Source organism: Crocuta crocuta, unplaced genomic scaffold, assembly GCF_008692635.1.
Source record: "Crocuta crocuta isolate KB4526 unplaced genomic scaffold, BGI_CrCroc_1.0 scaffold129, whole genome shotgun sequence".
Taxonomy (NCBI): domain Eukaryota; kingdom Metazoa; phylum Chordata; class Mammalia; order Carnivora; family Hyaenidae; genus Crocuta; species Crocuta crocuta.
The window spans coordinates 10,401,008-10,462,437 of NW_027551571.1; the positions used below are offsets into that span (position 1 = coordinate 10,401,008).

Here is a 61,430-nt window from a genome sequence, read left to right on the forward strand (position 1 = left end):
TTGTGTTTATTTTAAAAAATGGATTTTTCCAAAAGGGGGGGGGGGGGTGGAGGGGGAGTGGGTGGAAATTAAACATTTATTTACTTTTCCCATCTCTCTGCAAAGAGAAAGGAGTCAAAACTGTATGTATGTCAAATCAACTGGAATTATCAGTACTACATCAAACACAGTGTAAGGGACATCGGGAGACCTAAATCAAAGGTGTTAAGTGAATGCCTACTGGGTGCAGGCCCTCACTAGCATAGGTTTCGTGGGCAATGAGCGCAGTACACCCTCTCCATCTTTCACACACCACAAAGCCCCGTTTGTGTGCTGCTTGTCTTCAGAAGTTGGGGGCGCTGAGTGAGGCAGCAGAGAGGGCAACGTTTTACCGTCTGACCATCCAGGGCCCTCGTGTGGCCCTCCTCACATAACGTCTGCTTCCTCACATGTGGAAAAGTGGTGCTGATGACACATGGCGTGTTCTACATAACCGATAACTCTCAGCGCGGCTAATGTTGACGGGTCCTGGCTACCTACGCAAGGCGAGGTTCCGCGGAACGTGGTCAGCGCGCTGCGGGGTCCGAGCCGGGCCTTTCTCTCGGCCGGAACCGTTCTCCCGGGCCTGAGGTCCTACCCGGACCGGGAAAGCCGCAGGCCGAGGGCCGGAAGCGCGCGCTGCCACGGCGAAGCGTGTCAGTGCTGGGGGGAGGGAGGACGAGCGAGCGGAGCCGCGCGGGACACGGCGAAGATGGCGGCCATGTCNGCGCAGCGGGGCGTGGGGAGGGCTCTGTCCAGGCTTTTCAGGCCTTCCTAAAACCAAAGGCCCCCAGCGCACCTCTGATGGTTACTGTGGTTAAGCGCTGCTATAGCAACATGAACGCTACATGTTGAAGCCTCTTCGTCCGCAGACACACTAGCCCAGCTCACATTTTGAAAACTCACTTGTTCTTAATTCGCGGTAGGATGCTCTAACCCCAAAGTGATCGTTTTCCCATCTTCTCTGTCTTCCTTTTTGCATCCAGTTTACAACGCCTTATAGATAACACGGAAGGTGGTGAATTTCTGGAGCAATATACGTATCCCGTGAGGCCTACTCTCTGTTAATGTGCTTAACCTACTACGATGACTTCAGATATAACGCACTTTGTTCAGTTTACACCTTAGAAGAACATTCGGAACTCCACACCTGTAGTCATGAGAGACGCTTTCCGATTTGTTTTAGTTGCATCTCATAATAGGAGGCAAGGGGAAATCTACTCAGAGTGGTAGCTGTTTCTCTTTGCCCAGCAACCCTAGAACCAGATGTTAGAGCCAAGGTGTGCAGAGCAGTTTCAGATTGTCATTTTATTAGGTCCACTTTTTGGGAGTCATGCACAGATTTCAAGAATGTTAGGGTGAAGGACTAGAAGAGTCTGTGATACGAAATAAAGGCAAGTAGAATTACAGAACACGAATATTCTAATTTTTGCCTTAAATATTCAAGTGTTACATTTAGAGAAAACATGCTTTCGAAGCACACATGCAGAGAACATGACCAGATGGAACGAGAAGTTGTCCAGGGGCACCTGGGTGACTCAGTCGGTTAAGGGTCAGACTCTTGATGTCGGCTCAGGTCATGATCTCAGGGTTGGTGAGTTTGAACCTCGTATCCTGCTCTGTGCCTACTCTGTGCTGACAGTGTGGAGCCGCTTGGGATTCTCCCTCCCTCTCTCTGCCCCTCTCCTGCTCACTCTAGCTCTCTGTTTCTCTCAAAAAATAAACTAGGGGCGCCTGGGTGGCTCAGTCGGTTAAGCATCCGACTTCGGCTCAGGTCATGATCTCTTGGTTCATGCGTTTGAGCCCCGCATCAGGCTCTGTGCTGACTGCCAGCTTAGAGCCTGGAGCCTGTTTCACATTCTGTGTCTCCCTCTCTCTCTGACCCTCCCTTGCTCACGCTGTCTCTCTCTCTTTCTCATAAATAAATAAAATATAAATTGTTTTTAATAAAATAATAAACTAAAAAAAAGTCTGGAGGGGTGCCTGGGTGGCTCAGTTGGTTGAGTGTCCGACTTTGGCTCGGGTCATGATCTCGCGGTTTGTGGGTTCAAGCCCCGTGTCAGGCTCTGTGCCGGCTGCCAGCTCAGAGCCTGGAGCCTGTTGCGGATTCTGTGTCTCCCTCTCTCTCTGACCCTCCCCTTCTCATGCTCTCTCTTTCAGAAATAAATAAAAAAACACTAAAAATTAAAAAAAAATTTAAAAAAAGTCTGGAATTTGCTGAAAGCAGTATCTGGTTACTACCTGGTGGTGTAACGATTTCATAGGCAGCTTCAGCTTGTATACTCAGTGCAGCATATTTAAGACTGTCTCCTTTTTTTAAGCAGTTTGCATTGTAGAGAGAATATAGCTAGACCCTAATGGGAACAATTCTTAGAAAGGTCTGCTTGGATATACACAGCTTTAGATCTTGATTAGTTTTTTCAATTTGTGGCTTTTCCTGGGGAGATTAGAGGTAGGAGAACCTTTTTTGAAAACGATTTTCATACTTTCCCATGTCATCAGTACTTATATTAACTAGTTTACTGTGTACTGAAGTTTTAGTGTTGCCTATTGTGTTAATTGCTAGTATGATTCTTCTCACCTGATGCAAAGAAAAAGCAGTTTTTGCAGTGGATATATTAAATTTACATATTCCTTTTCACAATGATAAGAAATAAACAATTTCCCTTAAAAATTTTGGGAAAAAAAATTCCAGATTGGTTATCCCTGGGATTTAGGAATGTTTGAGTATTGTTAAATTTTTAATAGAAATATATATTTTTGTAATAATAATAAAAGTTGCATTTTTGTAAATGCAGACTTAAAAATCACTTACTTGGAAAGGAGATTTACACAATCCAACTACTCCATGTGTGCCTCTACAGTTCATTTGAGAAATGACAAAAAAAAAAAAGACAAAATTCAATCAGATATAGCCCAATCTATTCATTTAGAACTGGCTTCAAAGTGAATTATTCAAATATGTGAACAATTAAGAACAGTAGTTATTCAGCAGTGATTTCTGATTACCCAAGTTTTCACCACTGGCCCTTCCCTTTCCAGTTAGCCGGAGTTTGATTCTGGCTGCCAGTAAGTGCGGGCCTCTCTCCCCACTTGTACATTTTTCTCAGGTCGCTGAGGCTAATCGCTTGGTCCTCGGATTGTCAAGGTGCATAACTTCCTCATTGTCTCTAGATCAAACAACCATCACGTTGGTCAAGAAAGAATCTTCTCTCCAAGTCTGGTCGATTTGTCTTCACTAGTGCTAGGAAGGAAGCACTGGCTGGTGGCTACTGTGTATCGCATGTTTTTATCTGTAATCTTCCTGTAGCTCTACAACGCAGATCCTCTCCCTCTGATTTTACGTGGAAGAAACAGGGTTATAGCTTTGCAAGCTGTAGAGCGTGCCAGGGTAACACTGCTCGTGAGTGAGAGTTTAGACATGAACTCAAGTCTTTCTCCAAAACTATGCTGTTTTAACAGGGCCATACGCAGCAGGTACTGAAGCATGGCTGTGCTTCAAAGCCTTTTCCCTGTTCTCAGAACAGTCATTTTAAGAGCAATTTAATTTAATTTAATTTAGTGTACTCCATTTCTTAAAATTAATTTTTGTTTTCAGAGATGGGGGTTATGCCTGAGATTGCTCAAGCTGTAGAAGAGATGGATTGGCTGTAAGTACATAAAACGTAAATGTGCCTGTGACAGAACATTCAGTAATTTAAATTGCAGTTGCTAGAGATTGTAGCAAGTATTTTTCAGTCTAGTGGGTAAGTAAAATTCAGTTTGTCTTCTGCTTCTCTAGAAAGCTTCCTTTTAAAACTTTGATATATTTTTAGTTGGAAAAGATTGCTGCTGTTTACCAAATAAAATTCTCTTTTAGATTTATAGTTTAACATGACTTATTTGGCTAAAGTGATTTTTTTTTTTAAACTAACTAAGATTCTTCAAAATATCATTCTTTTAGTCTCCCGACTGATATCCAGGCCGAATCTATCCCATTGATCCTAGGAGGCGGTGATGTACTTATGGTATGTTTGTACTTGGTGAGGCATTTCTGAGTCGAGGACACACGGTTCTAGGGCTGTTTGTGGCCACTTTAAGAGCTCCCTAAGCTTGAAAAGGATACTTTCACCAAATTATTTTCATTCATAAACGTTTGGGATACATATACAGCATTCGAAGTACAGAGGTGAAGTTGTGGGGAACCCAGAGGTGGATAAGATGCACTCTTTACTCTTGAGAAACTTAAAGCCTGTAGCCCAGTAAGACAGGTGCACAGAGAAGTGTCATACAAGAGGCTCTATTTGGGGAAAAGAGATTTTGGACATAGGAAAGATGAAAGAGAAAATCTTATAAGTAGAGAGTGTATCAACAAAAGCAGTGAGAAGGAGGTGCAGGAGGCGACCCTTGAGTAGTTCAGTTTGCTGGTAGCATAAGATGTGTGTGTTGGGGACGGGTGGGGGCGTAACTTGGGATAAGATGGGAAGTCCATAGTGGGTCAAATTATTTGGGCTCTTTCTCAAGTGTCATGTTAGAGAATTGGTGTTTGTTGGCAGTGGGGATCACTGGACATTTTTAAGTGGGGATGTGTCACATAGTTATGGCTGTTTATGAAGACTAGTTTGGTAGCAGCTTATAGTATAGCTCGGAGATGAGACACTGTTAGGTTACTTCTGTAATGATCTAGGTTAGAATGATGAGGGCTTGGATTTGAATGGTGGCAGTGTGCAGAGAGGAGAGAGCAGGTCCCTGGGATGGGAGGGAAGTGACAAGACAAAAGAGTTGGCTGCAGAAACCTGAGTCATCTAGAGGCGCGGTGACAATCGGGGTAGCAGGTCAAGTCGTAAGGATTTCTATATAGTGTCATGTCAATTTGACTTTTTTAATTGACAAGTTATAAAATCAACTTTTTTTTTCATTTAGGCTGCAGAAACAGGAAGTGGAAAAACTGGTGTAAGTAATAAACTTAAATTGATTACTTTGTAAGAGTTAGTTTTTTTTAAGTTTATTTATTTTGAGAGATAGTGCAAGTGCATGTATGCAAGAGCAGGGGAGAGGCAGAGAGAGAGGGAGAGAGAGTCTCCAGCAGGCTCCCTGCTCAGTGTGGCTCTCACGACTGTGAGATAATGACCTGAGCTGAAATCAAAAGATGCTCAACTGACTGAGCCCCCCAGGTGCCCTTGTAAGAGTTAATTTTTAAAGTAAGTTTGAACCATTTTTACTTTGAAATATTTAATAAAACAACCTTTCCCAAAACGTAAGGAATTGAGGGGCGTCTGGGTGGCCAAGCCCGACTTTGGCTCGGGTCCCGAGTTCCAGCTCTGTGTCGGGCTTGCTGCTGCCGGCACCTGGCCTGCTTGGGATGCTCTGTCTCCCTCTCTCTGTCCTGTCGCCGCACGCACAAGTGCACATACACATGCTCTCCCTCAAAAATGAACAAACACTTAAAAGAAATGTAAGGAATTGAGTGCTACCAAGAGTGATATTCTTGTTGCCAGATAATTGTGAAGTAAGATCTACAAGAGTATACCTTGAAAGAGTACAGTTTTAAACTGATGTTGTATAATGAGTTACAGTATCTTCTGTATTTACACTTACTCTGAATTTTAATGCAATGGCTCTATAATAAAGAGGCTGAAAATAGGGGTTGCTCTCCTGTTGGCCTGGACCAGAGAAGTCGTGTGTCAGCCTGGAAGGTATATTTCCGCTTGAGTTTAGGCTAGTTCTGCGTTGTTCATTGTTATGGGCTATCAGCTGCCTCCTATCTCCTAATTTAATCAACTCTTGTTACCTTGCTGGTATTTTGGGTTTGGGCAAATAAAATTAGAGTAGCAGTCTGGAATATGTAATTATTTAACGTGTATGCATAACATCTGTAACATTGGTAAACTCATTAATATTTGAATACTAATGTAGAGAACAATTGTTTCTTTGACAGGCCTTCAGTATTCCAGTTATCCAGATAGTTTATGAAACTCTGAAAGACCAACAGGAAGGCAAAAAAGGAAAAACAACAATTAAAACTGGTGCTTCAGGTAATTTTTGCATAGTAATATTTACCTTTCGCATAAAAATAGTGATTCTCATTCCTGGCATTGACAGATGGGAGGTCAGAGTGTGTGTGTATTTTTATTGTCAATATCTGGGGGGAGGGGTGTTGGCATTGCTGCCTTGGAAACCAGTAATACTAAATGTCATTTATAGCATGAACAGTGAAAGATTGTCCTTCTAGGGGCGCCTGGGTGGCTTAGTCGGTTAAGCGTCCGAATTCGGCTCAGGTCATGATCTCATCGTGCGTGGGTTCGAGCCCCGCGTCGGGCTCTGTGCTGACAGCTAGCTCAGAGCCTGGAGCCTGTTTCAGATTCTGTGTCTCCTCTCTCTCTGCTTTCCCCAGCTCACTCTCTGTCTCTGTCTCTCTTCCTCTCTCTGCTCTCCCCGGCTCACCCTCTGTCTCTGTCTCTCTTTCTCTCTCAAAAATAAACATTAAAAAAAATTATTGTCACTCCTTATAATAATAGTGCTCTCTTTAAGAGAACACTGGCATTTTCGAAATAATTTTAATGTTTTTCTTAATAGTCTTTATGTCTAATATTAAAGATACATTGTTATAGTATTTTACAAAAGTATTAAGGATTTTATTAAAAGATTGATGGAGTAAAAATCCACGATGGTGGGAAATACTGCCTTCCACAGGGAAAAGAGGCATGCATTTTCCCTTTAAGATAAGAAAGGGATCCAGGAAGTTAAAATGCAAAGTATAAATTTTAAAGTCAGTTTCTTCTGTTTGGTCTCATTTACCTGGAGAACAGTCTTTTACTAGGATTTCTGGTCGTATCTGTTCTGTGAACAGTCTTTCCTCATCTGTAAATTGTGTTGCTTTTGTTAAATGGTTCTGAATTCCATTCCACCTTGAGTAACCTTATGATTTTGTTAAAACTTTGACAAAAATTATTCCATTTTTTACATCACGTTTGTTTCATGGTATAAAACAGGATTGTGACATAATTGCAAGCTTCAGTGGAGTGAACTGGGTGTCTCAACGTTTTTTCTTCTCTGTAATTTGGAGGTAACAGTGTTGCGTAGCTCATAGAATGAACTCATCTGTAGAGGCGTTGTGAGGTGATGGATATGAATATGAAGTCTTTAGGCTATTGGCCTCCTCAAAAGTAGTTTCAAACGTGGGACGACTGTAAACCGTCTTTTATGAGAGATGGTGTTAAAGGAGAATGTTTCCAAAAGAGGATAGTCAGAATGATGGTAGTTTCTAATATCATGGCCTGTGAGGAATAAACTAACCAGATATTTATTTATTTGAAATGCTTATTTATTTATTTTGAGAGAGAGAAAGAGAGAGAAAGAGTGCATGAGCGGGGAGGGGCAGAGAGAGAGTGGGAGATTCCCAAGCAGGCCCTGCCCTATTAATATGGGAACCTGAATCGGGTCTCAATGCCTTGAACTGGGAGATCAAGAAACTAGATGTTTAAACATAGAGAAACAAGTAAAAAAGTGATGGGATAATTGTTAAATCATTGAAGGGATCTGTCTGGAGAGAAAATAATTGTTCTAGAAAGCAGCAGGACTAATTAGAAATAACCTAATGAAAGTTTCTGTTTAAATACTTACTAGTTACTTGATTGAGCCCACAATGAAAGAGAGAGCCTCAAGAGAAAGTTACTTTTTCGTCAGAGTGTTTAAGCAGACGATAGAGATCATTTGACCACAAATAATCTAGGAAAGACGTCTACACTGGGCAGGAAATTGGGCCTGAATATATGTAGAGTTCTCTAGCTATTACAGTTCTTTGATTATCCATAGACTATTAAGATGTTTTTGAAAAGAAAAATGCTGATCCCATGCAAGGGAGGAGGAAAAAAAAATGGTGACTTTTGAATGTGATATTAAAATAAAGGACTTTAAAAAAAAATGATAGTGATACTTAGCTAGACCCTGATATTTTGGTCAGTTATTTCCATTATGATTGTAATCAAGTTGTTTAGTTACAAAAACTTCACTGTATCAGTGCCTTCGTAGTTCTGAGAAGGATCAGTTTCCTTTACTGCAAAGTGCGGTGAGGGAAGTAGGAGAAAAGGTTTTAGCCCAGAAAGCCCATAATTATTGCCTTTGATCTGTTTCAATTTTCACTTACAATTTTTCCTTTAATAAAATCAGCAAAGCTTTTACTTGAACATTCTAAATAATGTGTAAAACAGTATTAAATCTAGAGGAATTAAGGTATATAAAATACTTGGCTTGTTTTTTAGAGAATTTTCAATTTCATATGTTTGTAACTTATTTTTAGTGCTCAACAAATGGCAAATGAACCCATACGACAGAGGCTCTGCTTTTGGTAAGTAGATAGATTTTTCCTAACCCAAATAGGAAACTTGGAAATTGTAAAAGATAGACGTGTGTTTGCTTCATGTTTAAGAACATATGTGGAAAAGATGCCACAGAAAAAAGTCAGTAGACCCCCCCCCCCAAAAAAAAAAGAACAGAAAGAACACTTGCAATGTTGATGAAAGATACAGAATACTTATACACTGGTGAGGGGGTCTTGTGTAGATAACGTATTAAGTCACCTGTTTTGGTAAGAAAGATAACCAGTAACAAAAGTGGGTAAAGGATGTGAATAGGCAGTGCACAGAAGAGCAAATCCAAATGATAATAAGCGTTCAAAGATAATGTTTATAGATAGTAGGTAAATGGAAATTAAAGTTACAGTGAGGTATTATTTTATATACATTTGATTGGCAGGAATCAAATACAGTGATAACCAACCTAACAAATTATTGCCTTTTTGGAAAGCAGTTCTGCATACCAATTAAAATTAAAAATATGTGTACACTTCTGGAAGGTCTAGCTCATTGGAATAAAAGTGCCACTATGTGAGGACGTACATGCAGAGCTGTTTGGTGCAGCATTATCTGTAATGGTACAAACTGACGAGAATGAATGTTGCTATTGCCCAGAGATTGGTTAGCCAGGATGAGGGTGTATCTGAGGACCATTGCGTGGCCACCATAGAGAATGAAGCAGAACTATCATGCTGACTTGAAGAAGTTTCACCAGTGAGCGTGTGGAATCCTGCCCCAAACAGACCAACAAAAACCCCTAAGTGTTGCTCTCCACCACGTGACTTATACTGTACATAAAGTTTGTGTCTGTCTAAGTGCATAAAGAATTTTAAATATAGAAAGTTTAAGGATTTGCTTAGATAACTTTTAAAAAGTTCAAAGTTTTATAGAATGTAGTGCCCACATGAGTAAGAATTTATACTTTGAATAATAATTTAATCTCTGATGAGCGAAGTAAAATATGTGTTGAGATGCTTCTCCTGAAGGTTTGTTCTGCGTTCAGGTAGGGAATGTGGGTCGTCAGCCTGAGCTGGGACAGAAGTTACAGTTTCTTTCCAGGACAGACAAAGGCCGTATGCTTAGAGCCAGTAAGCACTAAAACGCACTGTGACTGACTGTGAGGTATAGTCACTTTTTAGGGTCCTAATATTAGCAAAGGACAACCACAGGCTTATTTGGGCTTTTCCCTGCCTTCTCTGCGGTTTCTGGTTTCATGGTTTGGGGAACAAGCCAGAGATAATTCCTGTTTTTCTTTTAGTGTAGTTTTCACTCAAGCTCCAATTTAAGCCTAAAGTCAGAACAGTCAGTATGGATGAGTGAGTGCTGCATCACCTCTGAGTGTCCACTTCTTTAAAAGACTCTGGAGAATGTTGTGTTGGTGATGTGGCTACCTTCTCAGCATGAGTGAGATTAGGTGCCGTGTTGACTGCTTTCCAGACTTGATTCAGTAAAGTCTCATCCAAGTTAATAGATGGCAGTATAGAAGCTAGGCCGCCACATGGCTACCACCTTGCAGGGGATGAATAAGGGTGATATTTATGGGGAAGATCTTACTACTCAGGATCAGTAAGTCTCAGTGTCTGGAACATTGCAACAAGGGAAAGAATTATTGGTGCTATTGAATGCTTAATTTATATAATTGCACAGACGTGGTTTTTCATTTTTCTCAACTCCAGCAATTGGGTCAGACGGTCTTTGTTGTCAGAGCCGAGAAGTGAAGGAGTGGCACGGGTGCCGAGCGACTAAGGGATTGACGAAAGGTACTTCAGTAGAATTTGTCCTTGTTTCAACTTGTGACTTAATGTAATCATTTGTGGACTTTCCTGCTGTAGCTTTAAGTGGGGGTCTGAAAAGATTTCTACTGTTAAAAAAGATAGACAATTCTTCATTTGGAGCATACGGATAGTAATTCAACAACAGTGGGAAAGTGGCTGCATGGCAAAGGAATCGTAGGTGTGTATAAATCTCAAAGTATTTTGCCCTTACAGGGAAGCACTACTATGAAGTATCCTGTCATGACCAAGGATTGTGCAGAGTTGGGTGGTCTTCCATGCAGGCTTCCTTAGACCTAGGTAAGCGTTTCTAGAATAAACTGAATTTACAGATTTATGTGTGGATTGTTGACATTTTATTACAGTGGGGAGCAAAACAATGAGTGTAACCGTACAAAATTTATATTTTCAAGACTTGGAAATAATAAATTTATGTATACTCACTGTGTTCCAGAAAGATTTGAAGTATTAAAAAATACATACTGTAACAGTATAAAATGAGGAAGAATAAGGTAAAGGATAAGAGTGAAATCAGAGGAAAGTTAGCATGGACGGATGTGTCCCACACCGTGTTGCACAGATGCTTCAAGTTATGCTGGGCTTGTGAGCTGCTTTTATGGGTGGAAGGTTGACTTTTACATTTACTCGTAGCACATAAATAATGCACATTTTAAAATCTAGGTACTGACAAGTTTGGATTTGGCTTTGGTGGAACAGGAAAGAAATCCCATAATAAACAATTTGATAATTATGGAGAGGTGAGTTGCTGAGAATTCTCAACCTAATTGTAGCATCACTAAGTTCCCTCGCATGCTTACCTGATCACTGATGACATGACTGGGATATCAAAGTGACTCTCAAATTCAAGTGGATTTTCAGAATGTTTTCCACAGAAAGTTTGGATTTGGATTTCAGTGAAGAAATGTTATAAAATGAGATAAATATTTTCCCCTTAGGCCATTTATCAGCCTCTACAAAGTCTATTACTTTGTTTTCTGTTTTTATCCATTTTGATTTAGTCTTTGACTTGAATGCCTATGTTCTTCTCATTTCTTGATTTTGATCATGAAAATCTAATCGTGAATCTAGTTTTTAATATGGATGGGCCTGAAAATCCTGTTGATTCTAAAAAGCCTGTCATGATGCCTCTGCTGCCACATATGATGTGCTGTAATGGGCAATTTTGTTTGTTTTGTTTTCAAAGATTTTATCTTTAAGTAATCTCTGTACCCAGCATGGGACTTAAACTCATGACACCAAGATCAAGGCTCTCATGCTCCACTGACTGAGCCAGTCAGGCACCTCTCATAGCATTTTTAAGCACCTACATTAGTGCTTCAAGGAATTATTTTAAAGAACTGACATGTACTTTTGATGTAGCTGTATGTGAACTTTTAACTTTATGATTTTTGCATTATGATTTTACACTTTCTGCTTTTCTAGGAATTCACTATGCATGATACCATTGGATGTTACCTAGATATAGATAAAGGGCATGTCAAATTCTCCAAAAATGGTAAGCTTTCTATGGATTGTCTTATTAGAGAAGATACATGATAACAAATATTTATAATTTATAATTCCCTTACGCTCTTCTTCAGTTCTCCTTCCCTGTCTTTCCTTTGAATCAGTACTACTGAGCATTTCCTCTATGCCAGGCACACTGGTAGGTGGTAAAGATAGAGTAGAAGATGGAGTAGACCAACACATTTACTCTTGTGAGGCTTACCTACCAGTGGGGGGAGACAGATGCATAACATGGTAGGTGGGGACGTGTGCCCCGAAGGAGATTATAATCAGGGTAAGGCAATGGAGGGTGATAACAGTCTAGGGCTCTGCTACTTTATACAGGGTTGTCAGAAAAGCCACCTCTGATAAGGTGACATTTGAGTAGTGATCCAAATGAATTGGGTGGTGGGCCGTGCAAAAAATCTCCAAGTGTTTCGAGGAGAGTGAACAGTAAATGCAACGGCGCTGAGATGAAAGTGTGCTTGAGGTATTTGAGTAACAGTGAGGAGGCCAGTGGGGCTGGAGAACACTGGGCATGGAGAGGAATGGTGGAATGTTAGGTCAGTTGAGGTAGTGAGGCCCTTTAGGATAGGGCGTTATTGGCTGTGATACAAAGTTTTTGAGTGAGATTGGAAGCCATTAGGGTCTTGAGTAGAGAATTATTGGTATCTTAGAATATCATTATGGCTTCTGTGTTACAAACGAGTGGCGAGGGTGCTGGCAGTAGATAGGGAGCCATTTGGATGCTGGGGTTTCTATTTGGGGCATATTAAATTGGAGATACTTAGTATACACCTAAGTGGTAAAGTCAAGTAAGTGGTTAAATGTGTAAGCGTCCGGGTTGGAGATACACCTTTGAGAGACATTGTCTTAGCGATGATATTTAAAGCTGGAGGATGGGATGAGATCATCTAGAGAATGAGAGTAGATGAGGAATAGGAGAGATCTGGGGTCTGGGGTGTTTCTGCGGCTAGAGGTGGGCAGATTGAGGAGGATCCAGCAGAGGCGAAGGAGGAGGAAAGCCAGGAGGAGAAGCAAGAGGGATCGAGGTCCTGCAGTCCAGGTGAAGGAAGTATTTGAAGGAGGAGGGAATAGTCACACTGTGTCCAGAGCTGCTGATGGTGTAGCCTGGGAAGGTGACGGATGAGAATTAACCACCGGGTTTGGCAAGTGGATATCACTGATGAGCTGGAGAAGGACCTCTTTTAGTGAGCGTGATGGGTGAGTTGGGGGAGCCTGATGGGGACTCACTTTAATAGAGAATGGGGTGACATGAAGCGACACAGTGAAATCGGAGATCAGGGAGTTTTACTACAAAAGAAAAAAAAAATAGAAGGTAAATGGAGGAAGATGTGGATTCAAGGAGGTTGTCTGCGTCTTAATATGGGAGCTCTTACAGCGTGCTTGTATGCCATGGAAGGTCTAGTTGAAGTGTCTAATGGAAGTGATCCAGTAGGAAGGGAATGATTAGAAATATAGGGGGCACTTTTAGGAAAGTAAAAAAGTGAAGAGTTTGGCATTAGGCAGCACAATTTATCCATGGGAACAGGACACAAAAACATGAATGCAGTTAGGTTGATAGATGCGATGGTGCGAGTGTGTGGAAGTTCTTTTATGATAGTTTCGGTTTCTCTCTCTCTCTCTTTCTTATTTTAAGGAAAAGACCTTGGTTTGGCATTTGAAATCCCACCACATATGAAGAACCAAGCCCTCTTTCCTGCTTGTGTTTTGAAGGTAATTAGAACAATGTTGCTATGATTATAAGCTATTCTGATCTGCATTATTGTGTGCTGGTTAGTTTGCTAGTAGGTTAAGAATTTTCATTTTCTCCTTTATTCATTGCTAGAATGCTGAACTAAAATTTAACTTCGGTGAAGAAGAATTTAAGTTTCCACCGAAAGATGGTTTTGTTGCTCTTTCCAAGGCAGCGGAGGGTTATGTTGTCAAATCGCAGCACACAGGTACTGTGCCTGATGAGGCGGGGTTTCACGGCTGGGGTGCTGGGGAAAAGTCCCGTACGGAGGCATCTCATCGTGAGTGGGTTACATGTGCTCCCTTTGCTTGTCTAGTCACACATCTTTACTTAACATGTTGGTAAAATCCACTTTCAAACCCAATTCATAAACTCCTGAGTATTCGGTTTTACTGTAGGCATCCTGGGGAACCCGATCGCGATGATGTCTGGTCTTTCTAGACTTGTGCTTATTCTGTGCTGCGGCGCCGTGTCGGGTGCTTTACCTGGATTGGTGTTCACGGCCCCGTAAGGTAGCACTCTGCCCATTTTACAGACAAGACCTCGAGGAGTAGGGACTTGACATAACTTGCTCAAGGTCACACATAACAAGTAAGTGGAAGAGCTGAATTTAAACCCAAGCAGTTTGAGCCTGGAGCTCATGCTCTTAGCCACTGTGTTGCCTAATCTATTTCAGTTATTTAAAGTAAATACATTTCATACCTTGTTTACTTTATCACAAAACATATCAGTTGCATTTATTGCAAGTAAATTTAAAGAAGATTCTTTAAGGAATCTGAAGATTCCTTAAGATTCATTTTAGAAATTCTAGCTTTGTTTTGTGACCATCTCCTATACTTTTTGACAGTTGTTATTGAAAACTTTGAAATGGGATATTTGCACTCGTGCTTCACCAATAAAAGTATTGAGGTGTGATTTGAATGTGTTCCAATCATTTCTGTTTTCTTAAGGTAACGCGCAGGTGGCACAGACGAAGTTTCTCCCCAATGCTCCCAAAGCTCTCATTGTCGAGCCCTCCCGAGAGTTAGCGGAGCAAACTCTGAATAACGTCAAGCAGTTTAAGAAATACATTGATAACCCTAAATTAAGGTAAAGCTTCCTTTTGTGTTCAAATGCCTATTGTTTGTAGGTTTGTGATGTTTTGGAAAAAGAATGAAAGAAAAACAATGAGGTAGGAATTCAGTATGCCTACATATGCACAAGTGTGAGTGTTTGACGATTTAACTTTGATACATGGTAGCAATTAGTTGTTATATAAAACTCCTGTTTGGTCAGTTCAATAAAAAGTAAATGGAGATTTTACTCTTCCATGAAGTGTGGTGGTTTGCAAAACTATCAGAGTAAAAATTAAATTTTTAAAAAATGTTTATTTATTTTGAGAGAGAGAGAGAAAGAGAGTGTGGCAGAGGGGCAGAGAGAGAAAGGGAGAGAGAAAGTCCCAAGTAGGCCTCTCTCTCAGTGCAGAGCCTGATGCGGGGCTCAATCCCACAACCCTGGGATCGTGACCTGAGCTGAAATCAAGAGTTGGACGCTTAGCCGGCTGAGGCCCCCAGGCGCCCCTGCACACTGTCGTAAGGAAGCGGTTCGTTCAGTGTGAGACGTGTCACTGCATTCACACAGAGGGCCTGTCGCTGTTTCTGGCGTGCTGGCACCCAGCTTGGGGAGGACTGTGAGCTTTCTTACACATCTCCTCCATCATATGTGGAGTTAACATTGTTCTTCGGTGTTGGGAAAATTGTTTCTCGGAAGTGTCTTCGTCTTCTTCCACTGGGTAACTCATATTATCTGCAACGTTCCGACCCATGATGTGTTTCTGATGTCCTCCTGCATTGGATTCCTTGCTCTCTGGATCATAAGTAGGGAATCACTTGGTACTGTGAGGAATAGACAGGCCTCCATCTGCAGCTCCCTTGAGGGGCCCCTAAACTTATCTCCAATAGTAGCTCTGGCAGGCCCTGCATCCAGGTAGCAGGCGAAGGCGCCATGTGGACCATTGGTGCTTTCCACATTGTATTCGTCTCCAGTCACCTCCACTTGGCTTTCATAGGTCTTGTCCATATCAAACCTGTTGAGAAGGCTGCAGGCCAGCAGCGGGCTGGTACGGTATGCTTAATTTCTCAGGCCAACCTTCACACCATCTTTGGGAGTTCATGAGCATGAGCTGCACAGACTATCATGTCTCCTCCTGTTTGGGCACAAGCAGTCTGACCAATGATCTCCTTGATGGTTACATGAGCTATCATCCTGTATTTAGGTGTGTGGTATTTATTTTTATCCCAAGTTACCAAGTGTTTCCAAGCATATTAGTCAGTTTTACCCTCTTGTCATCTTCTAAATCTCACTTGGTATCTCTTGCGGTAAGCCTTATTCTTGACAACTTTAACAGATTCCATCCTGCAGAACAGAGACCCCGTCATCTACTTTCTTAGTGTTTTCTGGTATTTTTAAAAAATTGATCAAATAATAAAATAAGTAAAGGAAGATGTTTGACAGATGTGTCTGATTGAAAGCTATCTGGCTGCATTGAAAGTAGTTTTGTCTGCTTTATAAAAAGGAGACAGTCTTGGGGCACCTGAGTGGCTCAGTCAGTTGAGCATCCAACTCTTGATTTCAGCTCAGGTCATGATCTCATGGTTCATATGTTCTAGCCCCATTTTGGGCTCTGTGCTGAGGGTGTGGAGCATGCCTGGGATTCTCTCCCCACCCCCCCACTCCTGCTCTGCCCCTGCCCCACACTTGGGGGTGTGTGTGTGTGTGTGTGTGTGTGTGTGTGTGTGTATACTCTCTCTCTCTCAAAAATTAATAAATATTTAAAGAAAAAAAGACAATCTTTTTGTAAATAGCTTTAGTGAGATTTAATTTACATATCATACAATCTACTGCTTAAAGCGTACAGATTGCTTTTAGTTTTTATTATATTCACAGAGATGTGCCACTGTCACCAAAACCAATTTTTAAACCTTTTCATCACACCCAAAAGAAGCAATGTACCCATTAACAGCCGTTCCATTCCCTCATAACCTTCCTACTAGGCGACCCCTGATTTATTTTCTGTCTGTAGATTTGCCTTTTTTGGACATTTTACATGAATGGGATTGGATGATATATGCTCATTTATGACTGGCTTTTCTCACTTAGCATAATGTGTTCAGGATTTGTTCATGATGCAGCATGTATCAGTGCTTAGTTCTTTTTTTATTGCCAAAAAGTATCCCATTAGATGCATGTGCCATATTTTTGTTTGTCCATTTATCCATTTATTAGTCGATGGACATTGGGTTGTTACCACTTTTTCGCTACTGTGCTGTGAACATTAGTGTGCTAGTTTTTGTGTGGACATCATTTTTATTTCTCCTGGATCTGTACCGGGGAGTGGAATTGCTGGCTGTTACAGTAGCTTCGTGTGTGGTGTTTTCAGGAGCCATCTGACTGTGTTCTAAGTAACACCACCGTTTTACATGCCTGCTAGTAATGTACAGGGGTTACAAATCCTCATCAACATTCTCTCTTACTTTGATTATAGCCATCCTTGTGGCTGTGAAGTGGTATCTTATTGTGGCTTTCATTTGCATTTTCCTGATCGCTAGTAATGTTGAATATCTTTTTTTGTGCTTATTGGCCATTTGTAATGTCCAGATTCTTTGCCCATTTTTCAGTTGAGTTGTCTTTTCGTTGTTGAGTTATAAGTTCTTCATATATTGATACACATGTAATATTATTTATTAGGTATATGGTTTGCAAATATTTTTGCTCATTTGGAGGGATGAGCAAATATTTTTGCTCATTTGGTGGGATGTCTTTTCACTCTTTTGGTAATGTCTTTGAAGCACAAAAGTTTTTAATATTGATGAAGTTCAATTTATCTGGTTTTCATCTCTTGGTTTTTGTTTTTGGAGTATGAGGAGACTTTGCATAACCCAAGGTTATGAAAATTTACTCCTATGTTTTCTTCAGAGAGTTTAATGGTTTTGTATCTTACAGTTGCATCTGTGATTCATTTTGAGTTAATCTTTGTGTGTAGTGTAGAAAAGACGGTTAATTTGACCCTTTGGCATGTGTGTATCCGTACGTTCCAGCACCCCATAGAATTGCCCTGGCATAAGGTGGTCTTTTTAAACCTAAACATTAAAAAAATATATGTGTGGAATGAGAAAAATTCAAACAATACAAAAGAATATCTGGTGAAACGTAAGTCTCCTTTCATCTCCCAGTTTTTAGTTATCGTACCTGGGGGCAGCTTTTAAAACTTGATGTTCATGTATTCTTTCTGAGACATCTTATGCACATAGAACCACAGACATCTAAGAAGGTAGCTTGAAAGCAGATTTTGGAGCACCAGGAGTTTTCCGAACACAGGGAGCTACGGAGATGTTTTCTGTGCTCTGAGCTCTCACGCCCTGCTCGCACTTCGGCCTGCCCTCACATGTGAGCGGCTGCGCGGAATGAAGTGCTTGCTTCCCGAGCTTCTCCAGGCTTTTGTGGTACATTCTTCTCAGTTACTTACTCAGCCTTCGTTTCCTTTGAAAAGAAATGGATGCAAGTCAAACAATGAAGCAAGTTTTAATCTTTTTCTACATTGTCATGATGGTATTTATTTCAGGGAGCTTCTGATAATTGGAGGTGTTGCCGCACGAGATCAGCTCTCTGTTTTGGATAATGGGGTAAGTTGTACTTTCAGTTTTTAAGAGGTTGCATTATGGGTTGTCATTTTGGCAGTGTAGGCTTGTCTTTTCCCAAGAGCGTCCACACGCTTCCAAACCCCTCATGCAAAATTCAGCATACAGGGTTTTGTTTTTTTCATTTACCTTTTGAGCACCTGAAGGTTTCCTTCTTGCTTTCTCGTGAATTCAGGTTCTTTCTTTTGAGGATAATGGAGAAAAAAGAAAGTAGAGTTAAGAATAGAAATGAAGATCAAGTGGATTGCAGAGAATGTAAAAGTTGAGGCAGGGACCCAAAGGAACGATGGAGAATGATACAGTGTGGTTCCAGGAGGAGGGAGGGAAGTCCAGAAGTGGGAAAGGGGAGTCTCAGACCGCGCTCAGACAGCCAGTGACAAAGGGCAAAGCTAAGACAGTGATCCTCGTGATGGGATATTCTTAACTGTGCTCATCAATTCTGTGAAGCCAGATATAGATAGGACTTCATAAAATATTTCATGTGTATGAAATAACTTGCTTCTTTCCAACTTCTCTTCCATTTCCTTCCCTAAATATTTTATCGTTTAATCTAAACCACCTGATACTGAGTCACAGTGAGGAAATATGTCCACTTCATCCAGTTCCACCGGTGCCCCTGTCAAATGTTACGCCAAATGGTTTAGATTTGACCTGGTACGGCATATTAAAAGTAAGGAATCCTATTACCGGACTTGATAATACTATTCTAAGATAGTAAAATTACTTTCGTAGATTTTTATTTGCTGTGTTATATTTTTTAGTGTTTGTAGGAGATTTAATATGTTTGGGGCGCTGGGGTGCCTCAGTTGGTTAAGCATCTGACTTTGGCTCAGGTCATGATCTCGTGATTTGTGGGTTTGAGCCCCATGTTGAGCCCTATGCCGACAGCTCAGAGCCTGGAGCCTGCTTCGGATTCTGTGTCTCCCTCTCTCTCTGCCCCTCCCCCACTTGTTCCCTTGCTCACTCTCAAGAAATAAATTAATAAACTTAAAGACCAAAAAAAAGAGAGATTTAATATATTCATTCCCATTCTTGATTTCTCAAACCCAAATCTGTTTTCCCCATAAGTTACTAAGCTTCTTAACTCCTGCTTTACAGCTGCAGAGCTTTTAGGGAATCCTATATGCTTCTATCAGTCCTCGAACATTTGGCACTGGGCAAATTCAATGGCAAAATTAAGGCAGTGTTATTCTGTAGCTTTCTTGACCAGATTCACTTCTATTCTACTTAGCTGATCTAATATGTTCTCTCTCTGCCCTTCTTTCCATCTGTATTCTCTTCTTGTACTGTCTCCCGTCACCCTCTGGCTTGGCCCTAGTACTGTGTTGTGTCTTACGCTGGGCCACAAGTCAGCTTTGGAGTAAGAGAGTAGAACTATTTAATTTAAAAAATATTGTAGAGTTTCCACAGTAATGCAGCCTGTGCACCTGAGGCCTAGAGAAGTGCTTGGTGCTCTTACACAAGTTATGTAGCTATTTCCAATTTAACTGACTTTTTTTTTTTTTTAAACCTAGTGTCTGTATTTCACGTAAAGTGAGTTTTCATGCAGATTTTCACTGCTGAAATAGAGGAGAGAGGAAATCACACGTGGGTTGGAATCCTCTAGTGGAGAGATGTTGCGCACAGAACCAGTGTGATACTTTGTTCATTGCCGTGTGGAGTCCCTGTCACAGTGCTCAAACATAGTTGGTTCTTGATACACTTTATCTTCATATTTTCAGGCCATATTCTCTACATTTAACTGAGATTTGCTTATTGTTATCAATACAGATGAAACAGTCGCTTCAGAAATGTCTGTTTTACTTTTCGTGGGAATATAAATGCCTTCTCTTGGTTCAAATTAAAAGTCCAACACAGTATTGTGCTTCTTCAAGTGTCTGAGATACTGAACTAATGAGACTCTGGTGATAAATTTGTTAGGAGAAAATTATGTTTTTAATCTACAGTGGAGACAACAAGTGAAGGATAGCAGTGAGTTTTCATGCCTATTAATCAAGTAGAAGTTTTGTTTTGAGTTGTCTAATTTATTGAATGGTTTGATGTAATATTTTATTTGTGCTCACACATAACATCCATTCATATACTTTAAAAACCATCTACCTTTATTGGCTGCTTTGTAGAACTGAACCAAGCACAGCTAAATGCTTACCTACATTTTCTTATTCAGTTCCCATGGTGGCCCTCTGAAATGATGCTCTTCTCCATTTTTACAGACTGGGAAGAGGGCTTATACGAAATATTAGGTCACTTGCCCAAGATCTTATGACTTGTCGGTAGGCCTTCTTTCAAAGCCCATGTTCCTGATCACTGTACCTCTGAGCTTGATTAAAAGACGTGTGTGTGAATCCTAAATGTTCATGATTTGTACTGATGTGGGGGTTCATTGTTCTGTTCCCTTGGTGTATATTTGAAAAATTTTATAATAAAAAAAATAAAACTTGTTCTTATTTGACTTAGACCTTTTCTCAGGTTTGGACTTTGAGTTTGAAATTTAGTTTGGGTACTTAGGAGCTGTATCATTTAAATTCTTACGACTTTAGTGTTCTAGACTTCAGTTTGCTCATTTAAAAATAGGAATAAAAATAGTAATGTTTTCTGTAGTGGTCATGAGATGATACAGTACTTGTAAAACATTAGCACAGTGCCTGTTCATTATAAGCACTTGACAAAGAGTAATTATGATTGTGTGCCTGGGTAGTCAGAGCACCGTCGTGATTAATTATAACCGCATTTATCGAGCACCTGGCACACTAGGCATCTAGTGCCTTATGAATCTCATCTCTCAGTTGTCACAGCCATCTTGCAAAGCAGATTTCAAAAATGAGAAATTTGAAACTAGAAGAGATTAATTAAATAAGTTGAGGTCATACAGCTGGGTAATGGTGGAGCTGGGAATCGACTCCTGGTTTGATTTCAGAGTTCCCATAAGATTCATCTGGTTTTCACTTGGAAAACATTTATGTATTTTATATACTAGATTGTATGTAGTTTTATAAATTATTTTATATATTAGACTGTATATATATATTGTTTTATATTAGACTATATATAGCAGTTAAGGATGTCAAAATCAGTTACTAAAGTCTTCACATTAATGTCACACCAAATACAGGTTTGGTAATAGAGCATTTTCTACAGCTCCTTTTCTCTGAATTTAGAGTTGACTGTAACTGCTTCAATGTGCATGTTTTCTTTGTAAGTAGACCCTTGTTGGCTGCTGTTTTATGGTGATCATAATAGTGCTTCAGTTTTCAGTAGGTGCTGCTTTTGATATGTTTCAGGTCGATATAGTCGTCGGCACTCCGGGAAGACTAGATGACTTGGTGTCAACGGGAAAGCTGAACTTGTCTCAAGTTAGATTCTTGGTCCTGGATGAAGCTGTATGTTGGAATATAGTCATGCTTTAAAAAAAAAAAAATGTTTGCTTATGTTTTTGGAGGTAAAAATATGTAGAATGATGAAAAAATACAATTCATTCATGATCCCAACACATAGAAATAATCATTGTTACCAGTTTGGTATATTTTCATCCACTCCTTGTATTTATGTTAATATTGTTTTATATAGTAAATCAGGCTATGTAGAATCTGGGGAATCTTTTTTTTTCTTTAAATGTAGCATTATAAGTATTTCACATTCTTATTTGTAAACAGGTTTTAAAGGCTGACTGGTGCTCTATTATATGGATACTTCATGGTTTGTTTAACCACTCTTATTAACAGATACATGGACTGGTTTTTTTACTCCAAAAAGCAGTCTTTGTTGGTACATAAATTACACAGTACAATTATTTCTTTATGTCATAGTTGCAAAATGTGAACTGTAAGGACATTAATGTCTGACACACTTCTAAAGTATTTTCAAGATGGGTTGAGGTAGCTTTATAACAGTGAGATGATTTTTGTTTTCAGTTTTCCAAGTTAAAATACTATGTTTAAGGATGTGTAGGAGCTATTAACTCTAAAAACATTATAGTTTTTGGATTGTTTATTGTCACCTTTTTCATATTTTAGTTACATGGAATTGAAAGCTGCATTTATAATTTGTCCTTATCTGATAGAAAATAATCATTTTGATAATATGGTGGGGATACATACGCTTATGAATTCATTCCCATTATCTTTCTACAGTTGATTTTCAACAGAAAGGTTTAGGTGTTGATTTAAAAATTTATGCTTTCTTTGCTTCTCCTTCAGGATGGACTTCTTTCTCAAGGTTACTCTGATTTTATAAATAGGATTCACAGTCAGATTCCTCAGATTACCTCTGATGGGAAAAGACTTCAGGTATGAAATGACTGATACATCTTAAAATACATGTAGACAGTTGTTATGTGTTTATGCTTGTTTTGTTTTACATTTACATCTTGTCTCCGTGTCTTCTGATTAAGTTAACTGCCGTAGAAAGCCTTTTCTTCATTACCTGACTACATAGTACACACAAACAAATAGTCTTAAAAGCTGCCCGTAGAAATGAAGGAGGGAGCTTGAGGAAATTAGGTCACTGAAGCCGATAAGTAAAACATTCCTGGTTGTTTTCTATAGAGCATGTAGCGTTTATGTTCCAGACTGAGTACAGCTTCCTTTTTGAGGGGAAAATATCTTGAGCTGTTGAAAAACAGTCATTTCCTTTGTAATTATTTCTTAAAATATTACTCTTATTTTTCTCACCCTTGTTTCCTAGGGAGAATTTGAGAGGTGTGGGGGCTTTAAGGGGAAGGGAGGGGACACATAGTAACTTACGATTTTAGATCTTCAGAAACCTTTTCATCTTTAGTAGTTTTCGTCGGACCTCATGGAATCGAGGCGTGGTCTCCATGGCGGTGAGAGGCTGCAGCTCCGAGGTCAGCCTGCCCAGAGTCATGCCACTAGTTGCTGCTTTAGGGGCAGGTGTTAAACCATCTTTAGCTTCCAGGTTGACATACTTTGGGCCCCACATTAGGTGGAATTATTATTATAAAAGTTTACCTAAATTTTGATTTCTTGTTTCCTTAGGTGATTGTTTGCTCTGCTACTTTGCACTCTTTCGATGTAAAGAAGCTGTCTGAGAAGATCATGCATTTTCCCACATGGGTTGATTTAAAAGGAGAAGATTCTGTTCCGGATACCGTGCACCATGTGGTTGTCCCAGTGAATCCCAAAACTGACAGACTCTGGGAAAGGCTTGGGAAAAACCACATTAGAGTAAGTACTTTAGAGTGTTAACATTTGTGTAGAATAAAACATTCATAAACTAGCTTCACCTTGGGCTCTTAGTGATTCTTCCAGCCAGATACTGTACGTAAGAAAAGAGGAGTCTAGCACATTGACCAGAAAAGTTCAGGCCTTTAGGGCTTGGAATAAATGATGGGCTCAACTTTTATTTTTTCCTCTGTAAGAATTACTTTTATGATCATCTTGATATAGTTTTTATAAATAGATGATTACGTGTGTATATAGATCTAATTTTAGATACAATGATTGCCATTTTTAGTAGTATTTTGGTGTCCTTTTGAGGCTCCTTATTTTCCTAAAAATCAATTTCATGTGCCTGTCTGGTCATTTTTCCCACTGATCTTAGATTTACCTTTGTAAAATTATGGTAAATGTACAGTATTCTAAGAGCCACCTTTGCATCTTTATTGTTACATTTAAAATTGATTGGCCTCAGTTCATAAAGTGTTTTTCTGAATCTGAAGAATGGTTTTGCCCACATGCTATAAAGATATAGGTCTGTATCTAAAGTTAGAAACAGCTTTCCCTTTAAAAAGAAAAAAAGGAATCCTTCCTTACCCACTTGCCACCCTGTTTTTATCCTTGTCTTTTCATAGACTGACGATGTACATGCAAAAGATAACACAAGGCCTGGCGCCAATAGTCCAGGTAAGTTGAATGAGTAAATAAATGCATGAGTGAGTGAATGAATGAATGGATGGGTGAATGAATTCATGAATGAATGGGGCTGAAAGATTTTGAAAACAAATTGGTTGGTCTTACTGAATTTATGTCCTATCTGTTCTCATGAAGGATTTGAGGTGACCTACAAAATTAGAACGGGAATGCTGAAAATAAAGGCAACAGAAGTAGTAAAGAAATGGGGGAAAAAGTTGACTGGTGTCAGTCAGCTCAGAGCAGTATTAATCACTGGATTTTAGATGTTAGTCTCCTGGCATCTGACTCAGATATTTTGGATTATGGAATTCTTACTGATCGGAGGGTATCAGCAGACTTCTCTGGCAACAGATTTTATATTGGCCATGAATCCCAGGAGAAATGTCACGTAGATTCTTCACTCAGGGAATTAACAAAGAAAAGTGTGTCTAGTTTACAACTTTATGAAAGATACAGACATGATCTTGAAATCGTTTATTTGTTCTTTTTGTGTGTGGTAGAATATTCCCAACACAAAATTTCCCGTTTTAACTGTTTTGAAGTGGTCAAGCTCAGTGGCATGAAGTATATCCCTACGTTGCAGTCATTCCCACCATCCGTCTCTAGGACTTGTTCCTCCTCCTAAACTGACACTCCATGTCATGAAAGATTTACCAGTTTTTAAAAAGTCTGCCACTAAGTCCTGATTCATTGAAGATACTCCTGTGCAGAGCAGAGACCCTGTGTTTCAGGTGCATAATGTTTTAAAGGTCTGTGAAGGTACACCATATGGGAAGCATAGTGCCTGTCACCTAGAGTGACCTCGGGCCCTCGCGCCCTATGCATGGGGTCCGATGTCTCAGGTGGGTCACCGGGAAGGGCTAGACTGCCGTCACTATAGTTGGATTCATTGGTAGGTTTATGATCAATATCTAAAAGGTGAGTTCTCTGAAATCCTGATTAAATAGAGTTCCTTTGATTCAGTTTTGTGTGCAGTCCCACATTCGTCAGGTGCGTGTTCAGCCAGCCTTCTTGTTGAAGAGCAGACACCTTGGTAGGTCAAAGTAGCATGCTCTCCCACTGTTAGGGCAGGCATGTCATAAGATGCAGACTTTTACTTCTTCGTATATTTTTTCCTATAAATATTTTGCTTAGTTTATGCAACAATTAGCTATGACCAGAGAGCCTTTAGCTATATGATGGATTACAGAATTAAAAGTTTGCATTAGATAGTTGAGTAACTGTAGTGCAGCTTCACACTGAAAAATAGAGATTGGGTGGATGATGACTAAGAAATTACTAAGTTTGTTAAACGGTTTTTATTCTGTAGCAAGAAGTATGAGCTTTCTGGTGTTAGATTGATTTAAAAAGCCCATTAATTATTTTCAAAAGAGGTTAAAATAATTGAGTAAACATCTCCATGGGAGGTAAGAACAAAGTTTTGTTGTAGATATGAAGTTCTGTTTGTGTGTTTATATGTCCGTTTTCCCTCACAAAAGGTGTGGTATAGGTGTTTTTGGTACACTATAAAATGACATAAACCTACATTAACAGCAATAAAAATAAACGAGTTGGGGTGACTGGGTGGCTCATTGGGTTAAGCATCTTGATTTTGGCTTAGGTCATGATCTCAGTTTGTGGGATCGAGCCCCACATTGGGCTCTGTGCTGACAGGGCAGAGCCTGCTTGGGATTCTGTCTGTCCCCCTCTCTCTGCCGCTCCTCCTCTCACACATGTACTCTCTTCTCTCAAAATAAATAAAAATAAAACTTAAGTAAAAATGAGTGAATGGATATTCTCACCATTTCATCCTATCTTAATATGTCTTATTGTTGTCTATAATAGTTATATTAAAGTAGAGTTTTTTAGGTGAGTAAAGCTGTAAGTCTGTAACTGTAATTATGTGTGTTTATAACCATTTTAAATTAAAATTCTTTTTTGTTGTTGTGGTGGTGGTGGTATTCAAGAGATGTGGTCTGAAGCTATTAAAATCCTGAAGGGGGAGTATGCTGTCCGGGCGATCAAGGAACACAAGATGGATCAAGCAATTATTTTCTGTAGAACCAAAATTGACTGTGATAACTTGGAGCAATATTTTATGCAACAAGGAGGAGGTAATGTTTCCTCACTTGAAATAAATTGTGTTTATTTCCTCATTTAATAGATTATTAGTCTCATGTTGATGCGGTCTAGAATGCGTGCACAGAATTTAAAGCAGTGGTGGCGCTGTGTCAGGGCTGTGCTTATCCAGTACTTTTTCATGTGATAAGCCCTAGGAAACAGCTTTCCACGCAGGTACAGTTTCATTGCAGAGGCACTGCTTTCTGTTGAAGAAAGGTAATGTTATTATTTAACTTCATATTAAAGATTTAAGTGTAATCATTAAGTAATAGAGTGTATATGTCTTCTAAACCAATAAGTGAGGAAAAGCCATCTAAAAAAGGCTCAGAAAGGAAGAGGAAAAAAATGAGAAAAAGCAGAATGGTTAGAAACTACAGAGTAAAATGGCTGATGGAAAAATCTGAATGTATGAGTGAATGCTCTAGTATATATCAGTGGACTGAAGTCCTCTGTTAAAAGGCATAGATTGCTAAACTGGATAAAATCTAACTATGCTGTTTACAAGAGACCTACTTAAAACCTGAGGACATGGAAAGATCAAAAGAGGCTGAAAAAATGTATCCGGTAAACTACTAATCAGAAGAAACTTGGTTTAGCTGTATTAATAAGAGATGCAGCAGAATTTAGGACAAAAATCTTAACTAGAAATAAAGAAGGTCACTATGTAATAAAGTATTTAATCTACAATGACTACATGATGGTTCTAATGTTAAATGCTCTTTATGACATGATACATATGAACCAACGTGAAAAAATGATCAGCATGTCCTGTCATTAGGGAAATACAAAATCACAGTTAATACCATGTATGTTCATTGGAATAGCTAGATTCAGATACAGTGCCACAGTTTAGCAAGGATGTGGAGCAACTGGCGCATTCATACACTGTTGTCCAGCCACCTTGATAAACGGTCTTATATGTTTTAATAAGATTAACATTGGTGTCTTATGGCTTAGTAATCCCAACTCCTAAATATTTACCCAAGATATAGTGAGAACATGTGGGCAAGAATGGTCATAGCATCTTTCTTTATAATAGCTCCAAACTGAATATACATTAAGTGGCCATCAGTAGGGGAATAGCTTAAACCAGATGTGAAATATTTATCCAGTGGAATACTGCTCAGCAGTACAAAGGAATGGACTACTGGTGGATGCAGCAACTATGGGTGAATCTCAGGCATGATGCTGAATGAAAGGTTTCTTACACAAGAGTGTGTATGTGTGTGTCTATATATGTATGTGTGTGTGTGTATGTGTGAGTGTGTATGTGCTGTAATGATTCCACTTGTGAAGTTCCAGAAGAATCAGAACTAGTCTACAGTGGTTTTCCCTATGGAACGGGAGTGGCAGTTATCTGGGAAAGGGCATGCAGGTTGTTTGTGGGCTGACATGCATATTCTCTGTCTGGGTAGGGCTTCAAGCTATATGGGTACATGCATTTGTCAAAACTCAGCAAATATATACTTAAGATTTGTACATTTCCTTGTTTTGTAGTATTTCATGTTGAAGGAAAACAATAAAACCTAAACAAATAACTGCATTCTAGTTAATGAAATGCATGCTAAACTGTGTATAGATATTTGTAGTCTACAGTAAAATGCATCAGAAATATAAAAATGAATTAATAGGATAAAGGGACAGATATGGAATAAAGCAAATATAGTAAATGTTAATGGTGTTATCCAGGAGGTGAAAATATAGCTGTTCACTTTTGTAATTAATTCATTGTTGCTGTGTTTGAAAATATAGGGGTGCCTGGGTGGCTCAGTCGCTTAAGGATCTGACTTCACCTCCGGTCATGATCTTGGGCTCTGTGCTGACAGCCCAGAGCCTGGAGCCTGCTTTGGATTCTGTGTGTCTTTCTCTGCCCCTCCCCATCTTGTGCTCTGTCTCTCGCTCTCAAAAATAAACATTAAAACATTTTCTTAAAATATAGTAAATGTAAAATACATATAAAGCAAAATTTGATAGATGTATGAGGTAACAGAAAAATCCTGTTTTCATAATGGGAAAAACTCTAACACATCTCTTTTTATAATTGTACACCAAGGAGACCAAAGACTCTAAAAGAAAGTGGAAAATATAAAAAAATTTGAAGTAATGGTCATATAAAAAACACATTACATTGTTCATTACAGTGAATAGTTTAGTATCTTTTTCCCCCCCAAGTCATGGGAAACAGACTTGCTTGGTTGTTTTAGTTATAGTGACTGTTTCGTAATAAATACTGCTTCCTGTCCATGTTGGTTTAAATGGAGGATTTGGTTATTTGGTTGGGAATGCCGTTAATCAAGCAGTAATATTCCTTGGTTCCTTTCATCTTCCTTCCCTAAATGTTCTGAATACCTTTACCTAAAAACCAACTCTCCCAAACCATTATTAAAACCAAAATAACACAGCACACTATATACTACACTTCAGAGGTTTAAAAGAGGGGGAAGTCAAGGGTCCCTCCCTTCGCTCTACACAGCTCAGCTGGGGAGTAGGAGTGTGTCTGTGGTCCTTTCCTAAACCACTTGAATTCAGAATGTGGTAGGCCAGCTGTAAGCCTCTGCAAATTCTGATTCATGCTATTTCTCCTCTGTGTAATCAGTTCTGGTGTTAGTCATTTTGGGTGGATAGCTTTCATACTCTGTTTTTCTTGAGTTCTGAAGTATATTGTATTGAACCTAAAATTTATTATGAAGAGTAATTATGGCATAATTGTTACTCTGGGCTATCTCACAGTGGAGCCTGTACATTCTGTTAAGTTCTAGAAGGTTGTTTGCTCTCACTCTAGCCTAGATTATACTGCTCTTGTTACTGTATCTGCTTGAGCTTTTCTAGGATTGGCTACCACTGCCCCTGCCCTATGGTCATCTCTCTCCATCTGACCAGCCTGGTTCTTCTAACCTGCTTTGGTCCGGGACCAGATAACTAAGCTGCTGAGGATACCTTGAGGAGGGTCGGGTTGTGGGAGTGGCCTTTTAGGAAGGGCCTGAACTTCATAATGCCTGTTTTGGTTCTTCCAAGATTGATCTCTGTGGTCTACTTTTTGGTTCTTTGCTTTATACGGGACAGATGAGGTTCCTGGTATAAACACATGTTTTCATTTCACTGACACATCTTCGTTGGTATACTGTTCTGTCTACTTCTGTAGTTCAGGAAGAGTGATTTAAACTTTCCTTCAAAGCCAATCAGTTTTAATGCTCACAGAGTTTGTTTCAATGGCATTTCACCTGTGATAGAAATTGCGTTAACCGTGGTTCATGGCACATTGGAGTATAGATTTCTGTGGAATTCTATGGTGACAGTGCAGTCTGAATGCGATTGGTTTTTTACATGGTCTTAGGTATAATGTTTTCCAGGTTAACTGTTGAATGTTCTTTTCACTAGGGCCTGATAAAAAAGGACACCAGTTCTCGTGTGTTTGTCTTCATGGTGACAGAAAGCCTCATGAGAGGAAGCAAAACTTGGAAAGATTTAAGGTACTAATACTGAGTTGACTGCATTTCCTTGATACATAAGAGGGGAATCGTAGCTGGTTTTATTAGTTCCAGTAAATATTATTAAAGCAGTCGTCCTAGGAATTTCAAAAGACGTTTACCCTGTTGGCGCAGCCTCACCATGGCAGGGCTTAGTCCCTTTAGCCGTCACTGCTGACTTAAAAGCTCTCTTCGGCACACCACCACTGGAATACGAATCTTCAACCTAACGAAGGTTTAGATAAATTCTTTCAGGTGGACATTTTTAGGAGAAGCATCATGGGATAGTTAACCCAAGTCTGGGAGTCTTTTTTTTTTTTTTTTTTTAATAGTTTGTACTAATCTCCATAGAGAATTTATAGATTAATTAAGACAGGTGTCAGAATATGGTTTTGTGGAATTAAGACTATTCGTAATTGTTCGGGGCACACTGTCCTGGTTACGTGCTTGCAGTCCTGAACAGGCAGCGCAGCTCTTGATGGAGGTGGGTAGGGTTTGATCCCCCAGCCCCCGTGCTCTCACGGCTCACCAGTGCGTTTGCCCCAGTGCAGAGTACGAATATCATTTTCTCTCAGATCCGCCATGGGAGGGGAAGGTGGGAAGTGCTGGGCCGAGGGACTTTGGATTATGCTTTCATGCTGAGCAGACTTGACGTGGGTAGTAGAGCGTGTCGCCTGGCCGCACTTGAGCCGCGTCGCACTTGAGCCATGTCGTGTGCGCTTCTCTACGCTGGGCCTTTTCCTGGGCCCAGGTCAGCATGCCCTTCCCCTTCCTGTCTCTCACTCTGCGGTGCCTTGGGGGCACAAATGACATCCAAAGGCTAATTTGTATTTCCTTGGTGACAGCACAGGGGCCCCCTCTGTGGTCCCTTCTCTTTAGGATTTTGTCTCTTGTCACAAAAAGTGTCACCTCAAGGTAAAAGTCAGAATAAAGTATTCTGACTTTATTGTAATACAAGGCTAAAGATAATGCTTATATTTTAACATTTTGTTTTGTTTTATCTGTCTTGAATTACCAGTCAGGATTTCTAAAGATGAAGCCACATTATAGCAGTTTAATATCTTTGGTGTGGGAAAAAAGAAAATAAAAAATGAATCCAATTATTGATATATTCAGTGTCTTATTTTAGCAGATCATGACTTAAAAATTTAAAACATGGTACAGTGAATTATGAATATCCGGACCTCTAGTCTGATAGTGACACGTTGGTAATCAGAGGTCTCATTTAGCGGAATGATAGTACTCGTGCTTATTGTTTAGTATACATACCAGTAAATTCCTTCTCTGTTCTTTTTAGAAAGGAGATGTGAGGTTCTTGATCTGCACAGATGTAGCTGCCAGAGGAATTGACATCCATGGTGTTCCCTACGGTAAGAAGCAAGTTCTGATCCCTGCGGTTTACATTTTATGGGATTCAGACTCACTCTCGAATACGTTTGAAATATTTAGAACATCGAATATCTAGGATGTTTGAAAATTGTAGAACTAATGGCAATTGGTAATGATTGTTTTTATTTTCAGTTATAAATGTCACCTTGCCTGATGAGAAGCAAAACTACGTCCACCGAATTGGCAGAGTGGGAAGGGCTGAAAGGTGCTGCTGGCGTTTTTCTTCTTTTCTTTTTATATGTGCCTCCTTCTTGAATAAAGTCTAATGAGGACTCTGATCTTTCAGGATGGGCCTGGCCATTTCCCTGGTGGCAACAGAGAAAGAAAAGGTAAATGTAAACTGAATTCAGTTGCATATGGAATATAATTGAACTTTTTTTTTAATGTTTATGAGAGAGTGTGAGTGGGGGAGGGGCAGAGAGAGAAAAGGCAATCTTTTCTGTGCTGTATTATCATCGTTGTTTGTGGTGTTTTAGATGTCGGAAATAAAAGCAGTTTGATTTTTCCATTTGCACTGAATTCAGATACATATGGAATATAACTGAACTTTTTTTATTAAAAAAATTTTTTTAATGTTTATGAGAGAGACAGAGGGTGAGCGGGGGAGGGGCAGAGAGAGGGAGACACAGAATCTGAAGCAGGTCCCAGGCTCTGAGCTGTCAGCACAGAGCCCGACGCGGGGCTCGAACTCGGGAATGGCGAGATCATGACCTGAGCCAAAGTCAGATGCTCAACCGACTGAGCCACCCAGGTGCCCCTGGAATATCATTGAACTTTTTAATGGCATCTTTTTTTCTATATTTTTGAATGGAGCAACAGGATGATGTTTAGAAAGGAAAAATGCAAAATGTGCTTTTTACTAATAGCTCTAATATACTTGATTTCACCAAAAGCTATTTAAATCCTCCCTGACATGCCACAGAAGACTCTTATTTGGAAATATAATTTGATAAAAATTTACAGGAAAGCTGAAAGAATAAGGAGCTCCCACAAACTTCGTGTTCAAACTCATTGTTCATTTTGCTTTTTGCTATTTGCTTTATTTCTTAGAGAAAACATGTGGGCTTCATTTGTGATACAATCTCAGTATATCTTGTCCATCCTTGTTTTTACCTGAGAATTCCTTTCTATAATGACACACATTTTAGGAAAGCTTGGGGATGATTCTCCAAAAGAACTCCTTCAGGGTTCCCACCTAATGGCTCCTGAGTGCTGGTCGTGAGTGGCCAACACACCACACGGCAGTTTCTCTCTCTTGTTCCCTGGGGACAGAAAACACTAAGAAACTAATTGGGAATAAAGGTAGCTGGCATGTTTCAGTCTCTGTACATGTTAATCTTTTTCGGTCTTTAACGTAGGTTTGGTACCATGTATGTAGCAGCCGTGGGAAGGGCTGTTACAACACGAGACTTAAGGACGATGGCGGCTGCACCATATGGTACAATGAGATGCAGGTGAGACTCATGAAAACTTAACTGAAATTGGCAGAAATAGACTGTGTTTAGTTATAAAAATTATGCCTCGGTTTTTATCTATTTGTTGTGAGGAGAAGTAATTTATTATAATGTTATAGTTTGTAGATTGTAACTCGCAGATTTCTCTCTTCAGGAATCTGACTTCCACTTATACTAAGTATTATAGTCTTCCTCGTTTATTTGATGCTATTAAAATGCAACTCTGTCAAAATGAAATTTTTACTTAAAAATGCTTTTCATTCCCTGCCCTTCTTAGTTGCTATCTGAGATAGAAGAACATCTGAATTGCACCATTTCTCAGGTTGAACCAGATATAAAGGTACCAGTGGATGAATTTGATGGGAAAGTTACCTACGGCCAAAAAAGGGCCGCTGGTGGTAAGCTTTGAGTTACTTTCATTTCTGTTCAAAGTGCGAATGTGTCCTTTCTGAGCGTCAGTGTGCAGAAGCGTGTGCCATCTCTTCTCACCGGGCTAAGTGTGTACTGTGACATGTTGATCATCTCCGCCTTACAGCCCTCATGGCAGTTTATCTAGACCTGTCTTGTTGCACTTTTTGGTTGTGTGATTTGTGTGCCAACGAGGGACAGCAGCTTACCTGTGTCTCTTGAGGTATTTGTGTCATAATGAGTAGTTGAGCATTTATGGAATTATTAGAAAGCAAAACTATAATGGCAATTTTGAACAAGATTGAAAACCTTTGATTTAATTCAAGTGGTAACCCGATGTACTGCCATTCCCTTTGCCTGGAATGCCCTTAGCTCATTCCTGAAGATTTTTGTTAAGATTCAGACTACTAAGCTAGTGGTTTCCAAACCAAAAAAAAAAAAAAAAAAAGAGGGGAGGGGTTGCTAGGGGTGTTGAGACACTCTTAGTGAGGCCCAATTGTTTGTTTATGTTGATTTTACATTTTTAAAACTCACTTTTGGAGATAATTTGCCCAGTAGTACATGTTTATTGCTAGAAGCAATGTTGAAGCGGATGTGATTGAGCCAAAGTATCGCTGACAAGTTTTTTCGAGCCTGTCATTTATATGAGTTTATAATTTGTTTGTGTGATGCAGGTGGAAACTATAAAGGCCACGTGGATATTTTGGCACCTACGGTTCAAGAGTTGGCTGCCCTTGAAAAGGAGGCGCAGACATCTTTCCTGCATCTTGGCTACCTTCCTAACCAGCTGTTCAGAACCTTCTGATTTTAACATAAACTGAATAAGATTTGAATAATAAAAGTCTGTAGTCTTAAAACTCTAAAACAGTTGTACTGCTTCCAAGCAGTAGTATTTATAGTAACATAAGCTATTATTGCTAACTCTTGCATGTCAAAAAACATCAGTGTCAGGAATTCTTCATAAAATGGCAACCTAATGAGAGTAATAAATTCGATGACTATATTTTTATGAAGGTTTGTGTCTTATTTTTAAAGTAATTTGATAGTTTTCCTTTTTCAAGAAAACTGTGGGTTTATGAAGTCACGTCTGTGGGTATGTGAATTTGCTGGAGCACCTGTGTGGAGCCAACAGTGGGTATCCTGAGTAGACATTTTCACAGGAAGTGGTTCTGAATGGAGACGTTCTTGAGATGGTTATAGTTGGCTGGGTGGGCACCCAAGCTACAAGCGACTCGTGACAGGAGAGAAAATTGGGTGATGCCAAGGCAGAAGGACCACCTGGTTAGTTGTAGGGCCTGGAGACTTTGAGAGAGGCAGAAGGGTCCATGTCTCAGAGTGAGGACTGACTTGTGACCGTGACCCTGCAGGTGGGTCTTGGACAGTTTACCTTCTTTGTAGGAAACTTTTCTTTGTAGAGGATAGTCAGTCATGAAGATGAAATTATTCTGCTGCCACTCTAGGTTTTAAAATTAAGCACAGTTCTCTGGAATAACGTTTCCTCAATCCCTTTTCCCTGAAATACCAGAAGGAACGGGAAAAATTTAAACAGATACAATTGAATGGTTATTTTGTGTCTCAGTAAAGTGCTGTTCCTGCCTTGGACTCCTTAAGCACATGGGCTCTTCTGATTCCTTGTGTGATGGTTTTCAGACCTCTTAGCACTGAAATCGTTTCTTCAGACAAAATCTTGAGTGAGAGTCAGTGTAGACGTTAACAGTGGAAAACCACTGCCCAGTATATCGTCACAGTCTGTGTGAAACGAGGCGGGGTCCCGTTCTCACATTTTGCCTGTGTTCGTTGGAGATTTCCTAGGACGACCCCAGCCGACCTCGGAGCTGGGTGGTGACAGCTCTCTGCAGTGGTCGCACACATTCATCACTGCTTTAGAAAGGGGGTCTCGAGCCGGTATAACGGCAGAGGAAAGACCCATCTGGACCGTTCACACGCTGGAGCCTGGACAGGCCTCACCTTGCTCGCGCCCTCGTCTTCTGGGCACAGCCGCGCCGTTGCGAGGACCATATGGCCGCGTGGCCCGGTTTGCGGCCCCGGACCTGCAGCCTGGGTTCCCTGGTCAGCTTCTGCTCCTTGTCTGCGTTTGGAAGGGGGCAGGTGGGCCGGGCGGGCAGCTGCCAAGGGCCGGGAGGCGTGGAGTGGGCGATCTCTTCTTCGAAAGTCCATCTGGCCATCCTGACCGGGGCAGCACAGGTTCTAGAAGGGCAGGCTGTGTGTGACCCAGCCTGGACGCCCCGCCTGCCCTTTCTCCTCACCTCAGGAAGCCTTCCTGTCACGCCTCGTCCATGCCTCCAGATACCCATTCCTCAGGCCTCTGGGTTCATGCTAAGAAACTGTTAAGCGTCCGCCTGGAGATGCTCACTGTGCCATGAGAGATGCCAGTTGCCCCCTTCTTAGAAATAGCACCTCCCGAGTTTAGTCGGTACCAGGTCGCCTCGCTGGAGACCGTCTTTCCCAGGTCCTGGTCAGTGCGGTACGAGTCAGAGTGATGGGTACGACCTCTAGGTCGCATCCTCTACCTGCTCTGTCTCTATTCTCCCAAGCTGGAACGTGGCTGTGCTATTAGTGAGCTGGCATCCACGTTAAGAGAGTGTCACACTTAGGGCACAGCGTGGCGGCCAGACAACCTGGAGGCCCCCGGAGGGGACCTGCCACCCTCCCTGGCTGGCCTGGCACAGTCGCTTCTGAGCCACCGTACCGTTAGGTCTCCACCCAAGCCGATACAGGGCTGTAGGGGCACAGGCAAGGCTGGAGAATGTTCAGTATTAACCGCCTGTCCGTCGTCCTGGCTCAGCTTCAGCGTTGTTTCCTATGCAGGGGTGAGAGCTCCGAGACGAACCCGCAGACCTGTGCCTGTAGCTCTGCCGTCAGCCTCCCCGCTGCAGGCCTGCCCCACCCGCACCTTACCCCGGACGTGGCTGGGGCCGTGGGAGGCCTGGCACCTTGCATTCACTGTTCTCTTGGAAGCCAGCTTCAGGCTTTGATTGGTCAAGTTACACTTTCAAAGTGACTGGTTTTGTGTTTGGGGCCTTTCCCCCCCTCTATTTCAGATTTTAATAAACTTAGCTGAGCTTCTCTGTCTCCACTTATGCATCATTGTGTGAAAGAGAACGGATTCTCAAGGACTCTCTCTAACCAGTGGCATTAGTTATACGATTGCCAAAACCTTGCTTCCCTCGTTAGTACATACTTTCTGATTATAAACAGAAATGGAAATTTCAGGTTAGCAATACCCACCCCTCCATACGTTTGACTTCTGTTCCCGCTCTCAGAGGGAATCACTCGGTAACACTGGTTCATTTTTTTCTTTGAGGTCTTTGGTATACAGTTTAGGTCCCACTGCGTATACAATTTTGTATCTTCATTTGACCTGAGTACCTCTCTTGTTGTAAATGATGGCTGCGTAATCCATGGAATGTGCTGTGATTTATGTGACGTGCGTTCTTGCTGCCCTTGAACACTGAGGGGACTGAGGAGGGTGTGAACCTGGGTGTGAATCCGGCCCTAACGCATGTGAGCCGGAAGACACAAGGCCAGCTCCTCAGCCTCTCTGATGTAGTTTCTTTGTTTACAGAAGTGGCGAAAATAACTCTCATCATTCAGGATTATGATGAGCATTCAGCAAAGTCCAGAGGATGAGTGCTTCTACCATGTTTTCTAATATTTATGTTGTTCCCTGCTGTGAACACTCTCGTTCTCTCTTTGGGTGGCTTTCTACCAGGTTCCTGGAAACTGGATTGTCGAATTAAAATGAATGGTGCTTATGAACACTTGTCAAGGTCATTACCAGGTCACTTTCTGCAAGGTTGTCCTTGTTGACATTCACACTGACAATACAGGAAAAATTCTGTACAATTTATTCTCCAAAGTATTTTTTGCATTTAAAGTTTGTTTCCGTACTGACTTTTTGTACGGTGTGTGAATCGTTAGTGGTGTGCAGAGGTCGCCCATGTCTCACGCGCCGCTTCTTTGCACACAACTCCTTACTTACCTGCGCCCTCCCCCCACTCCTGGCTCATCTACAGACAAGGCCTCAGCTTGCTGTAATTTGCTTGCTTTTTCTTTCTTTCTTTCTTTCTTTCTTTCTTTCTTTCTTTCTTTCTTTCTTTCTTTCTTTCTTTCTTTCTCTCTCTCCCTTTCTTTTTCTTTCTTTCTCTTCTTTTCTTTTTTGTTTAAGTAGAAGTGTATGTGGCAGTGACTGAGGACAACCTGGATTAAAAGTAAAAAAAAGCTGTCTCCCAGCCAGTTCTAAAGGGGCAAACCACTTAGTTACATTTTTCACCTTATTCTGATGTAAGAGGGAACTACACACTTTCCCGCGGCCTGCGTGGGAGACGTGAGGTTCGAGGGCCACGCGGGGAAATAGAACCTGAGCTCTGGGGCAGGTTCCCTATGCAGTGATTTTATTATGTTCTTATAGATGCTGACACGTACCAGGGATTTTTCCAAGTGACCTTATTTGGGGGGAAAAAGGAATATTTGTTAGAAGGGAAAAAATGTAGTGGAACAGGAAGGAAAGGGAGGGATACTATTTTGCTACTCTACAGTAATTGATAGAGGATTCCTTTGGAGGGAGGAGTGGAAGGGGAACTTTTGCTGTTGTTTTCCATTCTGTTGCTTTAAATAATTACCTCTCTATTAAGATCATCTCAGGCTCTGGTTTCTCTGACTGGGTTGTACTCTCAGTGGTCAGTAGTGTTGAGAGGATTTGGAAGAACCTGGAGTCAGACAGGCCCGGATCTGACCTTGGCCTCAGTCACCAACTTCAAGTTAATCACACGCAGAGGTCAGCAGATGCCAGGTGGGCCCCGGGAAGGGCATTTTAACAAATTCCTCAGAAGACGGCGGCACGTGTACACCTTGGACCGCAGAGCAAGAAACACTGTTACAGAGAAGCCGCCCTTAGAAGGATAATTCTCACTGCAATCTTTTACCCTAAGACTCAGGCAAGATGATTCAAACTGATACCTGAGAGAGAGGCTTGCTGTTCTAGAATCATCAGTCATTCACTGCTGGTCTGCAGTCTTTATACCAAAAGCGAGACCTTGCTTCCTGTCCTGAGGTTACTGGCTCTCGATCCTGGCCGCACATTGCGATCACCTGGGGGGAGCTTCAAGCGATGGTTCTGACGTCTGCCCTTCACCTCCAGAAATTCTGATTTTATCATTCTGGAGTGGGGCCTGGGTAGCCCAGGCGATGCCAGTACACTGCCAGGATGCAGAGCTGCTGCTTTAACCCGAGCCTGACCCCAGGGGGTTCTCGATCCTGTCGCAAATCATTTGTGTGTCCTCTGCACAGGCCTGAGCTGGTACAGGTCTTAAGGTTAAGTATAGTTCAGGTTCGGGGACGCTTTGCTATTGTATTATGCAGTGGAGCTTATTGTAGAAAAAGCATTCTTATTTATTAAATTTTTTTTTTACACTTATTTATTTTTGAGAGACAGAGTGAGACAGAGTACGAATGAAGGAGGGGCAGAGAGAGAACGAGACACAGAATCTGAAGCAGGCTCCAGGCTCTGAGGAAGTGTTCAGTACAGAGCCCGATGTGGGGCTGGAACCCATGAACTGTGAGATCATGACTTGAGCTGAAGTCGGACACTTAACCGACTAATCTATCCAGGTGCCCCCAAAAAACCATTTTATGAAAATGGTATCATGTATCATTTTTGAGAAACTACGATTATTTTAAAAAATAAATTTTGTAGCCAGAAGAGTTTAGTTCCCTTCAAAATAGTTATTCTGGGGATTCAGGCATATCTTTTAAGGATGCTTCAATCTTTCAGAACCCGTTTGGCCCTTTTTATTGTTTTCTTTTTGTTTTTGACATTGCCACTTTGTTTTTACTTAAAACCTTTCTAATGCCTCACAGCTACCTTACAGAGTTCTGGAAAATCATTGGTTCAACCCATTATTTTACCTTAAATCTTGTTCCGCCACTTGGTTACTCCTCCTGTCCACCGGGAAAGGTTCTGCCTGGTTCTTAGCTGTGTTTCCTTAAATCCCAACCAAAGGATAGATGCTTGCTGCTGCCAAAGTAGGACTTTGAGGAGGCAGCCGGAGGTTGTCTCTCCGTAAGGCGATAAATTGGGTGTTAAGGGATTTCTAGTATCTTTGTGGTGGGTCAGGGTCTCCCGCAAGAGAGTCCAGCACAGGAAATCCTGATCAGAATAAGAATTGCCAGGATGGAGGGTGGAGTCAGAGAGAGCGAGCCGGTAGGGATGGGGGCAGTTGAGTGTGGGAGCAAGAGGGTCTGATGATGAGTTTGGGTTTTCTTTTCTACATGGCGGTTCCCTTGGCATCCGCAAGAGTTTGCTACCTTGCTGTCAAGTAGGCATGTCAGTACAAATCAGGTATTAAAGGGAAGGCTCTTGGGGCGCCTGGGTGGCTCAGTTGGTTAAGCGTCTGACTTCGGCTCAGGTCATGATCTCACGGCTTGTGGGTTCGAGCCCCGCGTCAGGCTCTGTGCTGACAGCTCAGAGCCCGGAGCCTGCTTTGGATTCTGTGTCTCCCTCTCTCTTTCTGACCCTGCCCTGCTCACGCTGTCTCTCTATCTCTCTCAGAAATAAATAAAAACATTAAAAAAAAAAAAAGGGAAGGCTCTATCTGTGTTTTGACACAGGGATGTCGGAGGGTGTGGGGTTTCCTTAGGACCCCAGCCAGTGGGAAATTGTTACAAATTGCAGGGGGCGGGGGACAAGAAACCTCTTGGGAACAGTGGTCTAAACCAAAGCTTAGAAAGATGACACTCGGGCTTAGTGGCGGTCAGGTTCCGCAGGCACTCCCAAGAATTTTTTGACATATTTAGACAGAACTGGCTAACCCGCAGTCTACACAGGCTGGAACTCGAGGTACGTTAGCTCCCAAAAGGCTAGCAATTTGGAGACCCAGGATTATACCCAGATCACTAAATACTGTTCAGTTAAAATATTAGTTCTATTGGCTCTAATAACAAACTCGATCTTTGCTTCCATCCACAAATTGTTATTTACTTTCCCACTGGCGTCTCACCACCCAGCACCAAAAGAATACATTCCTACAAAATGACATGAATGAATGCCGCAGGGCCCGCCTATGCTAGCTCTGGTGGGTCTGTGCGCCATCATTCCCCCATCGGGTGCAGCAGGTGGCGCTAGTGTCACACCGTGAATACCCACAAAGAGCTGCACACTTAGGCTGGTGTATTTTTACCACTTGGGGTCAGTTAAGGATTACCTGACTTCCTTTTTTTTTTTTTTTCCCCCCTGCTAAGCAAATCATAGATTCAAAGGAATTACTTCCCATTACATCTGTCAGAGTCTGTGGTCTTTTTCACTGGATCCTGAAGGCCAAGAAATGTGCATTCGGATTTTTTCCACGAGTTGGCTGCACACGGTTTGTGGTCCAGTGGTTTCCCCTGTCACAAAGCGCTTCCAGGATCGTGGGCACCAACTCTGTCCCAGACCCAGCGTTTGGAGCTCTCGGTACAAAGAACTTCCACACATGTCAAAATTGCACTTATGCTAATTGCCCTTCTCATTACCATCTCTAGAATGCAGAATGCTTTTCCTCAGTCAGTCGTTTCCCTTGATTCTGCCTGTCTCTAACGGCCCACATCTGAATGAAGTGAGGTGGGGAGTCGTGTTCTCGCCCACTCACCTTCCTGCCACTCCGCTGATCCTAGGAATTACGGCATTGCCCTTGGAGAGCACGGTGGGGATTTGCGGAATGGTCCCCGACTGACTTCGCCTGCCTGTGTGTGGGTGGGTCCGGGTGGGGGTGAGGGCAGGATGTGTGGGCTTAGACAGACAGCCCAAACAATGAGCCTAGTCACTTCAGAAAGTAGCTCATGGCTACTTAATTTGAGACGTCAGAATGATGGGACATCCCCAAGTGCCAGTGTCCCTGGCGACCGCGTGACTTCATGGGACTGTAAATTGAGAGACCAGAAAAATGGCCAGATATACGATCTGCCATTTGCCTTCTCCTTTTTTTTTTTTTTTTTTCCAAAGAATAACATCTTTGAGGGGTAGAGACAGGAGGAGACTTGAGTCACTATTCAAGAACAGCCCTTTCTGGTGTAATTTAAAGCTATGACAGGAACTCATTTGATTCTATCATTTTCAACGTATAATTAATCTGTGTCAACCTCCATTCAGGAACCTGCAATGGGCTTTTATCTCCTTAATTAAGTCCAGACTAACTTGGGCACTTAGGATTCTCTAAAATGTGACTCCAGCCTTACTATTGTGATGTCCTTTGTTCCGCAATTCATACCGAACCTCATTCCCTTCCATACATAATAAAAACGGGTAACTTTGGGGCGCCTGGGGGGCTCAGTTGGTTAAGCCTCCGACTCTTGGTTTTGGCTCAGGTCACGATCTCACAGTTCATGAGTTGAAGCCCTACATCAGGATCTGTGCTGACAGCTTGCTTGGGATTCTCTCTCTCCCTCTCTCTCCACCCCTTTCCCACTCATTCTCTCTCTCTCTCAAAAATAAATAAATAAACATTAAAAAAATAGCCAACATTACCTGATCGTTCACCATGTACCAGGTATCCTGTGTGATTACTTGTCTTTATGAAATCTTCTAACAACTTCAGGAAATAGGTTCTATTAGTATTTCCATTTTACAGATGAGGAAACTGAGGTACCCAGCAGTTAGTGCTTGCTTAAGATGACCTGGCTAATAGCAGTGGAGCCAGAATTTGAGGGCAGGCTCTTCACCACATATGTGCCCGGCTGTTCCTGCTGCTGGGATTGCATGGCTGCTGTTGCCTCCCGGTAGACCTTCCCGCCTCCCCCCTGCCTGTCAGGATGCCACCCTTCCTAACGATCTGAGTCACTTCTACCTCCTTCGTGGGGGCAAGAGAACTCCATGTTTTTGAATACCTACCATGAGCCAGGTATTTTATATTCTGCCTCATGTAAAAGCCAGAGGGTTTTTTGTTTGTTTGTTTTTGTTTTTTTTGCAGATACGAAATCCAAGGCCCAGAGAGAGAGAAGGCCAAATCCATCAGGTGGTCTATCAGACCCTGGAGCCTGTGCTTTTCCATCCCTAGGCTCTGCCCGAGGAAGCTTTCCAGCATGTTACTCTTTGTTTTTCCTCTATACTTTAGGTAGCTCTTCATTTAAAAAAAAACCAAAAACCAAAAACCAAAAACTGCTCTGGGATTCTTTTTCTCCAGTGTTTTCAGGTGGATCAAAAGCTCTTCCAGTGAAGAGTGGGGATCTGGGCTCCCCTCTCCCTGCAGCGTACACGGTGGGCACACGGCGAGTGTTGCTGACCAGCCTACCTTCAGGCTATGGGGAGAGTCCATCAACTTCCCCGACGGCAACACTTCTGTAGATGTGACTTCTCACCCGAGCAGGAGCTGTTCTTCTGTGTCTCATCCAGGCCAGGGCGGAAGACCGGTGCCACTTTCAATAGGAAAATGGAACTTTTAGCTTCCTCAGGAAAATCTTGACCAAAATACGAGCATGATTTTGAACATATGGGGCCCAAAGCTCCAATTTCCGATGGCTGAGATTTCCGTGTTATGGTGGACCGATACGTGCACAGAAATATGTGAATTCATCATGGTTATTTCTGTAGCATGGATGTTGGCAAACTTCCAAGTCAAGAACTTTCTGCCTGTGCGGTTCTTGGTTATTTGAGGCTGATGACTCACGTTGTGTAACATCCCCTTGTTTTCCTTTTTCCTCCAGGGGCCCTCCTACCTGANTGTCAGTGCCTCTCCCCATATAGGGTCAGTCCTTTCCAGCAGGTCTGGTTTCAGTATCCTCCGTACTTGGGGCAGAGTGTGGCCCAGAGAATATTCGCAAACATTTGTTGAGAAGGAAGGAAGGAAGGATGGGTGGATGGATGAATTATCACAAGAAACTGCTATGAGGGGATCTTAGACATTAGCCAACAAAATAAAGATGAGAGGTTAGGATTTGTTTGCTACTTAGTGTTTGTTTTGGTTAGATCTGCATACGTTGAATATAAGGCCACAGGAAAAACAGGCTTTGAGCATCATCTTTCTCTTTAAGAGGACTTATGCTTTCTGGGCTGAAGCTATGCTGGCTTAGCTGAGACCCACCTTCGGAGGAAATCCTCACCCCCACCGTGCTCTACTCCGTCCAGTCGTTCTGCGACACAGCAGTGACATCCAGTGTGTGGCAAGCTGTGCCGCCACACTCTGCATCCTTTACATCTACTCCTCTATAGGACAGGAATAATCCTTTTCCCCCAAGGAAACAGAGGTCCGAGGAAGTGATGTAACAATTCAGCAATTGTACTCGGAAACTTCGGGATCCCACGTTTAACAAAAGACAGAACAATTAGACAAGAGATGAATAAGGAAATAGAAGTCTTGAACGACACGATAAACTGGACTGGACAGGCATCTCTAGAACATTCCACCCAGCAACAGCAATATACACATTCTTCTCAGGTGCACATGGCCCATTCTCCAAGGCGGACCATAGCCTTGGACATAAAGTAATCTTCTGGACATTTGAAATTATGTGAAATATGTTCTTCAGTCACATTGGGATGAAACTAGAAATCAGTAACAGAGGACTTTGGGAACTTTGTGAATTAAACAGCATACTGCTCACCAACTGGTGAGTCCAAGGAGAAACCAAAGGGGAAAAGAGAAAATACTCTGAGCTCACGGAAAACAGAAACACGGCATAGGAACTCTTATGGGATGTGGGTAAAGCAGTGCTTGAAGGGAAATTTATAGCTGTGAGTGACTATATTCTTTTTTATTGTTTTTTATTCATTTCTGAGAGAGAGAGAGAGAGAGACAGCGTGAGCAGGGGAGGTTCAGAGAGAGAGGACACAGAATCTGAAACAACCTCCAGGCTCTGAGCTGACAATCAGCACAGAGCCTGACGCTGGGCTCGAACCCACGAACTGTGAGATCATGACCTGAGCCAAAGTCAGACGCTTAGCCGACTGGGCCACCCAGGTGCCCCATGTGAGTGACTATATTAAGAAAGATTTCTAATCAACCTAATCTTCTCCTTTAAGGCATGTGTGGAGGGGAGCGGTGAGGAGATGAAATAACCCAAAGCAAGCAGAAGGAAGGAAATAACAAAGATGAGAATGGAAATTAGTGAAATAGGAAGTAGAAAACCAACAAAACCAAAGTTGGTTTTTGAAAAGATCAACATAGTTGGCCAACCTTGGAAAGAGGCGGTTTCCCAGTGTGACCCCGGTGGTAGACGGCAGAGCCAGGACTCCCGGCCGCGCCACTGGATGCCGAAGTGGAGGCTGGGGGCCTGCCCTTCCCTGCACTGTGCCTCAGGGGCCGGGAGCTCTGCCCTCCTCATCTGTGATCCCCACTGCCTGGCACACGCAGGGGCTCAGGAAATGTTTGCTGAACTAAAATGGAAAGTAAACCTCCTCCCCACCCTCAGCCAACCATCTGTGTGAGATGATAAATGATGCTTCCCATGCAGATCGGGCTGAATTGCACTATTTCTGATGAGAAACGCTGAAAACAGCAAACTGCTTGTCCTTAAAAATAAACCCTCAGCTTCAGGGATTTGGCCCAGAAATGAACCGTGTTACAGCTCAAGCCCTAAGATTGAGTTTATGACCCTGGAGCCAGAGGGTGATGGGGCTTCCGACTAGAGCGAGAAACTCGATCACCTTGACCTGGCCCCTGGGTGTGCACTGGCCGCCCGGCCACCCCTCCCCCGGTGCCCGTTTCCACTCCTGGCGAGGGTGGGCCGGCTCCGGGAGCAGCTGGTCGCAGGACACAAGGTGCTGAATCTCGCCCCAGACCGATAGGTTAGGAACAGGGGTTCAGCCTTGGCACCCCCACAGAGCCGGACCGGGCTCCGTGTGGAATCTAGCTTTCTGACATTTTATAAGGGGTGAAATGTAAAGAATGTTGACTTTAATTAACCCAAGTGCATGCTTATATGTCCCGAAAGGCTGAGGGGAGAAGGTGATCCCAGGTAGATTATATGCCAGAATGCTACCACATGTTGAGGCTGGAGAGACGAGGCCACCTCTCCTGGGGGTCACGGGCGGGGGGGAGGCTGAGCGCCTTCACAAAGGGCAGATCTCGGACAGACAAGGGCTGTGTGAGGAAGGCGGGATGCAGGCTGTTGGCCCATTTTCCAGAAGGACTACTCGAGGCCCCTAGAAGTCACCCAAGGACGCACAGTGGGGAGGAAGACGAATCCATCTGGGGACTCCCGGGTCCAGTGGTTTCTGGCACAGCCCTGCCTCTTGGGAGCCTGCGTGAGGAACAGCGTTGTGAGTTTCCCATGAGGGGTGTGTGTGTGGTGCGGGGCGGGAGGGCGGGCGCCGTGCACACTCATGTGTGTGATTTCCCCGGCTTATACGCAACAGCCCCCTTTTTTTCTTTTCTTAATTTAAAGGTGACTCTCCTGGAAGCCCCAAATGTGGAATTGACCCTAAATTGAAAAGAAGATCTTTTTAGGGCAAGAGCTTTGTTCTTGTGAATTTTCTGCCTCACCAACCGTGGGGAATGTGAGCTGGAGGAAAAGTCTGTTAAAGAAGCTGCTCATTCATTTCAAGGGGCCGAGGAGCCGTTTTGAGGGAGAAAAGTCTCCTCATTCTTCTGGCCTTTTGATCCACTCAGGCTCCGTGGCAGGAAGACGTGGAGGAATTACTCTGATCACCCAGGGCCCTCCCACCTGCTGCTGATGGGGCGGAAGGAACCGGAATTAAGCATAAGGAAATAGAAGCTTTAACTCTAACTTTAAAATTAGCAACCTCTAATTTCCATGCCATAAAATCATTAAAATAATATCCCCCCCCCTTTTTTTCCCAGAAAAAGTGAGGTAACTGTAAAACGTCTCCCTCCGCTTGTTCGTATGTCCGCGTCTCCCGCTGTTAATACCGCCTGGAGATCTGGAGCACATGTACTGTGCAAGATGTTGGACACGGATTTAAAATGTTCATTTTATAATTAGAATAAAAGAAATACCTATTATCAATGAATATTAGTATAAAAATTTGGTGATACAGCAGGATGAGGTTCATTTACATACAGCAGTGTATTAAAAATGGTGGCTTAAACACAAAGGATTTAGTGTGTGTGTGTGTGTGTGTGTGTGTGTGTGTTTTAATGTAAAAAAAGTATGGAGACAGACAGTCTGAAGCTGGCGTGATTGGTCCTTTACATCAGATTCTGGGTTCCTTCTGCTCTGCTGTACTGAGCTTGTAGCTTCCATCCTCAAAGATGCCTCATGGTCTTAGTTTGCTGCTGGGGCTCCAGCCATCACATCTGCACTAAATCAAAATAAAGGTGGTGGGGAGCGGGGGGAAGAAGGGCCAAAGGGAACCTCCTATCTGATTGTCATCCTTTTGAAGAGTCTTCTCAGAGTCTGACCCAACAACTTCTGTTACATCTTGTTAGCCAGAACTTGGGGTCACATCTCTGCAAGGAAGGCCAGACCATGTAGGTTTTCTTTCTTTCCCCTTCCTTCCTTCCTCCCTCCCTCCCTCCCTCCCTTCCTTCCTTCCCTCCTTCCTTCTTTAATATCTGGGCACATTGGCGTGCTGTGTCTAAGCCAGAAAGGTTAGGTGGTTTTTGAGGAGGCAGCTAACACCCTCTGCCACATACACTGTATATGTCTGATGGCAGCATCATGTGAATCTGGTGTCCATGCGTGTGATTTTTTCTCATCAACTCTGTTCATCATCTACTCCCCACCACCTGCTTGCACCGTGCACACAGAAATGACGTGTACCCAGTCCTTTTCCTCCTAATGTTTGGGAGATAGACAAGCAGACAGAGCACAAAAGGAGCCACAGCCGTGATGACAGAACACGGACAGCCCAGAGTACCAGGCCCGACCTGGGGGCGTCAGAGGAGATGGAGGAGCTCGTGCTTGGAGATGGGAACACCAGCTTATTTAAACACATGTATTCCTTGTCAGCGTGCAGTGCGCCGCCCCCACCACCCTGGAGATACCCCAGGAGCGATTCCTGCTTCACTCAGATGGTACGAGAGAAGATGAGAGACTTCACTATGCATCAGTTAGGAACCCCCAGTTATAAGAGACAAAAAATTCAACTCAACCTGGCTAAAGCCTAAAAGTGAAGGTATCGGCCTACATAACCGAGAAGCCCAGATGCAGAGCGGCCTGAAAGGGGCTTCCATCCGGGGCCGCACACGAACTCAACGAGCCTTGGTTTCTCTGCATTCTTGGGCTCTGGTGTTGCCCACGTTGGCTTCATTCTCAGGCTGCATATGATGGCCGGTGACAGTCCCAGGCTCAGACCCGCCAAGTCCAGCTAAAGCAGAGAGCTGATGCGCACAAGACCCCGATATAGTATGATGATTTGAACAGTCTGGAACCTATGCCCACTCATGACCACTGTGGCTGGGGCACTTGGCACACAATTGGCCAGGCCTCGGTCACATGCTTGCTCAGGCCCCCACTGCAGACGAACGGGCTGAGGAAGGAAGAGGGTCCCCCAAGGGAAGCTGGAGAGCTGTGGTTGGAAGGAAGGGGCATGGAGACGTCCCAGTACCCACTACACCAAACACCCAATACCCACAGCAGGTGGGCAGCGCTAGGTGCAGAGGGGGTCAGCGTGGGTGTCTATCCTGATGAAAATGACTAGGTTCAGCGAGGTTGCATACATTTTCCCCCAGCCAAGGCTGGTGAGCAGCGAGTTGGCATCTGGGCCCTGGAAATCAGGGAGGCCATCGGAAGGTGAAACTGGGTTTGTGTCTTGAGGGACAAGCAGTTGTTGATCAAGGAAGGCGAGTTTTCCACTTTACCTTCCACACAACACGGTAAGGAAAGGTCCACCCGTGCGTGTCTGTCTACATCCAAATCTCGTAGGTGAAGCCATAGACCCGGCTGAGGAAAGCGGCGCCAGGGTGTCCTGTGTGGGGGGTGGGCACCCGCCAGACCTGAGAGGGCCACCGTTCTGCGGGGCAGAGTCTGCCTCACAGACGTGGTGCTTGGCCAAGCCCAGCATGCTGGGTTCTTCTGGGGTTCGGATTTTCTCTTGGGAATGGGTAGGGCTGTGCCTCTAACCTGAAAACACTACGTGGCAAATCCACACCCAGGAGCAATCACGCCCTCAGTGTGGGGCCCAGGCCCAGGCGCTGGTGCTGGTGGGCCGTCTAGAAGGACAGCCCTGCTTCTGTCAGGGGCTGGATGACGCCTCAGGCAAGGGTGACTGTCCCCGTGGGACGGGAATGACTGACACCCTAGAGACCTGCAGCCTGGTGACTTTGCTCAGGGATGCTACCGAAATGGGCTTTAGAACGTAGAGGAGGAAAAAGCTAGCCTGACCAGTGCCTCAGCTTTCCCATCTGCATATTGAACAACATCCCCTGAGTGCTCTGTCCCACTTCCTTAGGTTACTGTTTGTCTCTCATGATTTTGGTCACTTTAAGACCTGTGGCCGGTCACACCACACCCCGTGTATTCAGGCTCGGGGTTCCCTAAACGCAGAGCTGGCCGACCACCGACTCCTCCCTCGGGAATGGGCTCCGGTGTGGACAGGCCCGAGCGGCCACAGTCCATTTGTGCCAGCCAGTCCCGGCTGCTGTGCTCAGGCTCCCGCTGGGGGACAGAAACCCCTTCCCCACTGGGTGTAAGCCCCCTCCACACAGAGCACTCCTCGGGGACAGATGCCCGGCCTCAATCTCTGAGAGCAGCCGTGTCTTAGCCTGCCCTGTGGGGGCTTCCCGCCAGTTATGTGGCCTGGCTCGTGGTCGCAGGGACAGCCTCCCGCACACTGGGAAAGGGCTTTTATTAGAGACGTAGCCGAGGGGGACCGAGGGTGGTGTCAGGAAGGCAGGGGGACCTTCTCTGGGGCCGGCCGGCCTCCCGCTGCGGGAAGGCTGCTCCCCGGCTGGTCCCCAGCGGCGCCGGCTCCTCCCCGGGCCCCCGGCTGACCCGGGCGCTGTGATGTCTGTGGTCGGCACCGATGGCTCTGCCAGGCCCGTGGCCTCTTGGGGACCCTGGTGACCATCACAGGATGGCCCTGACAGACGAGAAACAGGATACCAGGCGGGGGACCCCTGAGAGGGACCAGAGCCAGGAAATACTTCTTCCTGCTGCAGGGACAGCTCGGTGACCTGGAAAGGTGTGGGCCGGAATGGTCGTGTTTCCACAGTGACATCACCTCTGCTGTGGACCCAAGGCTGGTGTCTCGGACTTAATGAGCACATACAGCCCGCGTTGCTGGAAAAGAGCCTGGCAGCCGGGGCTCGCGCATCTGCTCAGGCATATTTTGCGTTGCACCCGCGGGCGTCTCCGCTGGAAGAATTCGTCTGTAACCACAGAATCTTATCTCAAGGATACAGAAAAAGAGAGAGGGATTCACCACGCACACGGTGTTGGCTCATGCCAGTTGCATGCTTCCAGAGATGGGAAGCTCACTCTGCACAAGGCTGTGGGTTCACTGCTGGGACCAATTCCAGCTCTATGTTGAAATATAGATCCTATAATTCTCTCCACTGCTCCTCACTTTTCCACCCACCTACACCAGATAAATCTCTACTCCTTCGAGTCCTTCAGAAGTATCTCCCACTGGGCTCTTTTTCTCCAGACCAAAGAGCCAGCACCCCTTTAACTAGGCCTCTTTTTTTAAACATTAAAATTTTTTTAATGTCTATTTGTTTTTTGAGAGAGACAGAGAAAGAGCGTGAGTGGGGGAGGCGCAGAGAGAGGGGGAGACAAAGCAGGCTCCAGGCTCCGAGCTGTCAGCACAGAGCCCGATGTGGGGCTCGAACTCACAAACCGTGAGATCACGACCTGAATAGTTGGGCTTCTTTAACATGACTTCAGGGTCCTTCTTGTCCTGGTCACTTTGGTCTGAATTTCAAAATGATTAAGAGATGGAACCCAGGACCAATGCAATGCATAAGTAGCACCTGTTGGTGTGGAATGAAGCAGGGTCCTCACCTCCTCAGAACTGGACGTTTGACCTCTATTAATATAGCATAGGGTGGCCTTACAGGTTGGCAGCTGTCAAGCCTTAGGAGCAGCCCAGCTGCATTTCCATCCTGCCCCTAACCCTTCCCAGCCAGTAGACCTTCCTTCTCAAATTGGCACCTTGAGCCCAAATCTGTGGCTTTTACCCCGGTAGAGATGACCTTGCTGCAGAACGTCAGGGCTCCACAGCTTCAATCCTGTTCTTTGCCCCAGATGTTTTGCTTTTCAGCTCATAGAGGACCGTGATCCCTCCCTCCAGTTTCTGAGCATCTAGTCTTCGGACCCATCTGTCCTGGGAGATACAGCAGCTGATCCACGGCGAACTGTGGTCACACTTTGCTGCTGGCAGCCTCCAGCGTGGAGAAGGGAGGCCGGGGTTGCCTGGTATACCTGGGCCCCCGGCTTCCTCTTTTCCTTCCTGTCCCTCAGGGCTTGATGGCACCTTCTTGGTCCTGTATACAGTGTGAATTTGGTTCTTTTATATTTTCTCTCTTTCTCTGTTTTCATATGTTAGCTCTGCCTCTCCTGGCTCAGTCCCACATTTACCCTGTGGCTGATTGGCATATCAAGCACCGTCTTTAGGTGTAGCAGCTTGCCAGGACTTACAGACAGGGCTGGGCCTCCCTCTTCCTTTATCACTTCCAGGGACTTACCACACGGGGCAGACATAGTCGGACACACTGGGGGGCTCACGGGGAGGCACAGGAAGCTGGAATAGCCAGCCTGGAAGGGCCAGGAGGGATGGTCCAGCCCTACCACCTCCGGTCGGCAGAGACTTACAGGCAGGCCTGCATCGTGACACAAAACCGGGCTATGAATGAACCAACAGAGATCATTGAGGATAGATGTGCACTCGTGTGCTGGGGCCGGTGCAGGTGCGCCTGGCCCAGGAGGAGGCGGAGGGGAGCAGGTCCCTCCCGCAGAGTGGGGGGGGGGCTTCTTCGCACGCCCTACGCGTCTCTCCCCTGATACTGCAGGCCCTGATTTGACCATCTGTGGGAGCTTCATGGTACCTGCTTTGTCACTGCTGCTATACTTTTGCTTTGTCTCTCTTTTAAAAAAGACTAACTGCCCAGACAGTATCCCTTCCAGCGCTCCAGAGTCTTTTTTTTTTAATATTTTTTTATTTATTTCTAGGAGAGAGACAGCATGAGCAGGGGAAGGTCAGAGAGAGAGGGAGACACAGACTCTGAAATAGGCTCCAGGCTCTGAGCTGGCAGTCAGCACAGAGCCCGACGCGGGGCTCGAACCCACGAACCGCGAGATCATGACCTAAGCGAAAGTCGGACGCTTAACCGACTAAGCCACCCAGGTGCTCCTCAGCGCTCCAGTGTCTTCAGTTCTCTGCACAGGTGTTAAACAAGCCCTGATTGTAGAGAACTCTCACCAGGTGAGGCCAATGCTCTCGACCCCATAAGCCCATCTGCAGCCTGAAGTTGAGGGAGCTGCATCTAAGTCCCCGCCTACCTGCCTGCCACATGGCTCCGCTCAGAGGGTTCAGGTGCACAACAGGTCCAAGGCAGGGCAGGAATCAAAAGTCAGTTCCCCAGCCCTAGCTTGGGGCTCGGCGGCAGGATGTGCGGGCTGGCCACCTCGAAAAACAGCCCCGTGACCCTCCCTTTCATTTAACTAAGCCAAACTAGAGTTGGGGGCCAATGATTAGCAGTAGGGCTATTGTCACAGGGCTGGTTTTCAGATTAAATGATAACAATGACAGATACTTTTCATTGAGTGCCTTCCCTAAAGCAGGGGCTCTAGACTCATCATCAAAGTAGGCCATGCCACCTCCACTTATTTACAAATAAGGAAACGGATGCACAAGGGGCTGTCGAGAAATGTCCCCAGAGACTCCCAACTGGTAAGTCTGCACTTGGGATCAAAATTTTGGGATCTCTGACTCGGAGATCAAGTTCTTTCTGCCATCCTGCTCTGTCTCCCTGGAAATAATACTGAAGAACATTCTCCCAGCTCTTCACCTCCTGATGCCCACCAGGCCTGTAAGCCTGGCCCCATCTATTTGTCTGGCCCTCCTGGGCCAAGCCAGGCATGGCTGGTGATGGGAGCCCCTTGGGATGGGGGCGGAATGGCCACACTCATGCACTTAGCTCTCAGGCCGGAGATCAAACAGGCCAGCCTCAAGGGCTGCACCGCACGTAAATCAGCCCTCAAAGAGACGCAGTTCCAAATGACCAGCGAACTCGACAGTTCCCACAGACACCCGACACTGCCATCGGGTCCTCCCTGCTGCCCCTTGGGGGTGAGGTGTGTGTCTCGCATGCCCTGGGAACCCAGACACTCTGGAACCCAGCCCCCACTGTGGGATTCTTCAATGGCTGAGCTTTGGACGGGGGTCCCTGCAGTAATTTAGCCCTTGCACGCCTTCTGTGACATGGTGGAGAGTAACAGCCCAGATTCAAAACTTGTAGCCACGTCTGGGCTGCGTGATGTGAGACATGTTACACACCACCATTTGTAACAGAGGGACAAAATGAGTTACCTTCCACGTTTGCTGGAGATCAGCGGGGATAGCCTGCCCGAGCCCCCGATGCGTGGCTGACACCTAGGAAATGCTGGCGCCTTCTCCCTGCCAGCTCCCCACAAAAGGATTTCACAACCGTCACTTCATTTGAGCCTCACAAAGCCCAGCATGATAGGCACACGTTGTCCCTGCTGGAGGAATTAGAGATCCATGACTAAGCCAAGGTCACTTGGATGGAAAGTGTCAGCCTCAGGACTGGGATTTGGTCCTCCCGGACCCCCAGTGCCGTCTTCTCTCCCTGCCTCTTGGATTAGCTTGGCTGTCAGAGATTTATGCCTAAAATGACTAAGAACCTTCTGAATAATCTCCCCACTACAGTAATAGCACCAGAAATGATACCTAATACTTTACTCCCTCATGGTCTGCAGAGGCTGGAGACCAAAGGGGTTTGCAAACACGCCCTGCAGACGTGAAGAATGTCCTCCTCGAAGGGGTGCGGGCAATGACACCCACGGCTGACAATCGTCGGTATCCCTGGGTTTCTCAGAAAAGCTTGGGTGCCATCAGAAGACCTTTTCCCTGCCTTTTGGTGACACACCGTGGCCACTGTTTTGGCAGGCAGCGTCTCAGCCTTCTCTGGGCCCCCACATGGAGGGGACTGCGCAAATAACCCCCTCCATGGCCTTCACACCTCCTGTCCAGCTCCGGCAGCGTTGAATTCTCTGGGAACCAGAGCTGTGGCTCCTGCCCCAGGGAAGCTGGGGGTCCCAGCAGACCCCCTTCCCCCCTTGAGGCCTGCTTCTCATCTCCCAGCACCGCGGGCAGTAACCCTTGGTCCTGTGAAAGCCAAAGAGGGCGGAACGTCACATGAAAGGTGGCCGAGGAGGCCTGGCCAGCGTCAGGCCACCAAATGGCAGGCGCCAGGTGGTTAGCATTAATGGAGCACTGAGGGGGGCAGGGGCTCGAGTCCGGAGGTTTCCCGGGGAGGGAGCTGGTGCTGTCTCTGACCGCCCCCTCGGCCGTCGTCCCCAAGGAAGGCCTGTGGAGTTCCTCCCCTTACTTCGGCACACAGCTCCTCACCTGCCCTCTGCCACAGCGCTCGCTCGCTTAAGGGACATCCTTCTCGTGGACGCGGTCGTCAAGACGCCCTGACTCCAGGCTCCAGGCTCGTGGCCTCCGCTCCGCCACTCTGCTCTTCCCAAACCACAGTCTGAGCCTGTCACTCTCCTCCCCGGGAGCCCTGCGTGGCCGCCCCACCTCCAGGCTCACGGCAGGGCCCCCGAGGCTGTCTGTCCAGCCCGCCCTCCCCTCTCTGTCCAGCACCTGCCGCTGCTCTAACGCACTGCGGTGCCCACTGTCTCTTCCGGCATCGAACACCTTACGGGATCGGATGGAAGGAAAGTGTGCTGCTGTTGCCCTTGCCAGCTTGGCCCAGAGCCTCCTGGGCAGACGGCGGCCCCACGCCAGGGCAAGGGGTGCAGCTCCCCTCTGTCCCTCTGGGCAGCAATTTCCCGAATAAGGTGGGAGCCTTGAGAAGGTGTGAGTCAGGCGTGCGGAGGCCTTGGAGGTAGAGGCGCCTGGGCCTCGGTGGTTATTATTGGAATATGTCAGTTTGAAGCTCCCCCCGTTTCCCCTTCATTGAATAGAATGTTCCAGATCCAATTAATCCTTGAATATTTATGAGGCTTCATGATTCTATTTTCCCTATTTTGAAACATTTTAGACATTTTCCAGAATACACAGTAAAAAACAAATAAAAGAATAACAACCTCCACTCACCACCCTCCCATCCCCCGCTCCCTCCCCCCCCCCCAGGCTGTCTGTGCCTCTTCCTCGAGATGAAGCAATGCTTATCCAGATTTTGTCCCCATTCCTACAGAATAAAAGCCAGACTCTACAGCTGGCGTTAATGCCTTTCCCCACCCAGGCTGCCTTTTCTTCCCCATGCAGGTCCCACTGTGGCCCACACTCTGGCCGCTGCGACCATTTATATTTCTCAGTCTCAATTCCTACGTCCGTTTCTCTCCACCTGTGCTCTGGCCAGAGGCAGGCAGACGATACGATCTGGCAGGATCTGGAAAGACGTCACAGAGAAGGTGTGTGTGGGGTGAGCCTTGAAGGTGAAGCAGTAACATCCATGCCCCCAACAGGGGCTGCAGAACGGGGAGGGGACAGCTGGGGGCTGCCGGGAGCCTCTGTTCCCAGGCACTGGGAGCCACAATGTGATTTTAGCAAGAGTGAGACAACTTCAGCTTTGTGTTTTGAAAAGATCACGCTGACAGCTTTGCGGAGAATGGCGTCAGAGATGGAAGAATTGGGACTGGAGCAAGGTTAGGGACCGTTGTCCCAGTCCAGGTGTGAAGGGACAAGGCAGAGACCCTCAGCTGGGCTTCGTGACACGGCCAGGGAGGTCCAGGGCCTAGGGCGCTCCTCTGTTCTCGCTGGAGTGAGTGAGATGATGAGGAAGAGCTATGGATGGAGAGAAGATGCATTTGCTTGGAGAGAGTTCCCAAGTTGCCTTTAACAAGAGTCTTCTAGGGACGCTCCTTGAAACCATGTGTTTTCAGGACCGGCCACAGACCTACAGAATCAGGGTATTTGGAGAGAAGGGGCTGGGAATCCATGTTTTAAAATGTGCCTGGGATGACTCTTAGGATCAGACGAGTCTGGGAAACACAGTCACAAGGGATGGCACGCTGTGAGACCCGGGCCAGCAGCTGTCCCCGGAGCCCTGCTCCAAGCCTCGTGGGGCCCACGGGCAGCACTTGGGGAGTGAATGAACCGATCTCCCGCCTAAGACAAATTGTTTCCTCTCGTAAGCTGCAGCAAATTTCCAGCCATGCTGTTGACCCCTGCGGTGTTTGGCCATTCCTAGTGCACGATTTGTCCAGAATCTGGTCAAACTTTCTTACTGGATTCCGTCATCTGCCCATTGGCTTCGATGGCTTCCTATCAGCAGGGAAGTCCTGTGCGCTCCATATTTCCAACGGTGAACCCCCAGAGAGGCTTCTACCTTTCAGTTACGTTGAACAATAGTGAAAAATAATTGCTTTTTTTCCCCTTTTTTCATAAGAGAGGAAATGTTACCAATGGCAAGGTCTTCAAAAGGCCACTTTGCAAACTCAAAATTTACTTGAAAGCACACAATCTTTTGCTGGAGGCCAGACTTGGTATGTTTCTGATTACACTGGTGACCTTCACCCTGAAAAGCCTTTGTAGATGGGCCTTTTTTCTAGACAACCTACTGATGAGCAAATGATCTAACACATTTCACACCACATAAATTTAAGCCTAATAAATGGCTTCAAATTCAGAGCTCCTAATTCTCGGTTCAGAGAGGTAGTCTTCTTACAAAAGCAATCATGTAGGCAATTAATAAACCCACACACGGCACTGGGAAAGAGTGAATTCTGTCCCCACCCCCTGACCCCCTTTCCCCAAACTCCAAATGACTAGCTTCCGGAAATGGGGCTTCTGGTAGGGACAGAAGACATGTCCGTGGGAAGGTCCACTAGGCTGCCAAAGTCTTCTGCCCTGTCCAGTACGGTAGCCACTAGCCTCATGTGGCTCTTTAAATTTAATTTAAATTCATTAAAATAAAAAAATTCTGTTCTTTACTCGCACCGGCCACACTTCAACTATCCAATAGCCACACGTGGTTAGTAGCTACTGACTTACAGCACAGAATAGGACACTTCTATCACCGCAGAAAGTTCTATCGGACAGCACTGATCTATTCTTCAGGCAAAACCTCTCAGTGCCTTGACTGCTTCTGTTTTGTCTCAGTTATCAGTAACTGTTACCCCCGGGACTGTTTTATTACATTAGCCTAGGTAAGCAAAATGAACTAAAGTTCATACTGAAGAAAACTGTAGATTAAAAAAAAAAAAATCTATTGTTAATGAGAAAGAAAGGAACTTTGTTTTCAATCTGCTGATGAGCTCATTTTCTTTCAATTCTTTGCTATTTTGGGTGGCATATTTACAGCTTTGGGGATGAACGGTCTCGATTATTCAGGGCCAGAAAAATAAAATCTGCTTTCTCATCCCAGTAAGATAATTCCTCTGTCTGAATTAACTAGGTAATTGCTCTGGCTGGTTGTCCTTAGACAACATCAGAGCATAATAGGGGCAGTCAGGGCCTTGAAGAGCCCTGAGGTCCCCTCCCCACGTACGACTGGCAAAAGTAGGAGTGTGGGTGGAGGGGGCTTATCCAAGGCTACATGGCTAGCTTGTCCCCAGCTCTTTCTCTTTAGCAAGCCATGGACAACCTCTCTTTTGACCCTTCACCTTGGTCTAGTTAGCTATAAATGGGGAAAGACTTGCCCTTGCATGTAGGAGGAGCTAATTCAATGCCAAGCCAAACCAAGAGATGGAGGGACCACAGAGGTCTTGGGAGATGTGGGCTTAGATCCAAACTGTTGTAGGTCATCCCCAAGCTGGTTTTCTTGGCTTCTACAGTGGGTGGTGGGCTTTGCCTCATAAGGTGAGGGATTTCCCAAACATGGAAGGGGGTTTAGATGGGGGAGAGCCCAAAAGAATGACAAATGCCCACTAACCTTTATTCATAGGTAATGATGCCCATTTACACAATTCCATCCCAGGCCTCTCTTGTAAACTCCAGACCTCTGTATTTTATTTGGGGAGATATTTTTTTTTAAAAATTAAAAAAATTTTTAGGGGCGTCCGGGTGGCTTAGTTGGTTAGGCGTCCAACTTTTGCTTAGGTCATGATCTCGCGATTTGTGGGTTTGAGGCCCGCATCGGGCTCTGTGCTGACTGCCAGCTCGGAGCCTGGAGCCTGTTTCAGTCTGTGACTCCCTCTCTCTCTGACCCTCCCCTGCTCACGTTGTCTCTCTCTCTCCTAGAAATAAATAAAACACAAAAAGAAAAATTAAAAAAAAATTAAAAAAAAATTTTAATGTTTTTTATTTATTTTTGAGGGTCAGAGAGAGACAGCACGAGCAGGGGAGGGTCAGAGAGAGAGGGAGACACAGAATCCAAAGCAGACTCCAGGCTCTGAGCTAGCTGTCAGCACAGAGCCTGATGCGTGGCTCGAACCTATGAACCGTGAGATCGTGACCTGAGCCAAAGTCAGACGCTTAACCGACTGAGCCACCCAGGTGCCCCTGGGGAGATATTTTAAAGACACCTCAAACTTAACGTATCCAAAACTGATGATAACCCTTCTTAAATCTGAATCTTCCCAGTAACCACCAGGTCAGTGAATAGCACCATCACTGTCTGAGTTAGATCAGCTGGAAGTCCTGACATCATTTTCCACCCCTCCCCCTCCTTCTCTTTCCATATCCAGTCTCTCACCAAACTCTGTAAGCGTTACCTCCCAAAGTTCTCCTGAGTCTGTTCACATTTCTCCATGTCCCTGGCCTTAGCTACTGCCATCGCCATGTTGGGCCATCGCCATGTTGGGCCATCGCCATGTTGGCCATCAAGATTGGTAAACCAGTTACCACCCTGATGTATTCTCCCCATTGAAACCAGGATGACATCTTTGAAGTGAAATCTAACAGCGTTGTCTCCCTGGTTTCAATCCTTTAAAGACTTCCATTGACCTTAGGAGAAGCCAAAACTCCTTGGTTAACTTGAAAACCTTATATGGCCCATCCCCTCCTCTGACTCGATGCACCTCTCCAGCCCTCTCTGCTTTTCCCCATTTCAAATATATCCTTTGGTGGGTGTCAGTCTCTCACAAGCTCATTCTTCTTTCTTTCACAGAACCTTTGCAGTTTCTTCTTCCTGAAGTGCTCCTATCCACTCACCCCCCACCCCCATTCCCAGGCCCTGGCCATCAACACCACTCACATCCCATCTCTGCTCAGGCATTACTTTCTTAACAGCATCTTTATCACCTCTGTGTCAAGGTCAACTCCCTAGTACAGGCTCTCAGAACACCACAGACCTCTCCTCTAGAGCCCATATTACAGCTACAATGTCACTTTTATTTGTGTAGTAACAGGACACACGTCTTTCTCTCCCATTAGATTGTAAGCTCCATGCTGACAGGGACCATGTCTGAGTGCTCATCAAAAAAACCCTCATCTGGTGTAGAGTAAGCATTGTAGAATACTGAATGAATGAACGAATGAATGAATGAATGAGTGAGACACACCATTAAGTAAGTCAGACTTGGGCTTGAATCTTGGTTCAACTACTTCCTTAGCTGTGATCTTGAACAAATCATTTAATCCTGACACTTAGATGCTGAATATACAGAAGAGCCTTATAGCTGCTTCATGAAGACAAATGACATGGGTGTGAGAGGTGCCTGGAATAGTCCTTGTGTCTGGTACACAGCAGGTACTCAAGTAATGCGTGTGGTCATCATCCAAATGGCCTTCCCAGTGGAAGACTAGATGTCTTACCCAACATCCTATCAAGTCTTCTTTTGGTTTATGTTGGTTTGTGTCTGTTTGCAGCCAAAAATCCTACAAGGAATGTAGCTCTAGTCCAGACTAATAAAATAAAAGCATCACCAAGCAACACCTCTACTGCTTCTAACATTAACTCATCCGATTCCATAAGTACGTCAACCCTCTGGAGTGTGTACTATTCTTATCTTGCCCAGAGAAAACTGAGACCCAGCAAAGCTAAGTAACCTGTTAAAGGCCACCCAGCTAACAAGTGCCAGAGCCAGGACTCAAACCCAAGCTGTCTTTTCTTTTCACCCTTGCACTCTGCTATTTTGTCTATATTTTGGGGAATTAACCCCAAAGCAATTAAAAGGTGAACAAACAAGATGCTTGCAATATGTTACATAAACCACCCCGTCCATTACCATCACCAAAATCCAAATGATGTAAAAGGAAAAAAATGTACATATTCTTATCACATAGAAAAAGACATGAAAAGAATATACCCAAACAATGATGATTTCTGAGCTATAGACTTTTGGACAGTTAAAAATTTTATTCTTCTTTTGTTTTCCAGCTATCTCCTACTTTTTTAACACTATAGAATGTATTATAATTTATCATCTAAAAAACATTATTTTTCTGAAAAGTTCCTTTCTCATTAGTAAAATAAGAATAACAAAGAGAGGGGCGCCTGAGCAGTTTAGCTCATTGAGCATCAGACTCTTGATTTTGGCTCAGGTCATGATCCCAGGGTCATGGGATCAAGCCCCACTTTGGGCACTGTGCTGAGCATGAAGCCTGCTTGAGATTCTCTCTCTCCTTTTGGCCCTCTGCTCCACTTGTGTGCTCTCGCTCTAAAATAAAAATAAAAGAGAGAAAGAAAGCAAGAAGCACCACTCGATCCAAATCCAAACAGGAGTGGAAGAGAAGAGAACTTGACTTCGAGGTCCCTGGAGCTTTCCCAATGAGGCCCATCTCTGTGGACCTGTGTTCTGGGCTTGGGCAAACAGCTGAAATTCTCATTGTTGGGCAAATGCTCTCTTAGAATTTCCAGTAATAAATAACTTTGGACCACAATTAGCCCACTCAATATTGAGCAGTAATGGGGTAGTTGAGCATGAGTTTGATGTCTGCAAAAAGCCTTGAGGGGGCATCTTGGGTTCTAGCTTGAGGTTGGCTGTCCCTCTCACCATGGGCCTTGGAAAATCTCTACCCTCTTCTTCTGCCAAATGGGAAATCTGCCAAAAAAATTGAACTGTATCTGCTTGATCACCTTTTGAAGTCTGCTGTGAGTTGCTAGAAGATCAGTGAGTCCTTGCTATCACAGGTGCTTTACATGGATCCACTCATGTAAACTTCATTTAGATAACAATATCATCCCCGCTGTATGAGGAGGAAAAGTAGGTACAAAGCATGGAATGGACCTGCCCAGGGTCACATGATTGATAGGTGTAGAGATAAGACTTGAGTCCAAGCAGTCTGGCTGTCTAGTGAACTGGATGTGGTTGTGACCGCTGCATTGTGCTGAAGGACATCTTCTCAGCTTGGAATGAGATGCGAAACAGAAAAGAGCTTGGAACAGCTCAAAACATGGGGAAAAAATGCAAGCTGTTAGTTTGGGGGCATTTTAAAGGAAACGGCTTCTTGCTTTGGGGCAATGTTTTTGAATGGTTCATGATTAGGAAATAGGTATAAACCTAGGAAAAGCTGCACATAAATAAAACATTTCCATCTCTCATTGGGAAAAGAAAAAAGTTTCCACCAAGAGCAGAGGAGATTCCCCAAACAGGAAGAGACACTCCTTACCCAAGAAAGCAGCAATTTTTGTGTTTGTATGTCTGCTCTGGGAATCTGCCTTTCAGATGGGAGATACATCATGCACTTGGGCTTATGAAAATTGCTTGGGCAAAACAAGCGTAAAACGCTCTCCCCTGGCCACACATCTATTTATCCATCCATGCATCTAGGGAGCGGAAATCTGGGTAAGTCCAACACTCCAAAGTTGAGTTGGCTGCCTCCGATGGGAATCGGATATTGTCTCTAAGACTCCTTGGCGGAAGAGACCTAAAATGGTCACCCTTTCCGTACTTACTGTCTTCCACCTAAATTATTGCCAATGGACGGGGCAAGGCTCTGTTTGCAGGGACCTCCAGGGAAGAGGAGTAACTGGCCTCCTCCTGGGAAGCCCTCATCAGGCCTTAATCAAAATGTTTAGGGCCCGTGGGAGAGCTCCAGCAGAGGCCAGCTTATCAAGGTGGGATTTATTTACTTACTGTCCAAATCATTTCACATCAGATGGGCTTGTTGCTGTCTCCAGTCACCGGCCGGAGAGGGGAGGTCACAGATGACTCCATTGCTTACTTAACCAACCGTAAACACGACTTGAAAGAAGGGGCTTTGCCACACATAGCTCATCTTTAGAGAATCTGACAAGCATCAAACTGATGGCAAACTTCTGCTCATTATCGCACAACGCCTTTTCTACATTTCCCTGTTTGGTGTTCCCAAAGGAAGGCATTTACCTTTGCAGCCTAGTTTCACTGCAAAGAGTAGAATGATGTGGATCTAAGCCAGAAAGTTGTGTCCAGTCTAAAGTGGCCTTGGGGGTGTTGAAGGCTTTCTTTCCCACCTACGTGGACTTCCGGGTAGGAGGCAGCTTTCAGAATTTGGTGGAACATTCAGGTTTTCATTTTTCCAAAATCCCTTAAACTGGCTGTTGAATGGTGTCTTAGATTATCTACAGTTTAGGCTACAATGAGATTAAGTTCTAACGAAGTTATAGTATCTGAATAACAGTTGTGATCTCTATGACATATATATGCAGGAGTAACACGCTCCACAGTTTATGGAATGATTTCAGTTTGTTTCGTTCCTTTTTTCCTTCCCTTCCCCCAACTCCCACCC

At 44.2% G+C, this 61,430-nt stretch overlaps 1 protein-coding gene and 1 pseudogene across 1 annotated transcript; one reads left to right on the top strand and one right to left on the bottom strand.

Annotated features, from left to right (window-relative positions):
- The first annotated feature begins 3,615 nt into the window (after positions 1-3,615).
- Positions 3,616-33,752, top strand: DDX1 (DEAD-box helicase 1). Its single transcript, XM_077750938.1, has 25 exons — positions 3,616-3,668; positions 3,962-4,025; positions 4,921-4,950; positions 5,936-6,032; positions 8,297-8,344; positions 10,028-10,111; positions 10,340-10,423; positions 10,805-10,881; positions 11,567-11,639; positions 13,290-13,366; positions 13,479-13,593; positions 14,336-14,474; positions 17,986-18,046; positions 21,343-21,441; positions 22,258-22,347; positions 23,056-23,244; positions 23,871-23,922; positions 25,878-26,024; positions 29,410-29,501; positions 30,796-30,868; positions 31,020-31,092; positions 31,174-31,216; positions 32,246-32,341; positions 32,619-32,739; positions 33,424-33,752. The coding sequence occupies exons 1-25, from the start codon at positions 3,619-3,621 to the stop codon at positions 33,552-33,554; spliced, it is 2,205 nt and encodes a 734-aa protein (XP_077607064.1). The 5' UTR covers positions 3,616-3,618; the 3' UTR covers positions 33,555-33,752.
- On the bottom strand, positions 14,998-15,933 carry LOC144220679 (large ribosomal subunit protein uL18 pseudogene; annotated as a pseudogene).
- Positions 33,753-61,430: the final 27,678 nt, after the last annotated feature.

Bases quoted from the DNA above. Each gene is read 5' to 3' on its own strand.
- DDX1 (XM_077750938.1), top strand. From the start codon at position 3,619: ATGGGGGTTATGCCTGAGATTGCTCAAGCTGTAGAAGAGATGGATTGG. The intron at 3,669-3,961 runs GTAAGTACATAA...TCATTCTTTTAG, and splicing joins GTAGAAGAGATGGATTGGCT to TCTCCCGACTGATATCCAGG. The intron at 6,033-8,296 runs GTAATTTTTGCA...ACTTATTTTTAG, and splicing joins AATTAAAACTGGTGCTTCAG to TGCTCAACAAATGGCAAATG.